The following is a 64,181-nucleotide window of genomic DNA, read 5'->3' as shown; positions in this document are numbered from 1 at the left end:
AAATCGGTCAAATAGCCAATGCAATGCTCAATTGTCAACCTGGCACACTTCCCAATGATACTGAAGTGCCAGGCAGGAAGGAAGCTAAAGAGCAAGTCAAGGCTATTACCTTAAGGTCTGGAAAAGTGGCTAATGCTGAAAAAGCAAAAGAAGGAGAAGCTGAAGCTGGTGATGAAGAAGCTAAGCAAAAGGAAAAAGCGGCGGAACCAAGGAAGACTACTGTTGAACACACTCTGCCTGAGGGTAATACAGGGGAGAAAGCTGGATAAGCAGTTCGGTAAGTTTCTGGAGGTGTTCAAGAAACTTCACATCAATATACCTTTGGCTGAGGCTAGAGCAAATGCCTAGTTATGCGAAATTTATAAAGAGTATTCTTTCAAGGAAGGTGAAACTGGATGACCTTGAGACCGTTGCTCTAACGGAATAATGCAGTGCTGTGCTGCAACAAAAGTTACCTCCAAAGCTTAAAGATCCAGGTAGCTTCACCATTCCTTGTACCATTGGCAAGTTGTCTTTTGAAAAGTGCCTTTGTGATTTGGGAGCAAGCATCAATCTGATGTCGTTGTCGATCTTTAAAAAGTTGAATTTGCCTGATCCAAAGCCCACCTACATGTCTCTACAATTGGTTGATCGTTCTATTACTTAGCCACGAGGCATAGTGGAGGATGTGCTAGTAAAGGTGGATAAGCTCTTCTTTCCTGCATACTTTGTTATTCTGGACTTCGAGGAAGATACGAAGATTCCCATAATCTTGGGAAAACCTTTCTTGGCTACAGGCCGTACCTTGATAGATGTACAGAAAGGTGAACTTACTATGCGGGTGCAGGATCAGGATGTGACATTCAATGTATTCAAAGCAATGAAATTCCCTACAGAAGATGAGGAGTGCTTAAAAGTGGATTTAATTGATTCTGCGATTACGTCAGAACTTGATCATATGCTAATGACGGATGCATTAGAGAAAGCCTTAGTGGGGGATTTTGACAGTGATGATAAGGATGGCAATGAGCAACCATAATATCTAAATGCTTCTCCCTGGAGGCGAAAGCTAAACATGCCATTTGAATCTCTTGATACTTCTGACCTCAAAAATGCTGAAGGAAAGCTCAAACCATCTATTGAGGAAGCGCCTACCTTGGAGCTTAAACCATTGCCTCAACACTTGAGGTATGCTTTTTTAGGTGATGCATTTACTTTACCTGTTATTATTGCATCTGACCTTTCAAGTAGTGAGGAGGACAAGCTCTTAAGGATCTTGAGAGAATTCAAATCGGCTATCGGATGGATTATAGCAGACATCAAAGGGATCAGCCCTTCATACTGCATGCATAAGATTCTGCTAGAAGAGGGTAGTAAGCCGACTATTGAGCAACAGCGCAGACTTAATCCTATCATGAAAGAAGTGGTGAAGAAAGAAATTCTGAAGTGGCTGGATGCAGGAATCATTTATCCTATTTCTGACAGTTCTTGGGTGAGCCTCGTGCAATGTGTACCTAAGAAAGGAGGTATCACTGTGGTAGCAAATGAGAAGAACGAGCTCATCCCCACGAGAACAGTCACAGGATGGAGGGTATGCATGGATTACAGAAAGTTGAACAAGGCCACGAGGAAGGATCACTTCCCTCTTCTATTTATTGATCAGATGCTTGACAGGTTGGCCGGGCATGAGTATTATTGTCTTCTGGATGGCTATTCGGGGTATAATCAGATCTGTATTGCACCAGAGGATCAAGAAAAGACTACCTTCACTTGTCCATTTGGCATATTTGCTTTTCGCAGAGTTTTGTTTGGGTTATGTAGCGCACCGGCCACTTTTCAGAGATGTATGATGGCTATATTCTCTGACATGATTGGAAATAATGTCGAGGTGTTCATGGATGACTTATCCATCTTTGGACATTCGTATGATGAATGTTTAAATAATCTTCGTGCAGTACTCAAAAGGTGTGTGGAAACTAATTTGGTGCTCAATTGGGAAAAATGTCATTTTATGGTGCGTGAAGGCATTATTCTTGGGCATAAGGTCTTTAGCAAGGGTCTTGAGGTGGACAAAGCCAAGGTGGGAGTCATTGAAAATCTTCCACCACCTATTTTTTTGAAAGGAATCCGTAGTTTTCTTGGTCATGCGGGTTTTTATCGGCGTTTCATCAAGGACTTTTCGAAGATATCTAAGTTGTTGTGCAACTTGCTTGAGAAGGATGTGCCTTTTAAATTTGATGATGACTGCTTGACGACATTCGAGACTCTCAAGAAGAGTTTGATAACTGCACCAGTTATTACAGCACCTGATTGGACATAGCCTTTTGAGATGATGTGTGATGCGAGTGATTATGCGGTGAGCGCAGTTCTTGGGCAGCGCAAGAATAATCTCTTTCATGTGGCCTACTATGCTAGCAAGACCTTAAATGGGGCCCAAATGAACTACACCACTACTGAGAAAGAGCTCTTGGCTATAGTCTTTGGTTTCAAAAAATTTCGATCTTATTTGCTTGGGACAAAGGTGACAGTGTTCACTGATCATGCGGCCATTCGCTATTTGGTTTCCAAGAAGGATTCGAAGCCTAGACTCATTCGTTGGGTGCTCTTGCTACAGGAATTTGAGTTAGAGATCAAGGATCGAAAAGGTACTGAGAATCAAGTAGCTGACCATCTCTCTAGATTAGAGAATCCCGAATCTACTTCACATGATAAGACATTGATCAACGAATCTTTTCCGGATGAGCTGTTGTTCGCAGTTCAGGAGGAAGAGCCATGGTTCGCAGATATTGTGAATTATCTTGTCAGCAATATAATGCCTCCTAATTTGACCACAGCTCAAAAGAAGAAGTTTCTACATGAGGTGAAGTGGTATATGTGGGATGAACCGTATTTGTTTAGACAGGGAGCTGACCAGATCATCAGGAGATGTATCCCTGTAACACCCCCAAATCCGGGGTCGGGGATCCGGGCTGTCACGCGTTCCAATTCCCTTAACAACTCTTAATCTTAATAAACAACCAACCACTGCGTACTGTGACCCCACAATATACACACACACATCACAAGTTATAGTCTTAGAGATGAATATCAAAAATAATACAAGTCATTTTATTCCACAATTATAAGTCATTATACCACAAAAGGGTTTCTGAATAAATTTACATTTCCTTGCCATTATTACAATTTATATAGATACATATGTCTGGTGCATCAAAAGTTGAAAGCCTAGCCTATTGGTAATTCCTACCTCAGCTACTGCGGCATCAACGCCTCCAGAAAACTGCGGAACGTTTCCTAACCGCTTGCGAATTGGGAGCTTGGTCGTGTTCATATTTTCTATCAGTTGTTGTGTGATGAAGGAGAAATCAAGGGTGAGCAACAAGCCCACCAAAATAATATGTATAATAATTAACAATATATGAGCATTCTCATAGTACTCATGAAAGTCTTGGTCAAGTAAAAATGAACCAAGTTTGTTATCTTAACGCGACCAAGTCGTAAAATATTCAGTATATATATACATATATATACTTTTCACAATCTTTAAAATCCTCTAACATGTATAATATACACAGAGTTCCAGTTTATAACTGTATAAAAATATCGTTGCAAGGTCTCATATATCTAACCTTGTCTCAACGTTTTTCTGAAAATCTTTGACATGCATAAGATAATCATTTACTAGATATAAGTTTAAAAGATGAAGTTACAAGATACTCCAATATACTTATATCTTTTCCGAATACTACTTGAACTACCACCGTTCAAGTTATAATTAGTTTCAAAAGTTCATCACACTGATGAGACTACAAGATAAGACTTGAATAGATTCAATCTTTGAAATATCATTTGAAAGAAATGAAGTTACGAGATACTTCATTAAGTCCCGATATATATATACACCTATATACATTTCATACAGTCCTTGAAAACCTCTGTTATGAAAATTGTAAACAGAGTTGCAATATCCAATGAATTTGGAAAGGATAAAACCTTGGCATAAACCTGATATCTTGCTGATCAGGCAAATATACCAATAAATAACCTTTTCTACTAGTAGATGGACGAATTCCCCACTGGTCATCACCCCGGCCGCATTAGGACTTATGCTGGACTGCCACTCAGCCACTTACGCATTGATGGACTCCCACTGAGCCACTTACACTTTCATGGATGCCTACTGAGCCCATGTTGCTTATGCCGACTCAAATAGATGGACTTACTTCCCGAACGTTGGGTAAGTAATCAATTCAATTATCAAAACAGCAACCTCGTTGCGAATATAAAATACACCACAGAGCCGGATCCCTTAGATTTTTGAGCGAGTATTCAAGTCCCCTTCAAAAAGGAAGATCTTAAATTTGAAAACGAGTTTTGGGATCCGCTCTAACCTTTAAAAATCATTTTGAAGACTTGAAAACATTTTTAAGAATGTTTGGAGTAATGCTGATTTAATGAAATAAATCAGTCCCGATCTATTAGAAAATATCTGAATATTATTATTTAAATAATATTCCCATAAAGGATAATCTCTATAAAAATAATTGAAGTAGAAGTTTTAAAACTCATACTTGAAATGAATAATAAATAACCAAAGATATACTTATACGAAAGTACGATCTTTATTTGAATAATCGAAAATAAGTTTGATTATCGAAACATTATTCTTTAATAAAATAAAGAATATTATTTAACAAAATAAGCGGAGTCTTAAGTCCTCGAATGAATATTCAAAATAATATTCATTAATTAAAATAAAGTTATCGAATAAACCTTATTCGATTAATAGTTTTGAAAACTATATCTATATATATATATATATATATAATATACTCGGGAACATCGACTCCCGGTTTTAGAAAATGTTCGCCTTTGGGTCCCCTATACTAAAGGTATACGCAATTACTGCTTATCTCTAGCATAGGTATATGCAACTTATAAGCATTTGAATCAACAGTTAGATATCAATATTATGAAACAGGCATGCATATAAACCATATCAACATGTTCCAATATATCGCAAGGTTTGCTAATAACAATCATGCATCTATCACAAGATAATGCATATACATATATATATATATCACCACAACAGTATAACAGGAAGAAAACTTGCCTGAGTGCTCCCGGATAGACTTAAGCTTAGAGTGGGTCCGATAACCTATGAACAACAACATAAGTCGGAATTAAACCCCGGTCGCTTAAGAAACTAGACTTTAACCAATTGAACCCTAACGTTCGCTTTTGCGCTTAACGATTCACTTAAGTCGCTCGAGTACCCTCGGCTCCACCATTTTTAATAAATTAACCATTAAGAATTTAAGGCGATTGTTTCGCGAGTACCCTACCAACTGCCTAATCCACTTTACATAATTGTTTCATACTCCAATTAGTCATTTAAGGGCCTTAACCAAGGTTTCAAATTAAGGCAAGGGGTAATGGTTCGGTCGCGAAACGCCGTTACTTAAAACGGTCGTTTCTCCAAAACCGTATATCGGATTCAAGAGAACCACATATCAAAACGAAGCTTGCAACATGAACTATCTAATCATAGCAATGGTTAAAACCTATAAGTGAGTTCACGGGTCCTGATGGTAAGAACAAAAGCAGTCTAAGGTAAATCGGGCATTACGACGGCTATATTTACGCGATTACCAAATTTATACCACTCCAAATCAATCCACAATCAACCCACAATCATTACTACAACCAAACTCCATCCATAATTTACTACAACAGCCCCAACATCTCAAGATTTCCAATTTATACTACTCTCAATCATGAACTAAAAGCTATACTTAAGTTCATTAACCAATAATCAAGATTTACAACTACAAACCTATTACAAATCCAACCACACTCTAAGTATACAAGAATCATGATTCTAATGAACCATATCAATCACAAAAACTCTAAATATACAAAAGTAGGGCTAGGGTATAAGATTATACCTTCCTTGGTGAGTAAAAGTAACTAAGGAGCTTGCAATCACCCTTGAAAATCCTTACCAAAGCTATATCTAAACAAAAACACAAGATCAAAATTTTTAAGATCTTGAAAACACTATTCACCCTCTTCTTCCATGAATTATTGGAAGAGATTGTGAAGGAAATGGAAGCTTAGATTCATAGGATAGCTATATCTAAGTATAAGGAACCTTGGATAATTATCTCACCAATTATCAAAGCTTGGAACTTGAATTTGGATTTTTTCTTCTTGGAAAAGAGAAAAGGGTCGAGAGCTTCTTGCTTGGAAAATGGAAATTCAACTTGTGTTTTTGTGTTATGAATTGTTTTGGCTTGGTTGCTTTCTTTTGTTGTTAATTACATTTGTTACCATGGTAAAAATTGTGTGGCTTATAATCAACCAACAAATCCTTCCCATTTTGTCATGCTTATGTCATCCACTTATGTCATCTTGTTACACTTGTCTTCCTCTTGTTGGTGTGATGACATCATCACCCACTAACCTCCTTGATTAACTCCTAATTTCTTGGCTAATAACCACTGATCTGTTATACGGTTCGCTTAACTTTCGTTCTCGTTTATCGTTTGAGGGATCATACCCGGGATCTTATTACTTGGGTTCCCTTAACCTTTCTCAATACATTATATTCCTTTTTATGATCCTCTCTTATAATCCTTGAATTTAAATCCTTTTTATCCTGTTACCTTATACTCAATTCTTTCGGTATCTGGTGGATATTCGGGAAAAATCAAAGTGTTCGAATTTAGATTCTGACGATCTTTACATACACTTATATACCATATAGTGTACTAATAAGATCTCATAATAACAATAAAAGAACCTCTACAAAGTGTGGCATGAAAAATTTTCTTATTCAGCATAATCAATATTCATAAGGGTTACAAAAAAGTTCAAAATTTTTGGGATTATTACAGTCTCCCCTCCTTAAAAGGATTCCGTCCCGGAATTAGATGGAAAACAATTGGGGATGTTTTTCTAACATTGTGCCTTCTATCTCTCAAGTCAATTTTCCCACATTGTGGTTCTGCCACAAAATCCTGACTAGCATTTGTTCCTTTATCCTAAGCACTTGTTCCTTTTCGATCTATAACCCTTCCTGGTTGCTCCATATAGGTTACGTTTGGTTGCATGTCTATGCGCTCATACGCCCCTATTTGTCTGGCATCTGAATTACACTTCCTTAGCATTGATACATGGAACATGTTATGAACTTGCTACAGGTTCGGGGGTAGGGCTAGCTCATATGCTAACTTCCCAATACGTCTTAATACCTCAAAGGGTCCAACAATTCGAGGGCTTAGCTTTCCTTTCTTTCTGAACTTCGTCCATCCTTTCCAAGGGGATACCTATAACTGCACTAGGTCCCCTACTTCCTACTCTTTGTCCTTTCGTGTCAAATCAGCATACTTCTTATGTCCATCTTGGGCTACTACCAGCCTTCCTCTGCTTAGATCTATTATATCCCTGGTCCTTGGGACCACTGCTGGTCCGAGCATCTTGCGCTCTGCAACATCATCCTAACATAAGGGAGATCAAAATTGTGTTCCCTCAAGGATCTCATAAGGCGATATCTCGATACTGACATACGATCTATTACCGTAAGAAAACTCAATCCGTGTTAAGTGACCATTCCAAATTCTTTCAAGTCTATTACACAGACTCTCATAATAGCTTCTAGCACTATAGCTTTTGATTCTCAATACTCCTTCTTTTCTTGTTCGTAGTCATTACTATCTTCCGTACATAATACTATACTGGATACACTTTTGCTCGTTAGTATTCTATAACCTTTTACTAACCGCATCAACCTTAGTATCACGAACGCGTTTCGATTTTGGAGACAACACACTTGCAGTACTCATTTTCAAGCTACTTCTATCTTTGGAAGCTTGATCAATCATATAGAAGTAAAGGAATTTATTGAGAGATCACTATGATCATGAACACTTGTTTTATTGCATAGTTAGTACAGAAGGTGGCCAGCCTTTAGTACTTGACAAGCAATTAAACAACATGTGGTATCCTACGAGGCTTATATCACACAGATAGATAGTCATTCGGCAATACCTCCCCTTCTGGAAGGGTTGTTCTTCTCAGCTTACATGAAATTAAAAGGAGAGAAAAGAACGAATTGAAGAGAATCGTATATATATAAAAATACTACCACAAAATATCTAGCTTGGAATCTACCTCTGAACTATAGAGGTTTGTCATAGGAGAACAAAACATATACGTATATATATCAACATCAAGTATTATAGCATCGCATTTCACATGCCTAAATATTTTTTCTATTCCATCCATCATTCTATGGACCCATGCTCTTGCACGAGCTTAGAAACAATCACCTTTGAAACTTCCTCGACATCGAAAATTGAATCTGGGATTTCATTCTAGACATCATCGTTATTAGAATTCTATGCTTGCATCGCAACCTTCCTCGTATAGTAATACGACCCTCTATTGATAAGAAGGAATAAATATTCAATTGGTAGATAATCGACTTAAATAGTCTATCAATAACAACTTATACATCACCACAACCCGATTAGTGGTACTCAATCTCGACATCCATTACAATATAGCTCTCACGGTTGTTATCGGCTCATTATTCAAAGAATCGTTGATGCATTGTTACAGTCCACCACGGACCTACTATAGTCATTCGTTTTCCATGAAATCTTTATATCTAACCATACAAAGTCCATACCTACCTTATCGAATTCTTCTAAGGAATTAACATAATCACCATTCATAATTCATGAAGAACACTCCAGATCCTGCCGTACATTCATGACATGAAGCAGATAAAATTACAGAAGAGTTTCAACCAACGCAACGATAACAGGTTAATACCATTCTTAATCATATGCCTTCAATAGAAGACTTAACTCAAAGGTTCGTTTAGTCCTTCTTGAAACATGGTCCTGGATTATCTCAAGATAGTACCTTCTAAGATAGATAGCCCGCTCATGGCGATTACATGAATTAAACCTTTACCAATACTACTATTATGGTTGGGTACTGCACAGTCACCAGAAGGAATGTCAATCTTCCAAACCATAATACAACCTTCACAACTTTAACCATCATCACTATATTCCTCTGGCATGAGCGTCTATAATTGTCCTCTTACACTTAAAGTGTCGGCCATCTCTTTGGCCTTTCCTGATAGTAAAATTTCCTTACAATCAATGTCATTTTAACCACCTCCAACTAAATTTTCTACCTCATTTCAGTCACTGCTTATGTTAAAATGCTTTTCTTAAGTCCTGGTGAGAAAAAAAATCACCATTTTTCCATAAGTCATTGCCTTAGTCTTTAGATGTGAACATTGTCACGGCTGACTCTCGATCATACTTATGACGTCTCGTATCTTGGTTCCTTCTTGTTTTCACCAATCTCGACCCTTATTGGGTTGATCTATACTTTCTTATGGTTCAACACGTGCCCCACCTTGCATTATTATAATTACGTCATATTTCCTTTATCAAAATTTCTATTCTTGAGAACTTTGAATACTACCTTTCTCCTTGTAAAACCTCTAAGGTTATCCTTAAATCCTTCATCAGGTACACCCTAGGCACAGGGCATATCAAGATACCATTTACTAATACCAGAATCATTGTCTATATACTTCCGAAAAATTTCTCCACCGATCCTTAAAGGTTGTTGTTACCCTAATCCTTTCCAATTCATACTGTCAAAACTCATACTGTCCCTATTAAGGGTGAAATGCCAACCTTCATGCATTCCCCTATGGTTTATCTCAAGTTATCGAGGTTTTATCCTTAATTCCTCCTTTAAAAAGGTACTCGCATCCTGCCATGTGTAAATCAAGTCATATATCCTCGATAAGGGTATCTTATTCAATCATTTCCACCTCGATATTCTATACCAAATTTCATAATAATATCCTTATCCAAAATGAGGTCAATCCATATGGCCTCCAAAAGACAATAACGGTTATCCACTTTTCTTTCCAGATTTGGTAATGATAACAGGGATGTTCTGGAAGATATTGGTCGTGTTCAACGTGAACTTCTTTTTACCAAATCCTCTTTTACTTTTGTTGTTTATCTCAACAGTCATCTCAATGTTGGGATATCTTTTGTACTTGGTGAAAGAGATATGTCCTAAGTCCAATCATGTATGAGGATTTAGGAATAACTTTTATGTAATTTGTTTTGATTTCATTGATATTAATAAAAGACTTGTTTTGTATTTATTGCGGGCTCTATCTATTTAAATGTTTAAATAAGATATACCACAGTTTAGAGTAAAGCTTTTTATGGATTGTGATGAGATCACAATAATGAGACCTAAAAGATGATAACTTTAAACTTAAATAGTTCCTGGTCATAGGATTACTAACTGGTAATTAATAATCCGCAAAGATCGGTACATACTATGCTTGCTTCATTATGAAGGATGTCTGTTCTCATAGACATTTGTGTGGTGACACTATAGCTAGTATGTAGGTGCTTATTATAGAATAAGTTCACTGAACATGACTCACACAGCTGAACAACTGATGGAGTTCACTTACGTGTCAGCAGTTGTTCACATAGTGATAGTTGTACAAGTATCCTTAGACTTGAGGTCATCATAGTCATCTTGTGTACACTGAACTATGTTTTGGTTTAGTTCTTAGTCTCAAGGGACAATTATAAGGGCTCTACTGGGTATAGGAATTTGTACACGAAGATAGTGTATGATCAATAAAGGATCTACCCCTTCCAGTGTAGGAAGAGAATGTTCAATGCTGATCCACTTATGTTAGTTCAGGAATCTCTGGCCAGAGTGAATGAAATTAGAAAGGAGTTTCTAATTTACATTAAATAGAACTAAGCATAGTGAATGGGAAAGCAAGTGATTAAATAAGATAGGCTTGACACAAGTTCTATGCCTTGTATTTAATCGTGACATTACAGGGTGGAAGGAATTAATTGTACGGTAACTACTCACTGAATAGGTTCTTGGTATTTTTAAGCAGTGAATTCGTATTATCCGGATAGTCGCGATATGCTGAGAAGTATCCCTCACGATGTAGAATAAATATGATTAATTAATTAATCATATTTAATGAATTAGAGAATTTATATAAATAATGATAAAATAGTTTTATTATTATTTATTTCTACTATCGGCTTAATATTGAACCTACAGGGTCACACCATAAAAGAGAATGATTTAATGGTGGAGAAATTAATTAATAACGGCTGATAATTATTTATTTATGAAATAAATAATTAATTGGCAAATTTAATAATTGATTAACTGAGATTTAATTGATTATAAATTAATTAAGAAAAAGTTCTTAATATTATTAATTAAGAATTTAATTTTTGGAAATTAAATCAAGTGAGAGAATTATTTCTTAAGTGTTTAGAAAAAGGATTAATAATTAAAAGGTGTTTTAATTATTAGTGAGAATAATAAAGGGTTAATAATAATAATATTTTATGGGAAAATTTTCAGCTGAAAATTTTGCCTATAAATATACTATTATAGACCCTATTTTTACCTCAACCAAAAAGATTTATAAAACCCTAATTCTCTCCATCTCTTCCTCCTTCATTACATCATTTTCTTGGTGGATACCGGTGGAGTGCTTCACACTTGAGGAGCATCTGCTAAGGATCTCCGTTCATCGTTTTTGGATCGCCATTAAAGACCTCCATCTTTCCATTAACGTAAAGCTTCTTAAGGTAAACATACTGAACTATGAATTAAATATTATTTTTTGCATGGATCCTGCGGAGGGTTTCATTTTTTTTTAAGATTTAAATTTATGTTTTTGTTGCGTTTATGTACTAAAAACCCTTCACTTGGTGTCTCCCTTTTGGGTATCAAGTCACAAGTGTTACATACACTTCACCTTTTTGAATGTTACTTCCTTCATCCAATTTCCTAATTTCTTACTTTCTTGTCTCCTCCGTCTATCCACCTCTCATTATTTATCCTTCAAACTATCTCAAGGTTTCCTCGAATCCTCCCAACTTAAAGGGAATAAAATATGTGTATCTCTTATATCTTCAACCATCAATTTTAACTCATGGTGAATCACCCTCATCCTGACGATTACATACTTTTCTATTTCTATTGCTACGAGTCTTTAGGGTTTCCTCATACCCAACTCCCTTATCATTCCTCAAACTGTATTGCCTTTTTATTTCTTTCCACTTCACTCTCCCTTTATTTTGCTTTCTCTTACAATCATTTTATGAACCAACACAACATAAACATTGAATTCAAACATCACGTCGTTCTGGGATTCTTGTCCTCAGAACGAATCTTGATAACTTTTACAACTTAGATTCATAATTCATCATACTCGTCCGCCTTTGTTCTGGATCTAAAGCTTTTACACTATCTCTCTATCTTCCTTAGCCTTCCACCAGCGGGTGGCCTCTCTCTTAGGAAGGTAAGTGGCAAAAATAGTCTTTTGTGCTTCGTCAATCATTTAGAATCTCAAATGATTCCTCTATTTCCTTTAGCCAGGATCTTGCCTCGACTGGGTCAGCTTGTTTCTTGGAACTCTGAGAGCTTAGCGACTTAAAGGTCCTGAAAGAATTTCATACCACATTATTTCCTCAGGGTGGTATTAGGGGATAAAAGTATCAGTTTTGTTTAGGCAGGTCCATGAATTGCCTCATAGGAGTACCGTCTTGGTGCTCCCTTCCTTGCTCGAGTTCTGTTTTCTCAGTCTAAATATTTCTTCCTGCTCCCCATAATCGGGGTCATCTTATATTTTAAAATCCTCATTTTCCACTTTATTATGTTCTGGGTTCCTTATATCTTAATTGCGACCTCCCTGATTATCACATTTAGGGTTTGCCCCAAATCTTATTCTTCGTGGGGGCATAATGCTTGGAAAAATTTTGAGAATCTCTTTATATTTGTCTTACTTACTTTGCTTAATTCTTTCCCTCGTTCAGTCCTTACATGATCGTAAATTATGAATTCTAAAGTTCTATAACTTCATGACACTCTTAAGTGTTAATAGTGCAATTAACAATATGAACTTATTCACCACAAACTGATCTGAACTGAAAGGAACGAATATATACATAACTATTTGTTCGAGGGTACAACAACTAAACACCTGAAAGAGAATTACATCATTTGGCCTGATCGCTTCTATCCCAAAAGTACTACCACAGATAATCATCTAGTCATTAAAAACTAATCATTCATAACTTAGGCTAATCCTCCAAAAGTGGTGCTGCATGTAATCCTTGTCTGATTGCCCAAACCCTGCACACTATTATGGATCAAGAAATGCAGGCACGCATGACATCCCTAACCTGCTCCATTAAGGCGGTGATGAGGTCTAAGATAGTCGCAAGTAGAGCTGGATCGACCTGACCCTCAAGATGGCCTCTAGCTGTAATTCAGGTGGTAGCCTCAATCCTTTCCATGCTATAAGCTAATCCTGCCAGAAGTACCCCGCCCTCAATTCTTGGTGCAGTAAGTCGGTCCAACAGATCACTTCTAACATTACGGGCCTCAGACAGGCCACCAAAAGTCATATGATAATTGGCGATAAGAGAAGCCTGAGTGGTAGCATCTAGCATTCCATGGGTGCAGGTGGTGTAGACCCAGGAGATCTAAATGGATAACCAAGCACGGTATCAGGCGACAATGGTGCAGGAGATAAAGTTGGCATTTCCTTAGTAGGTGATGGGCTATGTACAGGGGAGGGAACAGGAATTGGTGGAATCTCATGAATGTCTACCAGAACCTCTGGGAGAGGGTCTGCTACTGGTATAATTGATGTTGTGGAAGGTCCCACTCCTTCTGCCCTCACTATCCTATGTGCCCTTGGTAACTCTTCATCCTCTAGTGCCACCCTCGCGGCCATCCTAGCTCTGGTAGTCACCCTGACTACGGTCATCAATTCCTCAATGGTCCTCTCCTTATTCTCGTCAGGATCCTCCTCTGCAGCAATCCCTTCTGGGATAACATCCTTAACCGCAACATTCTCAGTATGAATCTCATCCGGTCCCTCATTAGGGTACTCTATCGGATTCATAATCTGATCTCCAACATGTAATAAAACATCCTCATGCTGATGCTCCTGAACCTCAGGGTTAGGTGCCCCGCTGCCCTATACGATAATGAACTATGTTACTATCATGATATTTATAAGGATTCCCATAAGGGTTTTAACTGTCAGTACTACGTTAGGTAGTTCGACTATGAACTTGGCAAGAGTTCTTATTATCTTAGTGAACTTATTATCTTAACGTCACATCATCTCTGAGGTTTATAACGCTTAGCTCTGATACCATTTCTGTAACACCCCCAAATCCGGGGTCGGGGATCCGGGCTGTCACGAGTTCCAATTCCCTTAACAACTCTTAATCTTAATAAACAACCAACCACTACGTATTGTGACCCCACAATATACACACACACACCACAAGTTATAGTCTCAGAGATGAATACCAAAAATAATACAAGTCATTTTATTCCACAATTATAAGTCATTATACCACAAAAGGGTTTCTGAATAAATTTACATTTCCCTGCCATTATTACAATTCATATAGATACATAAGTCTGGTGCATCAAAAGTTGAAAGCCTAGTCTATTGGTAATTCCTACCTCAGCTACTGCGGCATCAACGCCTCCAGAAAACTGCGGAACGTTTCCTAACCGCTTGCGAATTGGGAGCTTAGTCATGTTCATCTTTTCTATATGTTGTTGTGTGATGAAGGAGAAAGCAAGGGTGAGCAACAAGCCCACCGAAATAATATGTATATTAATTAATAATATATGAGCATTCTCATAGTACTCATGAAAGTCTTGGTCAAGTAAAAATGAACCAAGTTTGTTATCTTAACGCGACCAAGTCACAAAATATTCAGTATATATATACATATATATATGCTTCATAATCTTTGAAATCCTCTGACATGTATAATATACACAGAGTTCAAGTTTATAACTGTATAAAAATATCGTTGCAAGGTGATCTCATATATCTAACCTTGTCTCAACGTTTTTCTGAAAATCTTTGACATGCATAAGATAATCATTTACTAGATATAAGTTTAAAAGATGAAGTTACAAGATACTCCAATATACTTATATCTTTTTCGAATACTACTTGAACTACCACCGTTCAAGTTATAATTAGTTTCAAAAGTTCATCACACTGATGAGACTACAAGATAAGACTTGAATAGATTCAATCTTTGAAATATCATTTGAAAGAAATGAAGTTACGAGATACTTCATTAAGTCCTGATATACAAATACACCTATATATATATATATTTCATACACTCCTTGAAAACCTCTGTTATGAAAATTGTAAACAGAGTTGCAATATCCAATGAATTTGGAAAGAAGAAAACCATGGCATAAACCTGATATCTTGCTGATCAGGCAAAGATACCAATAAGTAACCTTTTCTACTAGTAGATGGACGAATTCCCCACTGGTCATCACCCTGGCCGCATTAGGACCTATGCTGGACTACCATTCATCCACTTACGCATTGCTGGACTCCCACTGAGCCACTTACACTTTCATGGACGCCCACTGAGCCCATGTTGCTTATGTTGACTCAAATAGATGGACTTACTTCCCGAATGTTGGGTAAGTAATCAATTCATTTATCAAAACAGCAACCTCGTTGTGAATATAAAATACACCACAGAGCCGGATCCCTTAGATTTTTGAGCGAGTATTCAAGTCCCCTTCAAAAAGGAAGATCTTAAATTTGAAAACGAGTTTTGGGAACCGCTCTAACCTTTAAAAATCATTTTGAAGACTCGAAAACATTTTTAAGAATATTTGGAATAATGCTGATTTAATGAAATAAATCAGTCCCGATCTATTAGAAAATATCTGAATATTATTATTTAAATAATATTCCCATAAAGGATAATCTCTATAAAAATAATTGAAGTAGAAGTTTTAAAACTCATACTTGAAATGAATAATAAATAACCAAAGATATACTTATACGAAAGTACGATCTTTATTTGAATAATCGAAAATAAGTTTGATTATCGAAACATTATTCTTTAATAAAATAAAGAATATTATTTAACAAAATAAGCGGAGTCATAAGTTCTCGAATGAATATTCAAAATAATATAAAGTTATCGAATAAACCTTATTCGATTAATAGTTTTGAAAACTATATCTATATATATATATAATATACTCGGGAACATCGACTCCCGGTTTTAGAAAATGTTCGCCTTTGGGTCCCCTATACTAAGGGTATACGCAATTACTGCTTATCTCTAGCATAGGTATTATGCAACTTATAAGCATTTGAATCAACAGTTAGATATCAATATTATGAAACAGGCATGCATATAAACCATATCAGCATGCTCCAATATATCGCAAGATTTGCTAATAACAATCATGCATCTATCACAAGATAATGCATATACATATATACATCACCACAACAATATAACGGGCAGAAAACTTACCTGAGTGCTCCCGGATAGACTTAAGCTTAGAGTGGGTCTGATAACCTATGAACAACAACATAAGTCGGAATTAAACCCCGGTCGCTTAAGAAACTAGACTTTAACCAATTGAACCCTAATGTTCGCGTTTGCGCTTAACAATTCACTTAAGTCGCTCGAGTACCCTCGGCACCACCATTTTTAATAAATTAACCATTAAGAATTTTAAGGCGATTCTTTCGCGAGTACCCTACCAACTGCCTTATCCACTTTAAATAATTGTTTCATACTCCAATTAGTCATTTAAGGGCCTTAACCAAGGTTTCAAAGTAAGGCGAGGGGTAATGGTTTCAAGAGAACCACATATCAAAACGAAGCTCGAAACATGAACTATCTAATCATGGCAATGGTCAAAACCTATCAGTGAGTTCACGGGTCCTGATGTTAAGAACAAAAGCAGTCTAAGGTAAATCGGGCATTACGACAGCTATGTTTACGCGATTACCAAATTTATACCACTCCAAATCAATCCACAATCAACCCACAATCATTACTACAACCAAAATCCATCCATAATTTACTACAACATCCCCAACATCTCAAGATTTCCAATTTATACTACTCTCAATCATGAACTAAAAGCTACACTTAAGTTCATTAACCAATAATCAAGATTTACAACTATAAACCTATTACAAATCCAACCACACTCTAAGTATACAAGAATCATGATTCTCATGAACCATATCAATCATAAAAACTCTAAATATACAAAAGTAGGGCTAGGGTATAAGATTATACCTTCCTTGGTGAGTAAAAGTAACTAAGGAGCTTGGAATCACCCTTGAAAATCCTTACCAAAGCTATATCTAAACAAAAACAAAAGATTAAAATTTTTAAGATCTTGAAAACACTATTCACCCTCTTCTTCCATGAATTATTGGAAGAGATTGTGAAGGAAATGGAAGCTTAGATTCATAGGATAGCTATATCTAAGTATAAGGAACCTTGGACAATTATCTCACCAATTATCAATGCTTGGAACTTGAATTTGGATTTTTTCTTCTTGGAAAAGAGAAAAGGGCCGAGAGCTTCTTGCTTGGAAAATGGAAAGTCAAGTTGTGTTTTTGTGTTATGAATTGTTTTGGCTTGGTTGCTTTCTTTTGTTGTTAATTACATTTGTTACCATGGTAAATATTGCGTGGCTTATAATCAACCAACAAATCCTTCCTATTTTATCATGCTTATGTCATCCACTTATGTCATCTTGTTACACTTGTCTTCCTCTTGTTGGTGTGATGACATCATCACCCACTAACCTCCTTGATTAACTCCTAATTTCTGGGCTAATGACCGCTGATCTGTTATACGGTTCGCTTAACTTTCGTTCTCGTTTATCGTTGAGGGATAATACCCGGGATCTTATTACTTGGGTTCCCTTAACCTCTCTCAATACATTATATTCCTTTTAATGATCCTCTCTTATAATCCTTGAATTTAAATCATTTTTATCCTGTTACCTTATACTCAATTCTTTCGGTATCTGGTGGATTTCCGGAAAAAATCAAAGTGTTCGAATTTGGATTCTGACGATCTTTACATACACTTATATACCATATAGTGTACTAATAAGATCTCAGAATAACAATAAAAGAACCTCTACAAAGTGTGGCATGAAAAGTTTTCTTATTCAGCATAATCAGCAAAATTACTATTCATAAGGGTTACAAAAAAGTTCAAAATTTTTGGGGTTATTACAGTCCCATTCTGTGAGACGGAAGGGATATTACGAGACTGCCACTCCACAGTTTATGGTGGACATTATGGTGGTGAGAAGACGGCAGCTCGTATTCTGCAAACAGGTTTTTTCTGGCCTACTTTGTTTAAGGATGCTCATCAGTTCGTTCTAAGGTGTGATCGTTGCCAAAGAGTGGGAAATCTTACGAGAAAGGATAAAATTCCGTTAAATGTGATGCTTAAAGTCGGGGTCTTTGATGTTTGGGGAATCGATTTCATGGGGCCTTTTGTCTCGTCCTGCAATAATCAGTACATCTTGCGGGCAGTCGATTATGTCTCCAAATGGGTAGAAGTCAAAGCTCTACCGACGAATGATGCAAAGGCAGTGTTGAATTTTCTTCATAAGCAGATTTTCACAAGGTTTGGAATGCCATGATCTGCAACCGTAAGTTTACTTCTATGATGCAGCGCTACAATGTGAATCATCGTGTTGCTACTGCCTATCATTCGCAAACAAATGGTCAAGCGGAAGTGTCTAACAGAGAGATCAAGCGCATTTTAGAGAAGGTTGTTTGTCCGTCAAGGAAGGATTGGTCGTTAAAGCTCGATGAAGCTGTTTGGGCTTATAGAACAGCATATAAGACTCCACTTGGGATGTCCCCGTTTCAACTTGTGTATGGTAAGGGATGCCATTACCTGCGGAGCTTGAGCATAAGGCCTATTGGGCATTGAAGAAGTTGAACCTGGATCTAGATGCAGCTGGAAAGAAGCGAATGCTTCAGCTTAATGAACTTGATGAATTTCGACTCCAAGCGTACGAGAACAACAAAATGTACAAGGAAAAAATGAAAAGGTGGCACGACAGGAAGCTTCATCCTAATTTATTTGTGCCAGGGCAGGAAGTTCTTTTATTCAACTCTCGTCTCCGACTTTTTCCTGGGAAGTTGAAATCAAGGTGGTCTGGACCTTTTATTGTCAAAACTGTGTTTCCACATGGAGCGGTGGAGATTTTTGAGAATGATCCGGACCAAGAATTCAAGGTTAATGGTAAGCGTTTGAAGCACTAATATGGGGACACGGCAAACCGGGAAGTGGTTAGTGCCGTTTTATTGTCAACTTGAGTAAGGTACGCTACGTCAAGCTAATGACAAAAAGAAGCGCTTCTTGGGAGGCAACCCATGATTTGTTGTTACAGGAACCCTTAGAAGTTAGTAACATATCCAAAACCACAAAAAAATCAGAAAAACAGGGCAAGGAAAAAAAAATTCCAGAAGACCCCTGAGCTCCCGCTCAGCTCTACTGAGCGACCGCTCAGGGGCCGACTGGGAGAAATTTTTTTAAGTCCAATAAAAATCCAAAAAAAATTGAAAAATAAAAAAACAAAATACAACCCATTACCCACGACCTATTTCCCCATTATCCCATGTTTTTAACCCTCAAACCCACTCCTAATCAAATTTTACCCTAATCCCTACCCTATATATACATACACCTATTCCATATACTCCCCATACACTTTCAAACCTTAAACTCTCTCCAAAATCCAAAAATACAAATCTTAAACACTTTTACTCAGTTTCGATGGCACCCAAGAGATTCAGGACTATCGATAGCAGCAACACTATCCCTACTGCTGATTCTTCGAGGGGTACTGCTGCGAGGCCTCGTTTGAATGATAGGGCTGCTGAGGAGGAGTATACTTGGCTTTTGGGTAAGCCGATTTTGAAGGAGAGGGGGTTCTTACCATCGAGTTTTGAAGGAGAGGGGGTTCTTACCATCGAGGAGGGATGGTGAGTTGTTGCCTATGATTGCTGAGAAGGGTTGGATTGCTTTCTGTGAGTCTCCTGAAGCAGTTCCGATGAGCGTGATTCGCGAGTTCTATGCGAACGCGAAGGCTGAGAAGAATGGATATTCTGTGGTTCGGGGGATGACGGTGGATTATCACCCTGCGGCGATTCGCCGTGTAATTGGGCAGCGACAGAGGAAGCCCACGGAGGAGAATTGGAATGAGAAGACTGCTGAGGATTTTGACTTGGACTTGATTTGTGCTACTCTCTGTAGGCCGGGCACAGTTTGGACCTTCAAGACTGGGACTAACGAGTATCGCCATTTTCCGACGATTGCGATGAACAGGTATGCCCATGCATGGAATGCTTTTATTTGTGTTAATATTCTGCCTACTTCACATGCACATGAGGTCACAGTTGAGAGAGCACAGTTGTTATGGGGAATTTTGAATGAGGAGTACTATGTGGACCTTGGTGAGTTCATCTACCAAGGAATTCTGAAGTTTTTGAGGGGAGCTAAGCACATGAACATCCCTTATGCATCCACGGTTACAAAGCTTTGCCGAGCAGTGGGAGTTCAGTGGCCGTCTCATGAGCAGTTGCAGTTGTCGGCCGCTCCTATTGACACCGGGACTCTGCATGCGATGCAGGAGTGGACCGGTGGTGACCCCGAGGAGCATGTGCTGGGTTATCATCTTCCAGGAGGGCGTCCAGCACGAGGTGCTACCATGGCGAGGCCAAGGCGAGATGAGGCTGGTTCTTCTAGAGCTCAGGAGGGTGCTGGGATGGCAGATGCCCAGTATAGGAGCCTGTCGAGGAGGATGGATGCTATGTACGAGACACAGAGCAGGTTTGCTAAGGAGCTCACCCTTGCACTTGGGACTGCTTTTCGAGGCCGTGGAGCTGACATCCAGTGGCCAGTTTTTGGTGAGGACTCTACATATTCGCCTCCTGATACATCACCCTCTGAGGGTGATGATGATGATGATTTCTCCGAGTAGGTATACCCTGTGTTCCTTTCAACTACCTTCACTAGGGACAGTGAAGATTTTAAGTTTGGGGGTGGTAGTTAAGGAATATTTTGTGTGTGTCATATAGTTGCATATTCATGATAGTTTAGTTCATATAGTTCATATAGTTGCATATTTTTTGTCATATAGTTTTTTTTTATTTATAGCTTTATTTATCATGTCATTTAGCTCATGCATATACCATGATCTCTTTTGCGCTGATTTACCAATTAATTTGTGATGTTGATGCGAGTGTAGTGATAGCGATGAAGTGATGTTGAGTCGTGTAAGTTGATATGCATGCTAGAAATACTTGTAATTTCACTAAGTCTTAGAGAATGCTTAAGGACTAGATTGTTGTTATGGTTTGATGGTTTTCGAGGTTAATCTATTGATTATGCTTAGAATATTATAATAGGTTCTTAGTGATAAAAGGCATGAAAAGAAAAAAATGGAGTGAAAAATGGAATTCATTGCTAATTGTGGCTAGGCATCAAATGGCTAGTAGCCGGCTTGTATTTTTATGCGAGTAGTCTAGGGTTGAGCAAGATGGAGCGAAACACACTTGCTCAGAAAGTTTGAAAAAAAAGAGAAAAAAAAATAGAAAAGAAGAAAAGAAAAGAAAAAAAAATAAAGAGTTAATGCATAATTGATCACAAGTGGGCTCTTTGGTATTCGAGTTATTAAGTTCTTAGGGGACTTTGTGCCTAGTGACCTAAGGCTTTTATAGTCTGGGATACGCTAACCTAACGCTCGCTACATGGATGCCATTGCATAAGTCTTTTATGGACCTCACTCATTGCACGGTCAAAAAAGCATTTGTTATTATAAATAAAAAGCATGATTCCGTAATAAGCTCCAGAATCTTGAAGTGTTATAAGTCACTTTGTGCCTAGAATTTTTATTCTTCGTATAATCATGCGATTGCCTTGAGGATAGTTGAGTAATGATAATTGATCTAGTTTCAAAGCATATCTGTTAAGCATCTGCACACACCACGTTTCTGGCTGTATGTTAGTTTGCATGATTTGATTGATCTTTATTCGCCTAATTGCATTTGTTGAGATGTCGTAAGTTGGTTGGTTTGGTCGTAGTAAGGGGGATCGCTGCATTGCATATAGATTGCATTCAAGCATGTTTTCATTTTATTTTTGAGTCTGTGATGCTTGAGGACAAGCATCGATTTAAGTTTGGGGGTGTGATAAGTGGCATTTTATACCACTTAGAACGTCTTATAATAGCTTGAATTGATGTCTTGAAATCAAGTATTTTGTGTATTTGATGTGTTTTTCTAGTGTTTGTGCATTTCAGGGTATTAATTACATTTCGGAAGAGATTTCATCAATAATAAGCCTTGGCATGTGTTTAGCATTGCAAGTGGGAAGATAGGAGCAGATTGCAGCGAATAAACGGGAGAAAAACAGATTAGTTTCCAGTAGGGGGCTGAGCGTCCGCTCAGCTCTGCTGAGCAACCGCTCAGGAAGCTGAGCGCCCACTCAGGAATGCTGAGCGGCCGCGCAGGGTCGGATTTTCAGAATTAATATTTTAGACTCCTATTGTTGTTTGACTTCCAACTTCTGAGTTAGCTGGGCTTTATGGGACTCCTGTATAAGTAGATTTCAGAGACGTTTCACAAAGGTTGGATCGTAGTATTAATCGAAGAGCTAGGAGATAAGGAAGAAGACCGTTTTAGCACACCGCAATGAAGAGGAAGCATATTTTCTTGTGATTCTTTATTTCGGGATGCTAGTTTTCTTTACTTTGAACCTATTTACTCTTGTGATGTACTCTGGTTTAATATAAGTAGTTTTAGTTATTATTCTCGTGTGTTATTATCATGTTTTCATATGAACCCATGATGACGATGAGTGCTATCATGGGCTAATCGTGATCATGGGGTCGTAACGGAATTACTATGGAATTCTTTAGTTAGTTGTTTAATACCTTAGTGTATGATGATTGTATGATATCTAGTATTGGTTGTGCGTATTCGTCTTATGTGCATCGCGAACATATAAGATAGGGTGTTAATCTCTTGTGAATCGACGGTGGATCTTGAGATTTAGAACTTGCCATGCTAACATAGGTTCATGTAAGAGTATGCATGATTAGTGGGTAACTCTAACCGTTTTATTCGCCCTGTATAATCAAAAAGAATAACTTGTGCTTAAATCGTTATGTTGTCAATTTCTGTAGACATATAGGGACTCAACATAATTGATGCCTATTCAACTTCTATCTTAATTGTGGATGCTTGGTAGAATGGTATTAGTACAATGAAAGTTGGCTTTTATCAGTTTCGTGTTATTCGATTAATATCATCACTGTTGCATGCTAAGGGTAATAACAATAGCTATTGAAGGAAGTAGTAATGAAGTTGTGATCTCATGAGTATTTTAATATTATTAATTCAGGTGTTAATTAAGTGTTTAATTCTCGTAGTTAATTGTAGTTAATAATTAGTTAATTAAATCTAAGTTTATTGTCTTAACATTGAGAAGTAATCATACACTAGTGAGTGAGTTTAATTGAACATAATTAGTCTGAGTCTCTGTGGGAACGAACTAGAAAGTATTCTATATTACTTTCGAACGCGTATACTTGCGTGTGTTATTAGCGCGTGTTTTCGCCCTAACACAAGCCTGACGTAGTTCTTGGAAAAAAAGAAACCTAATGGGCTTAGACTTCTTATTTCTAGGTCCGATACAAGTCCTTTCAGAATCCATCTTCCGTTAGCGTTAGCAATGTCCAACTATGAGGCCCAACTGCGAAGGCCCAAGGCTCGTTTGTAATCGTAGTACTTCATGGATAGTGCATCTGCCTGCGAAGGATAACAGTCAGCTACAGCTATCTCCCTTAATTTATGAACGGAGGTATAACCACGATTCACCCTAAATTTCGGACACATCCCGGTCCCCCGAATGAGGATAAGCCACCAGATAGCAGGACAGGTGATCCCAAGCTCTTGGGTGCAAAGTGCAGGATGAATCCAAAGTTCTCCAACGAGGACACCCGTTGAATTTAAGAACAGAGCTCCCAAAGCACACACCAATATTTACCCCGCATCCCCATCCAGGACACCCGTTGAATATAGGAGAAGGCCTTCAATCATCAGGCATACTCCTGGAGACCTTCAAGATTTTCACGGATATCCCCCTCCTTGACCAACTCAAGGAGATAATTCTTCAAAGAGTACCTACAATAAATATATTAGTGACAATAATCTCCATTTCTCTCTCCATATTTGACTTGTCCTGAGGTTGTTCTTGTTTGCCTTGTCCTAGGTGAGGACAAGACAGTTGCCTTGTCCTGAGCAAGGAAAAGCCCATTTCTTTATCTTGAGCGAGGACAAGCTCGTTGCTTCATCTTGAGCAAGGACAAACTTGTTGCGTCGTCCTAAGTGAGGACAAGCCCTTTTTCTTTTTCATGAGCGAGGACAAGCACGTTGCATCATCCTGAGCGAGGACAAGCCATTTGCCTTGTCCTCAGCGAGAACAAGCCCGAAGCGAAGACAAGCCCTTTGTTTTTTCTTGGGTTTGGTTGTAGGTTACTAGTTTTTTATTTTTAATTGGTTTCTATTTGAGTAGCCCATAATTATATATATATATATGGTCAAATAGAAACCAACCTTATTCTAAAAACTAGAAACCAATGACAACCACTAATTTTATAGCTTGAATTGAATCTCCACCACACAAATTTTATCCAACCCCTCCTCTTTCCTCCCTTCAATTCCAACTGTCACCCCTCTCGTACATATAAATGTAAATAATTTTCTATCTGTTTTTAATTTATGTTTTTCATTAATCGATAAACTTTTTTTAAAATCCGTCTTCACTATATTTTTTTCCATCTCCCAACAATCAGTTTGCATACCATATTTACTATATTACGATGATAAATCACTATTTATACTTAAAAGAATCACTAAACCGGAATTACTATAATTTCATAACTTTCTTCGTTTTAGTGATTCTCGTAAGCCTAATTAGTGATTTATCGCATTTCTCATGTACCACACCTTTCTCCTGGTGTCCCATCTCTCTTCCCATCATACACCATTAATCTTCTACTATACGTTTTTACCTTTCACACACAAACTACGAGTTTAGTGAATAACATGTGTAATATAGTAATTTTTTATCTTTTTCGTTGTCCTCTTCTTCCACTTATTCATTTTTGGTTTCTTGTTTAGTTCATACTCTTGAAATTGATCTTGACTTTCTTGTATTTCAATTTCTTCAAATTCCATTTTCTTTTCAATATTCTTTTGAATATTTTGTTTTGTCTGTTTACAAAATTTAATAATTCAAGATCTAGAAATTACTATCTAAAATTTAAATTGGAACTTAATTTAATAATTTTTAATTTTTGTAAGGTTCACCAATTCCTTAAATAGGTTTTAAAAATATTTAGCTCTTTCTAATAATAAGAAATTAGTTGATAAACATTCTATCTATTTAGGGTTTAGGTTGCAGGGCTTAGGGCCTTTAAGCCCTAAACCTAAGAGCCTTTAGGCCCTTTAGGCTTGTCCATCTATTAGGTTTGGTGATTACTATGTATAGTGATTGCCCTAGACTAAGTTCCAATTTTAATTTGCAAATTAAAATTTTAATTTGCAAAAATACGATTTTACATTTTTTTTGTAAAAATATGATTTTGAGACTATAATCTCAAATGCAACCTGATGCAATCTCAATTGCAACATAAAAAATCAGTACTTTTTCATTTAGGTTGCATATTTGGTTGCTTTTGGTTGTAAACCGTATTTTAACAATTTTTTAAAAAAGATCATAAAATTACAAAAAAACATAGAAAAAATAATATTTTAATAATTTCTCAAAAAAAATCTCAAAATGTGTATAACAAATTATGAAAAAAGACGTCCGCAAGGGTTGGCTCAGTTGGTTAAAGAGGGGATCTCTTGGTCACGGGTTCGAATCTCATGGGAGAAGAATTTATGATTATGGCTCACGTGCTTTGCAGGCTATTGCGTGAGTCTCGTAGATATGTCTCTTGAGCCAGAGCTTGACAGATACAAGTTAACCATATAAATGGACGCGATTTTACAAATGATAAATCATTATTAATATTTATTATAGAATACAAAATCCTAGCAAGTTTAATATTTCATTAATATATATTTTTTCCCTTCTTTTTTATTTATCACATTTACAAAAAAGTACATATATTAAGAAACATTTAATTCTATATTTAACTTTTATATTTTTGCCTAATTATTATACTTAAGGGTAAGTTATGTGTATTACATTAAATATAAAGTGAATCATTAAAAGTAGATATATAAGGGTATAGATAAAAAAACTTTAAAAATATATTGAAATGAAAAATGTAACAGTTATTTAGGCACTATTTTTTGTGTAAATGTGACAATTATTTATGATGGAAGGAGTATAATGTCATGTTAAATTAGTTCTTTTATAAAATTCTTTACTTAAATTATGAAAATATCTAATATTATTTTACTACTAATTAGACCAATTACGACAATACAAGTAAAAATTCCATGAGTTTTGCATTTAACTTAACACAAATTGACCGACACATGCCAACACAGACTTGGGGAGAAAATTTTTGTGTTGTTTACCGTGAACGGGTCCAATGACTGTGCAACTCATTGGTACAAGTCCAAAATCCAAATGGTTTGGTAAAAGTCTAAAAGAGAGCTTTCCGAAAGGGCATGTACAGTTATAATATATACTAATGAATATATATATATATGCACATGGGATAAAACCTTATTATTTTAATTTTTTTTGTAATCCCCATAGCTCGCGAAAGTTGAAAAAGAATTCCAGATATATATTATTTAATTATCAAACGTGGGATCTAAATAAACAAGTGTGCACAGCTCACTTGAGAGTCTGAGACTGAGAGTGATAAGTATTCGGCTTGTCACATGCTGCTTTTATCGGCACTATAAATAAACATCAAATACAGAGTGCAGTTAATAAAGTGTTAGTCACACTAATCCTAAAATGTACTCCCCATCTATATCACATTCAGATTATGAGGTTCTTGAATCAATTCGACAACATCTTCTTGATGATACAAATGATTTTGATGAGTCTTTTGTTGATTCAAGTTCATGCAATGTTCCGATTTACGGGTGGGATGATGTTTGCTTTGATGATCTCTTTCTTGATGAGTATAGTATCCTTAATGATGTGCCGTCTTGCAATGTTGATGAAATCTTCGATTTGGTGGAATGTCCTCAGGGTGAGGAGGTTAGAATTGCAGTGATGCCTGAAGGTCGGTCTACACAAGACTGGAAGAGGTATACAGGTGTGAGGCGTCGGCCTTGGGGGAAGTTTGCGGCAGAAATAAGAAATCCAGCTAAGAAAGGCTCGAGAATATGGTTGGGAACTTACGACACGCCTGAGGATGCTGCATTGGCTTATGACAAGGCTGCTTTTAGTTTACGCGGCTCTCGTGCTAAGGTTAATTTTCCAAACATGATTGGATCCTATGTACTAGAGCCAACTCGTAATGATGCTAAGCGACATTCACCAGAATCTTCAACCTCATCATCCTCCTCATCATCAACATTATCGGAACATTATGAACCCTCTAAGAGAAGGAAAAAGGGTGTAGACGAATAATCATCTCTGGCCTAGATGTTAATTTTAGTTAGAGTTTAGATTATTGTAGTATCAAGCTAACTTGGTGTTTCAATAAAAGCCTACTTGCTTATGTTTGGCATATCATGAAAATGAGTTGCACATTTAAGCAGAAGATGATCAATGTCTTCTTCCCACACAATACAGAAGAAATAGTATACTTTGGTTTCGATATTTTGTAATAATTTATATGCAGTGAGTGAACAATAACGTCGCGAGTTGTATTGAAAATAATTTTATCATATTCAAGCAAATAGATCATATAAACTTCTTGGTCAAAAAACATGAAAGATTATATTTCACCACGGGCAGTACATTCCTTTACTTGATCACGAGTTACATTTATAACATTCTACAACAACTATCGGTTTTGAAATTTCAGCACTCTAATGGAGAAGGCGAAAACAAAGGCAAACAGCAGTACAAAACCAAGAACAGCAGCCGCACAAAATCCAACATAGTCATGACGAAATCCAAAGTACGTCTGCAAGAATTCCTGGACGCTAACATGTTCATCTTTCATAACATCCTTCAAGTCTCCGAACTGAGAAGCCGTGAGTCCATACAATGTCCATGAAACAGGGGAAACATAGTAATACCATCTCCACCATACTGGCATTCTCTTTTTTACCAAACAAAAGAAATTTACATGACAATTTCAGTAGTGCTATAATTGTGAGCTGCAAATGTGTAATTCATTTTCTTATGAACTAGAGAAAGATGAGAATTAGAGAGCTTACAGGTTTAGGGACGATAAATCCTGAAAACAAATTCCATATTCCGTAAAATGAACTAGCTATAATGGAAGCGACGCTTGGGTTGGGAGTCACACCCACAGTCATCATGCCATAGAAGGTGTAGTACAACAATGTGGTAAACATAAAGTACAAGTACCAGAAGAATTTTTCCGCGTTCCATTCAAATCCAATCATCGAGTACACTATAGCACCATACACCACACTTTGGAAGAAAATATATGGTATTTCTACAAGCACCTAAACATTGTAGAATGAAACCAGAAAATTCAAATTAGTTTTATATGCTTCATTAATTAATAATTCATATAATTCGAAAAACTACTCTTTCTTCAAAATGAAATTATGTGTGGAACAATCCAATATTGTTTACCTGAGCTAATGCATATGACCAGCTCGAGTACATTCCAGCAGCTCTTTCTCTGTAAAACACTGTTCTTTCGACGGTCACTACCGGCTGCACAGATGAGGCATTTTGGGCCCCAATAAAGAGAACTGAACTATACATGGATCCAATTGAATTAAAAAGATCCTGTTGACTTCCCCTGCATAATATGATATTGTAAGTAAATAGACCAGGAGATTCAACATTTTTGGACATTGAAATATGTTACCTCTTACTGCCAAGATCCCAGAAGATACTCCCATACAACAAAGCGATAAAAGTTGTAAAGAAAAACCGGGCTGCAGTGTAGGGAGGATCTCGCCAGTATGATGCTCTCTGTTTCCATAGACATGTCATAAATTGGCTGAGGAATGATTGAGCGTACTGAGTACGGAAGGATAGATCTCTTGAGCCCGGACGAGGGGTACTCAATTCTCTTATAAGAGCTTTGTTTCTTCTGCATAATTTTGTTAATTATAATTTAAACTTATCTGTAAGACTATAAGATATAGAAACTGTCACATGGACAAAAATTAGTAAAACTAGACATTGTAACAAAATTAAAATAGTTCACATAGATTCAACTAACCTGTATAAATCTGAATTCTTATAGACTTCAGTAAAATCGATGCCAAGAATCATTTCTTGCTTAGAACTTGTTACTTCCAATGCCCAAGTGGCTGGATTGCATCCCTCGGTGATTTTACGTATCCCTTCTATTTTCTTTTTTGTGAAGAACAACGATGTTCAGAAATTACTTAAATCTTTAAGACATATAATTACAAAGCTTTAGTTAATGCTTACCTCAAAGTATTTTATTAGCTCGCAGGAATACCGACCCACCGGTCCAACATACAGCTCCAACCCTCCTTGTTTCATCAGTAATAACTAAAGAAACCAAATTTCGATATTTAATATTTATATAATTGAGTAAACAAGAATGAATATTTAGTATCCGCAATTCTGACCTCATCAAACGCTTCAAAAATGTCTATGCTTGGTTGATGGATGGTGCAAACAACTGTTCTTCCCGTGTCTACTGTATTTCTCACTGTTCTCATTACAATAGCGGCGGCTCTTGCATCCAGTCCTGAAGTTGGCTCATCCATGAATATTATAGATGGGTTCGCCACCAGCTCGACTGCAATAGTTAGTCTCTTCCTCTGCTCGGTTGAGAGACCACTTACTCCCGGCAAACCAACAAGTGCATCCCTTAATGATTTTAGTTCGACCAGCTCCATGACCTCGTCAACAAACATCTGCAAATTTTCTACAGAGTTAGATTTTATTTGAGCTGGTTAATTTATTCTGTAAACTCTAAGAAATGTGCCTAAAAATTAATAAAGCCTAACATCCAACCTTTTTACTCCCAGAATCGATATCTGAAGGCAGTCGCAGCCATGCTGAGTAGAGCAATGACTCGTAGACAGTAACATGAGGTGAATGAATGTCATTCTGTTCACAATATCCAGATATCCGAGCAAAAGTTTCTTGGTTTTTTGGATACCCGGAGATTGTAATATGGCCGTCAATATATCCACCAGTTTTTCTACCCGCCAATACATCCATCAAAGTTGTTTTTCCAGCACCACTGACCCCCATTAAAGCAGTGAGCACACCTGGCCTGAAAGCCCCACTCACACCTTTCAGAAGCATCAACTTTTCCTCAGTTATACCTTGTTCTTTCAATTGCTGCATATTGTAATGGAGGGAAATTAAAGATCATATATTTGTGCAAAAACAATATAACACTATATGTTTAATCTACCTGAGGCATGTCAACAGAGTACTTAATTTCATCAAATGTTATTGAGTGTGGTTCAAAAGGTAAAACCATTCCTTTTCTTCTGTTATGATTGGCCTCCCCACAAGAAGGTAAGTTTCTTCTGATATGATCACCTCTATCTGCAGGGCGACAACGTTTATTAGGATATAAAGAACGCTTTAGATGGGAAATTAGAATAAAAAAGAAACATAGAGTGATGATTTAACCTTTGGAAAATCTATTATTGCTTTCTTCTGGCATAACAGCCTGTGGCTTCCCAATAGCTGCAACAATTTAAGAATATTATTACCCGACCTCTCCAAGGAACAGGATATTGATTTTAAGAAGTATATAGTACTCACGGTTAAGAAATGTGACAGCCAATGTGAAGCAGAGATTGAAAAGTAATACAAATCCAAGCAATGCCCCAACTCCTATCCAATACCAAGATGCATCCGGGAAGAACCCTCGTGATTTCAAAATTATGACTCCTAGTGGCTCTGTTGTGTTAGGAAGAACCTGTTACAAAAATATTCTATTCATAAGTTTCTAGCTTAATTGATCAATATGCGAACTGGAGCACAAGCGTTTATAAACTTAGAACTGACATGACTCCACTGGTGCCCGAGGAATTCATTCACTGCAATCGCATTCATCCCATACATCATCGGTGAAATCCAGTAACCCCATATCCACCAAACCTTCACATTAACTATTACACACAAGCCCCGTCCCCCAGAAGAAGGGAGTTCAGGTTAGTAAAACTGTCTACCATAAAGTCACAGAGCTTTAAAATGTTCGAGTTGCAGTCTTTACCTCGTGATAAGACAAAGCCCCCAAGCGCGAAAAGAATAAGTAGTGAAAAGGAACCAAACTTGCCTGCAACAACCAAATTCCTACTTAATGCTGCAATGCACCGAAACAATGCAGAACCCATCTGGTTGATCAGTACTAGAAGCAGGTACTGTTTAAAGAACCTGTAATAGAACAATTTATCACTAAAGAGCCTAGAAACATAAGTATGATGCATACACACGAAGAATGAAAATTGACAAAATTTATAAACTTTTACCTTCCAACATTTGGATCTAACCCAATAACGTAATATGTCAAAACTACCCACACAAATGCTTCAATTAGTGAAATAGGGATCTTGATGACCCATGTAGGTAGCGCATATGACCATGGAGGATGAAATTTAAGGTCCCTTTGTTTGTAAAAGACAGGAAGCCTTGCAATTGTCATAGGCATCTCAGCTATTCCGTTTAACATAATCGACATAACTCCATAAAACAAAGCACCCATGTACATGCTTCCATCAGTTACTGATTCTCTGTGCATAATTGGCCTCGGGAAGAGTGATAACGTAATCAACGCCATTATGACAAACTAGCCAGTAAGAAAAAACAGTTGTTATTTTCGAGTAAAAAAAACTGTTGTGAATATCCGGCACATGATATAATACTACATACTTGGGTCGATTTGAAGACGTAGACAAATGCATTTCGTTTCATAAGCAAGATTTCTCTAGAGGTGCATGCCCTTAAGAGTTCCATCTTTTTAACACCAAACTTATTAGTTGTCAAAGCAGCTGGGTGGCTTTTGCTCTTGTCAAATGGAGTTCTAAGATCATGTCTCATTCTTCGGCCCACATGGAATGTTTGGTAAGCTCTGGAAAATTTTTCGGCTGTAATAAATCTGTAAGGCTCATCTCTGCGTAGCCAATATTGTTCCTGATCTTGTTTTGATGTTACCTACAATGCCATAAGAAATTGTGTTGTATAAGTCTCATATATACATGTCTTCAAACCAATCGATAATGTCAAGTAGTTGAATGATACTGTATTAAGTTGAACTTACTTCTTGCAAGAAATCTGCAACTCCTTTCCTGTCTGGACATTTAAAACCCATCGATTCAAAAAATTGAAGCACATGTTCACGAGGACCTTGGTAAACTACATAGCCGTCAGATAGGAGGATAATATCATCAAACAGATCATAAGTTTCAGGGGCTGGCTGCAAAAGTGAGATGAGAGCAGTTCCTTGAAGAATGTGGACAGTGTGACGCAGTGAATTTACAATCTGAAAAGTTGTCGAACTATCCAAACCAGTCGATATCTCATCCATAAAAAGCGCGTTTGATGGTCCAACCAACATCTCACCTGTAATTATTCTCTCATAAGTTATAACCAATGAGTTATAAACAATGTAATAAAATCACCTGTAACTACAAAGTTGAGGTTTTCCTGAATAATTTCTAGTACCTGTAGTAACACGCTTCTTTTGCCCTCCGGAAACACCTCTCATCATATCATTTCCAACCACAGTATCTGCACATATTTCTAGTCCCAAAAGCTACGAAAGAAAAGGAAGAAGACACATAGTGTAAACTATAAATTATGTAGATCCAAATTAAAATTCCCTATAAAAGATAGAGATATCCTCATCAATATATACCTTTAGAACATAATCTGCGACCACACTGGCCTCTTGTCCTTCAATTGCAGCAGCCTGAATCAAGCGGAGACACCAGAGGATTTTTGTTAAAAAAATTAAAATGTATAAACAATTACATCAATAATGACAATGGCAGACCCTGATTTGATCATAGCATTGAAGTGGAGGAGGATCATGTGATATATACGTAATATGTTAAAGATTCAACGAGAAAGCACTGATCTGGTAAAATAGAACTCTTTTGTATAGAATCCTTAAAATTTTTGGAAAGAGGATGAAAAAATGAAAATGTTCCTTCAGAATGATCTTTTAAATTTACAAGCTCAGAAGTCACTTTAGAGTGCACATTGGTTTAAAGACAAATGTTACCTTCATAAAGAGATCAAGGTCAGGATCTGGCTTAATATTTGCCTCTTTCTCCCTTCTTGACAGTTCAGACAACATCTCTACATATGTAAGAGAAAATTTATGCCATGTTCACTGAATACAGTGACAGGTGAATAATCAAAAAATGTACTTCAAAAAAAACAAATCAAATTTCTCACCATAGCGAAATCCGATTCCCTGGCACCTAGCAGAGAAAGCCAAGGTTTCTTTCACAGTCATTTCTCCAAGATGGCAATCATTTTGACTGATATATGCAGCAGTTCTGTGGGGTACAAATTCGTTCATTCCGTGACCATTGTAAGTAACAGTCCCGGAAACCTGGCATTGCAGAATTACAAACATTAAATTCTCATCAAAAGAAGCTAGAAACTAGAGATAATCACAAAAAAGATGAACTCCTTATCCAAAGAAGCTGCAGTTTCCATACTTTCAGATCAGGATCAAGCTTTCCAGCCAAAGCCAACAGCAATGTTGTCTTGCCAGAACTTGGCGGGCCCAATAGCAATGCCATTCTGCAAACAATAAATTCAAAAGTTCAAAACATACAACTAGAAATTACATACTAAACAATCAATTCAAATAAGATAAAGAACAGATAAGTAATATAAGATATGAAATCAAAATAAACTTTTGCAACATGTCCACTTACCTGCCAGGCTTTATTATTCCACTAACATCTCTAAGTATAGACAAATTCTTCTTTCTATCTGGTAGTATGTGAAGGCAATTCAGGAAGCCCTTTTCATTACGAAGGATGGTTGGAATCAAAATCAACATATAAACCACAAAATGGTAATAAAAAAACATGAAACTGTATGCAGTTACAGTTGCATCCTTACCTCCAAAGTATTCCATACAGAGTTCAAAAAAGTAGGCAAAGCCCTGCTCCCTACATAAACTTTTGCATCAACCTTCAAATGCTCAAATCTGACTTCAATTTTGGGTAAATCAATCCCAACTCTGCAAAATTGTAACAATGTAATGCACCAAAAACCTAAAAATCTTTACAATATATATCAGCATATAATTGAAATAAAAGAGCAACGCAAAACAAAATTAGCATTGTGAATGAAAACCTATCGAGTCTTTTTCTGAGTTTGAGCAAGAACTTCTCATTCCCTCCTTCAGAATCTCTCATTAGTCTTTCTAATAACTCCTTTTTTTCTTGAACACCAAGATTCTGTATATCAACTTCGTCAATACCATTTACACCAGCACTATCTGACTTAACTAGAAGGCCTTTCTTTAAACGATTATAAGTAGCAAGTTTTTGAAGAGCGGCCCACTTGAGAGCTTCTTCATCATCATAATCATCTCTTGTTGATGATCGTGAGAAAATATCTGCACCATTATTTCTCCAGATTGAAGAACTATTTGCCCTTAAACTGTTTCTTGCTATGTATATATCAACTTCATCCATTGTTTATTGGAACCTAACCTCTATTACACTCTTGTAACAAGAAACTGGATGGAGGACCAAGAGCCCAGGACGGACTATTTATATACAAGTCATGAGATACATTGAATTTAAAATGATATCCCGTAATACTTTAAGAAATCGAAACAGTCAATGTTCATAATCTCTCAAGGGATAGATTGCAACATTTTAAACATATTTCGGATGTTATGAAACTCCAACGGAAGAAATAATGCAGCCTTTTGCGCCAGAAAATCTTTGACTGATATCTGGCTTGCCTAGATGCTGAAGCACAACAGTTTGCAGTCAAAGATGAAGGAACTAGTATGAAAAAACATCCGAGAAAATATTCTTTAAAATTGAAAGGAAACTCTTTTTGTAGTCAAAAATGATCTCAATCTGTTCATCTATATTTTCCTTATTTTAATTTTCATGGAACATCTATATATTACCCAAGCTCTTCTTCTTAGTTGATTTGATTCCATTCAGAATCAAATTTGTTGATTATATTTGTTCCTATAACAGTTTTTGGTTTCATAACATCCTCAAATTTCCATAAAGCTAAGCGTTGGACTGATTTATCATTCCTCAGTATCTAATAATTTGGTATCTAAATAATGTATAAACAAAAATTAGATAATATCTTAAAAGCAGTTTAATATTATAATTTGCTAAAATGATAACGAAGACCTGATGGTCGGTCCTCAGCCTGCTAAAAGCTCCTTACTTGAAGAGTATGGAAAATCTCAAGCCTACATAACGGACAAATATGAAACCCGAACGAATATTAAGTCCCGGTGGGACTGCCAAATCTATATAACCAAGAGCTCAACAAAGCCATATAACCAGCCCGGCCGTGAGTTATGCATGTGGTTGATTATGCATCCCCGACTCCTAACAACTTTAGCCATTGCTGGACAATTATCACTAGACTTCACAACTTTGTTGGGCAAATTTTTCAAAATTACAATGTTAATCCAATTTAAGCTCCAAAACAAAAAGCTAACCCAAATAAGGGCCCGTTTGACCACTATTCAAATAACTATAACTAAAACCAAAATTCATAAACTATTTATCACTTATTAAGTCCGTTGTAGTGTTTGGATAATAAGTTAATTTTTTTTAATTAAATAAATCTCAATAAATATGACAGGGCATATTTTTCATATACAGGTGTATATATATGTATACTAAAGAATGTTTAGTTAAAAATTATAATTTTTTTAATGTTCAAAATTTGTAAATAAAAAATTATTGAAAAATATTATATATTTAAATAATTTTAAATTATTGTCTTGAATAAGTCACATTAATTCTCAAAATACTAATATAAAAATAACTTAAATACAAAAATTGCCTTGTAAATCACCTTCAAAACTCTCTGACGAGACTACTAGTTTTAATGAAAATTTTATAGTTAACTAATATAATTATATACACTTATTTTTTATTGGTGACAATATATACATTATTATGTCATTCAAATAATGATTCAAATTTCAGGTATATTATTCATCTTAAATATATCTATTTTTAATGTATATATTATATAAAATAATTTAATTTAATATAAAATAAATTAAATAATGGGTTGAATATATCTAAATTACAAGTTTATGTATAAATAAGTTTTTATTTGACTATTTTTTTGTTTATCAAAATTATATCTTACTTTTTTATAAAATAATATATCATAAATCACATTTATAACTTATATCTTTAAGATAAATATTTAATTTCTAAAATATAGCATAACATATTAAAATTTATATGTATAACTTTTTTTTAGTTAATTTTGATTATGTCATAAAATTACATTTTGTACTTTAATTATTATATTTTATTTTGAAATTTTAGTTTTTTTATTATTTCATGTAAATGTTTGTTTAAAAAAATTTAATAGGGTACTTTTTTAGATTTTGAACAAGGCACTAAAATCTCAAACACGGTTCTGCTTAGGGTTGCACATGGGTTGGTTTGGGTCGGTTTCGACAATTTACTGACCCAAACCATTTAGTTCGGATTTGAAAATTTTCAACCCATTAATATCAAAAGAAAAATTATAACCAAACTCAATTACATGAGTGATGGGTTGGGTTGGGTAGGATTGGGTTGAATGGTTGAATAAGAATAATAGTAAATAATAATAAAAATGCTTCATATGAGAAATAAATGATCGTTCAAATTATTATAGATATATTAAAACAAGTATAAATAGGGGAGGAACTGGGGGGACCGAAGGGAGCCCCGGTCCCCGCCAACTGCGGAATAACCCCAAAATTTTAATATAAAATTTTAAAATTTACTATCAAAATTTTTTTTGGTCCCCCTAAATTTAAAAAAAAATTGAAATTGAGAATTGATAACAGGAGCTAGTAACCGCATTCATATTTGAAATCTTTACAGCTGCCATAGATTAGCAATTATAAGAGCTAAACAATAGATTCAGTGAACAAATGACGGAGTTTCTCATTTTAAGTGCATCACTAAATCCTAGGGATGGTTACAAGTCTTTCAACATAGAGAACATTTGCAAGTTAGCTGAAAAGTTTTATCCAGAAGATTTTTTGGGAGATGAAAAAATCCATCTACAGTGTGAACTACAACATTATGGGTTAAATGTTCCGGTTCATCCAGATTTGAAGAATCTGTCTACTCTTGGTGATTTATGTCATGGATTGGTAACCACAGGGAAAGCTGACATGTATTCATTAGTTGATAGACTATTAAGGTTTGTCTTGACTCTTCCAGCATCTACTGCAACATTTGAACGAGCTTTTTCTGCTATGAAAATTGTGAAAACAAGTCTTCGCAATCGAATGGAAGATGAATTTCTTAGGGATTATTTGATAGTGTATATTGAAAAGGAGATTGCGGAGACCATTTCTGCAGAGGAGATCATTGATTCTTTTTATTTGATCAAAGAAAGGCGTGCACATCTCAAATAAATCAGTATGTTTTCTACTTTTATTTATTTTGGTCCCCCCATGTTAGATTCCTGGTTCCGCCCCTAAGTATATAGATATTTTATACCGCAAATGTAAAGTTAAAGACAAACACAACTCTCGGAAAAATAAGTGAAAAATTAAAAATACAATCTTGATTCAAGAAATATAAATTCTTAATTTCACAATCTATCAAAATTTACTTTTACTCTGCATATATATATATATATATATATATATATATATGATAAGTATAAATACTATAACCAATCAAATTGGTTTAACATAATAGTGTGTGAAAGTACCTTAATATAGTGCAGCTCATTGTCCGCTTCATATTATCCGAGGTCAATTCAATTTAAAAAATTTAGTTCAAAATTACGATCAAATTCAAAATATATTATTGTTATTACTTCATTTATCTACTGCCTAGTATATATTGCATAGTTAGTTACAGACAAACACAAATGTATGTACGAAATCAAAATGGGTTAGGAGTCAGTAATATAATAGAAATGAGTTGGGACTTAACAATTAGAACGGGTTGGGTTGGGTTAGAGTTTTAAAAAGTTAAAATTCGAACCAACCTAATATAATCATTTCATCGAAAATTTAACCCAACTAACACATGAGTTTGGATGGTTCGATTTAATCGGCCAGGTCCATAATAAATTAAATAATTTGCCCAGAACAAGCCTTTCATATATTCCAAAAAATTCACTAGAAATTGCACTTCGTTTACTTAATAATAGTTGTAGTTGGGCTTATATTCTGAACAGATATTTAACCCTGCAACGTTATTAGGAATCTATTTTGCAACCTATTAAAAGTTGTATATTTTTCTTTTATAATAACTAACCCAGCACCAACACTTAGTTGGCATATATATTTTTCTCTTTGACCAATAAAATGTAATTATAAAATTCTTATTGTTTAGCTTAAATTCTTTTACTTCCGTCAAAAATATTATATTATTGTGCCGGCCTATAATAAAATAAAATTTTAAAAGTAAATTCGTGAGGTCGATATAATGTCATCAAACTAAAATAAAATAAGACATATTATCCATTCGATCTAAAATAAAATAATAATCACTTAGGCTAAAATAAAATTAAACAAAATAGTAAGTATAATTAATTGGATTTGGTTGATATAACGGGATTAAATTGACATAAAAAATTTCCCATTAAGAAATAAAATTTTATCATTAATTCGGGTTTAAACATATTATACTAACATAAATTTGAATATATTTAGTTGGATTTGGTCACTAATGACAATTCGTATATTATTGATATCAACTAAAATTTACCTTTTAATTAAATATGATAATCTTTCGTAAAAAACCTATAAATATTAATAAAAATATAAATTTTTATCATTAAATTATTTTTTAAAACTGTAGGATCACTAACTTATACATCACCTATGTGTATATTAATAATTGTTATTGAATCATATTATTAAAATTTCAAATAAATAAGTTTTGTAACTTATAATTTATAAAAATATGATTACACCATACTAGTCAAAAGTATGAATATTTCAAAAATTAACTGTTATTCATTTGGAAAAAACTATATCTTTAAGTAATATTATCTCACAAATAGAAGTAAATAATTAAGTAATGTTAGATGACTAATGGGTGTTTTTGAAGTTTTGAACCACTGAGATTCTACAACAATATAATATGAGGCTGCGATTTTGTTTAGCAAGGCTAAGCTTAGGATAGCAGGTGACTCTAATGTTTAAAATTTTAAACACTACACTGATTACCCGGGTTTTAACCCACCCCAGTTCCGCCCCTGAATTTGAAGGATAATGATGGGCCTTACGGTCTGTAGCACAACCATACCAAAACAATAAATGACTGAAAAGCTAACATTGGCCGCTCAGTGAAAGGTTTGTGGCAGCAACCATTTCCCTCTAAATGGTGTTTAAAGCCCTTTTCCATTTTCATTACTATTTTTCAAATGCCAATACACGTTACTTAATTACATAAAAAAATAATCCACTACATATTTATTTTTATTTAATTACTCCCTTTACGTAGTATACATTGTGAACAAGACTCCACATATATTTTAACGCTCTTTTAAAATCTAGTTTCTTATATTTTTAATTTTTTTTTCTTTCAAATAAAAATTTGGTGTTTAAATTTTAATAAAAAAAGAAGAATCTAAAAAAAATTATGAAAATATATTTTATATTCACCTTAAAACGTGTCAAACATTAAAAAATATTGTATACAATTGAATATGACAGAAGTTATATATTTTTTAATTTTATCCTACTATATGAGTGGACTAATATTATTATGTTTTATTTTTTTAAGCTATAAATACTTTTTTTATTCAAAATAATAAGTGTGGCCCAAAATAACCTATCGATATTTTAACTAGCTCAAAATATCCGGTGAACACTATATATGAGAGGAATCAAACAATTTAGTAAAATCACCTACAACTATAGGGTACACTTGTCACATAGATATTACATTAAATGATTTTATCTCACCAACATTTTCAGACATTAAAAGTCAAAGTAAATTAAAATTAAAATTTTGTATTAAATTATTTTTTGTAAATTATAAATTATTATATAATATCACCTTAAAAAATTAAAAAAATAATAATTTAAAATACATGATTAAATGATTTTAAAATATGTAAACAAAAATACATGATAAAGATTGTTGCTCATATTGAATGTTATATTTTTTCTTTTCAAATTTTCAATTCTTTTATTCAATTATTATATTAAATTTTTAAAAATAACTGCAACTTATAACTAATAAGCTATGATTTACCAAATACTTAAAAAGACTTTTAACTAATAAAATTACCCAAACACCTAAATAATTTAAAAATTACAATATTTATCTATACTATACTATTATAAGCAAAATATAGGATAATTTGGTTGGTTGTTTAACACCTGCCTAAAAAAATTATTGGGACTTTCCAAAAATTACAAATTAAAATTTTTAATAATTCGATTTTAACATTATTTTTTGACAAACAAGAAAAGTTTATATTACGATAAATCAGACACCAAGACATTCATTAAATCGATAGGAACATTCCTCCTATCGATTTCTCGCTGATAACTTAGAAATTAAGAATACAATGTCGATCTCTACTATTAAACAAGTCTCTCACAATTTTCTCATCCCAACTTCGTTCGTCAATACAGAGAAGAGAAGCTACCGAATTACCCTCCAAAGACGGGGATGTAGTCATAATATAGGGATTAATTTCATCTTGCAACCATGGTTGATTCATAATACTAATATTCTGCCCTGTACCAATTGTCCATCTTTCCCCAGCTTTTACCAGAAAATTAGTTTTTCATATGCTTCTCCATACATAACCCGGGTTATTACCCACCTCCACCTCCAAAAAACTGCATCTTGGAAAATATTTTGCCTTAAACAACTTACTACTCATGCTGTCCCGGTTTGTTAAGAACCGCCAACCTTACTTTCCCAGCATTGCGAAATTGAAATCACGAAGATTCCGAAAGCCCATGCCTCCTACAGTTTTGTGCATGTTAAGATTTGACCAATTTTGCCAATGAATTCCAGTACCCTGATTGAACTTGGATCCCCACCAGTATTTGCTCAGAGTTCTTTCAATTTCTTTCGTAACCTCTAGTGGTATAAGAAAAACACTCATAGTATAACTTGGGAGTGTTTGTGCCCCTGATTTGATCAAGACTTCTTTACCAGACTTAGCAATATATCGACCATCCCAGCTCCTTATTCGGTTCTGCACTCTAGGCTTAAGTTAACCAAAGACGACTGATTTATTTCGTCCTAACATGTTTGGCAGGCTAAGGTACTTGGTTCTATTATACGCTTCTTTCATCTGAATAATTCTCCCAATCTCCTATTTATTATAACTGATAATATTTGAACTGAAAAAAGCGGATGACTTCATTAAATTCACTTTTTGACCTGGTGCTTTCTCAAAAATATGCAGCAGCCTCATCATATTTGATGCTTCAGTTACATTTGCTCTACAGTATAAATATGAGTCGTCTGCGAAAAGCATGTGAGTTACCACTGGAGCTCTTCTTCAAATTTTTACTCCATGGATCAGACCTTCCTGCTCATATCTTCTAATCAACACAGATAAAGCGCATAAGATAAATAGGTAGGGCGACAATGGGTCTCCCTGCCTAATCCCTCTCGTCGGAGTTATCAGACCCGTTTCATTAGACCCATGCACCACTGTGTAGTTAACTGAATATACACATTTCATAACCAGATGTATTCATCATTCATGGAAACCCAATTTATGTAGCATATCTCTCAGATAGTCCCATTCAATGCGATCGTATGCTTTTGTCATGTCCAATTTCAACGCCATAAACCCCTCTTTTCCTCTTTTCTTTCTTTTGAGATAATGCATCACTTCATAGCTTATAAGAATATTATCAGAGATAAGTCTACTTGGGACGAAAGCACTTTGGTTTTCTGAGATAATATCTTTAAGCAGCTCCTTCATTCGATTGGCCATCACTTTAGTAATTATTCTCATTAAGACATTGCACAACGAGATGGGTCTCATATCACTTATTTCAGTAGGACTTTTTTTCTTCGGTCTGAGCATCACATTTGTTTCATTCAACTCGCTCGGTAAGACACCCTCTCTGAAAATTTTTCTCACCAAAGCAATCACATCTCGTCCCACTATCGACCAATGCTTTTGAAAAAAAGCTAGCGTCAACCCATCGGGGCTTGGCGCTTTATCGGGGTTCATTTGAAAGAGTGCAGACTTAACTTCTTCATCAGAAACAACTTTCAGGAGCTCCGAGTTTGATTCATGATTACGTGATGTTGTAACACTCTCCACCACAGTCGTCCATTCAACCCGGGCAGCCTTGTATAACTCCGCATAATAATCAATAACAATTTCTTGTAATCCTTCGTTCCACTCCTTCCATTTCCCAGCAGCATTTTTTAATTTAACTATTTTGTTTGTTCTTTTTCTCGTGCTAGCTGCAGCATGAAAAAATTTACTATTTTTATCTCCTGATTTCAATCACAGCTGCTTCGAACGTTGACGCCAAAAAATCTCTCTTTGATCAAACAGTAAATGCAAATGTTTTTTGACATTTTCATATTCGATTATCGCCCATTCATTTCTTCTATTTCTCAGCCGTTTTAACTCATCTTTACATGCCTTAATATTTCCTCCAAAATTTCCCGTTATCTCCTTCCCCCAAATTCCCAACTTCTCACTACATAATTTTAACTTTGTTTGAATATCGTTCTGCTCATACTCCTTCTAACTATCTTCAATAATAAACTGACACATAGGCTCTAATAACCATGCATTTTCAAACTGGAACTTCCTTTTACCTTTTCCACCTCCACCTTTCTTGGGGGCCAACATTATCGGACTATGATCTGAGTTTGAACCCTCCATGTTGTATAACTTTGCACCTGGAAACATATAAAGCCACTCCTAATTAGTTAAAATTCTGTCAAGTCGCACCTCTATCCATTCTGCTTTTCCCCTTCCTCGTTCCCAGGTAAATTGATGTCCGATTAAGTCCATATCCACTAATTGCAGTTTTGTTACCACCTCATTAAAACCCTCGATCAGCCATTCCGGATACTGTTCTCCCCCCTTCTTGTCTCGCTGTGACATTACATTGTTCATATCACTAATCAAACTCTATGGTAAATTTGCATCTCTCGATCAATTTCGTAACAGATCCCAAGTGATTCTTCTTTTACTTCTATCAGGCTCGCCATATAAACCCGTTAAACGCTAGCATCCATAACCTTCCACCGTAGCTTCAATATCAATATGATACTTCAACATACTTAACAACTGAACTTGGTCTTTTTCTTTCCAGAGAAGGGCTATTCCACCACTCCTGCCTTGGTGATCAATACTAACCATGCCTTCATAATCCATCTTACTCCTTATCCGCTCCATCTTGTCTTTTTTACATATGGTTTCACAAAGAAAAATCAACGCAGGCTTTTCTTGGCTTACCAAGTCTGATAGGAACCGAACCTTCCAAGGGAGCCCTAACCCCTTGTTAGATATATTTGATAATGTCATGGCTAATATGATTTATGTTTAGATTTCAGATCTTACTTAACAGGACAAATCAGTACTTAACCATCAATCAGTACTTATACTGAAAGTCAGGACTTAAGGATATCAGTACTTATATTATCAGGAGATAATCATCAGAAGTTAGATATCAGAACTTAAGTGCTGAAGGATGTTCAGATAAGGACAGTAGCTGATTAAAGGAAAGAAGATCGAGATAAACATAAGAAGAGATATGCATGAAGAAGGAGTTCCGTAAAGAATGTAATACTTGGAAGAAAAGATATCTGATTGATATATTTTAGGAAGCACAATTATATTCCATATCAATTAGCAATTATCTTGTAACTGTGTAGTATATAAACACAGACATAGGGTTTACACTATAAGTGTTATTATATTCAAGAAGATTATTCATTGTAACCCTAGCAGCTCTCGTGATATTTGTTCATCACTGAGAGGTAACAGTTCCATACTGTAACAGAGTTTATTGTTTCAATAAAGTTTGTTTTCTGTTACTTAAGATATTAAAGTTCGATTTGATTGTATTATACACTGTATTCACCCCCTCTACAGTGTGTGTGACCTAACAAGTGGTATCCGAGCTTATCTATTAACACACATACAGTTAAAGATCCAAAACCAATCATGTCTGACACAGAAACTCCAACTAAGCCTATAAAAACTGAAGAACCTCCAAAGACACAAATCCAAAGTCGGTATGAGACTATCAGAGTTCCCATACTGAGACCATCTGAATATCCCACATGGAAGGTAAGGATGACCATGTTCCTGGAAGCAACAGATCCAGAATACCTTGATAGAGTCAAGGAAGGCCCTCACAAACCAACCAAGCTCGCTGTTGCAGTTGCAGGTGAAGCAGCAAAGACCGTACCAAAGGAGAAGAGTGATTATACTGCTGAAGATATAGCATCAATTGCTAAGGATGCTAAGGTACGACACTTACTGCATAGTGCCATTGATAATGTAATGTCAACAGGGTAATCAACTGCAAGACTGCTAAGGAGATATGGGATGCTCTGGAAACAAGGTGTCAGGGAACTGACACAATTAAGAAGAACAGGAAGACAATACTCACTCAAGAGTATGAACATTTTGACTCAAAGACTAATGAGTCATTGAATGATTTATATGATAGATTTGTCAAACTTTTGAATGATTTGTCATTGGTTGATAAAGAGTATGATCTTGAAGATTCAAACCTTAAATTCCTATTAGCTCTTCCTGAATGCTGGGATTTGAAGGCAACGACAATAAGAGACAACTACAATCTTGATGAAACAACTCTTGATGAAATCTATGGAATGCTCAAGACTCATGAACTTGAGATGGAACAAAGAAGCAAGAGGAAAGGAGGAAAGTCAAGGACAGTTGCTCTTAAGGCTGAAGAAGAATCCCCCAAAGCAGCTTCCTCAAGGAAAGACAAGAGTAAAGCTCTTTTCATAAAGTCTGATACTGAGTCATCAAGTTCTGAAAGTGATGATGACTCAGATTCTGAAAGCGTGCCTGAGACTGATGCTGATGAGGAGATGATGAAGCTGTGTGCTCTTATGGTGAAATGAATCACAAAGATTGCATACAGGAAGTTCAGGAAGGGAAAGAAGTTTTCCAGGAAAGGCATAAGTTCTGATAAGAAGAATTTCAGAAGATCTGAAGGCAGAGGAGGAAAGTCTGACAGAGGAGATTATACAAATATTAAATGCTATAACTGTGGTGAGAAAGACCACATATCTCCTGATTGCAAGAAGGCAAAGGGTGACAAAGGCAAGGCTCTTGTCACAAAGCAGAAAAGCTGGACAGACACCTTAGACTCTGAAAGTGAGGAGAACTATGCATTGATGGCAAATGCTGATAAAGAAAGTGCTGAGAGCAGTTCTGAAGCTGCTGAAACAAAGGTACTTCAGACTACTTATGCTTTTCATACTGATGATATTAATGAGTTGAGAAGATATCTTAAAACCATGTTTGTTAGTTATAGAGATCAAACTTTAACATGTGAAAGATTAAATTCTGAAAATCTTGCTTTTAAGAAAAGAAATGATTTCTTAGAAAAAGAGTTAGTCATGTTCCATCAAACTCAGAAGGATAGAGATGATGCTTTTTATGTTAGGGATGAAGTGCTAAAAATGAATGAATCTCTAAAAACTGAGTTAGAAAAGGAAAGAGAGATTATCAGGACTTGGACTAACTCTGGCAAAACAACTCAAAACTTGCTAAGTAGTGGAAACTGGAAAGAGGGCTTAGGTTATGGAGAAGATAAGAATGATAAAGGAACTGAAGAAATTAAGTCTGTTGTTAAGCAAAAGCCAAAGTTAAAACCTGTTAAGTTTGTAACTGTAAAGTCTGAAAATGAGAAATCAGAAGTTAAAAAGGAATTAACTTCTGACAAACTAAAACAGGAAAAGACAGCTGAAGTAAACATAGACTTAATGACAAAGAAGCAGCTTAAGCATAAGCTGAAAGATGTTAAGAATGCAAACAGGGTAAAATCACCTAGGAAAAATAGGAATGGAAAGGAAGGTGTAAATAAAATCAATGATTATAAACCTGTTCCTGATGCTCCTAGGAAAACATGTCATAACTGTGGAAGTTCTAACCATCTGGCTTCTTTTTGCAGGAAGAATAAGAATATTAACTCCTTACCTTCAAAATCAGGAGTTAAGAGTCAGTCTGTTAGATACAAACCACAAAATCCTTGTTTTCATTGTGGTAGTTTATGGCATTCCATTTATACTTGTAAGGAATATCATAGTTTATACTATGATTATTATCAAATAAAACCTTCTTTGAAGAAAGTTTCCATTGTTCCTTCTAGTGTAAATTCTGATTCGAAGTCTGATAGTGTAAGTTCTGATAAGAAAAATGTTAACATAAACTCTGATGCTAAATCCGCTGTAAATGTTAACAAACTTAATAAGACCAAAGGATCCAAGCAAGTCTGGGTCCTTAAAACTAATAATTAGTGGTCTTTGTGATTGCAGGGCAACAGGAAAAACATTCTAGTTCTGGACAGTGGATGTTCAGGACATATGACTGGAAATAAGGCCCTGCTATCAGACTTTGTGGAGAAGGCTGACCCAAGTGTTTCTTATGGAGATGGCAACATTGGAAAAACATTGGGATATGGCAATATCAATCTTGAGAATGTCATAATTAAAGAAGTAGCTCTGGTCTCAGGACTTAAACACAATCTGCTGAGTATAAGTCAAATCTGTGACAGAGGTTATCATGTTGATTTCTTTGAAGAACACTGTGAAATTGTGAGTAAATCTAAAGGCAAAGTTGTTCTGAAAGGATACATGCGTGGTAACATTTATGAAGCTAAGCTTTCAACAAGTACTGTTGGTTCTGCAATCTGTCTGATGAGTAGAGCATAAATTAAAGAAAGCTGGAATTGGCACAAGAAACTCTCTCATTTAAATTTCAACAATATAAATGAACTGGTCAAGAAATATCTTGTGAGAGGACTGCCAAAGTCAGTATTTGCTCCTGATGGCCTTTGTGATTCCTGTCAGAAAGCCAAACAAAGAAAATCTTCATTTAAGAGCAAGACTGAATCATCAATTCTTGAGCCTTATCATCTACTACATGTTGATCTATTTGGTCCAGTGAATGTCATGTCTATTGCCAAGAAGAAATATGCGTTGGTCATAGTGGATGAGTTCACTAGATACACATGGGTGTATTTCTTGCACACAAAAAGTGAAACTACATCTATCTTGATTGATCATGTCAAACATCTGGATAAATTGGTCAAAGATTCTTTGAAAATCTTAAGGAGTGATAATGGCACTGAGTTCAAGAATTTGATAATGGAAGAGTTCTGCAAAAACTATGGAATAAAGCAGGAATTTTCTGCTCCTGGAACTCCACAGCAAAATGGAGTTGTTGAAAGGAAGAATAGAACTCTCATTGAAGCTGCACGTACAATGCTTGAAGAAGCAAAGCTTCCAACCTATTTCTGGGCTGAAGCTGTGCAGACTGCTTGTTTTACTCAAAATGCAACACTCATTAACAAGCATGGAAAAACACCATATGAGATGGTGAAGAAAAAGAAGCCAAATCTGAAATACTTTCATATATTTGGATGCAAGTGTTTTGTTCTCAAGACTCATCCTGAACAGCTATCCAAGTTTGATCTAAAAGCTGATGAAGGAATCTTTGTTGGATATCCACTTTCCACAAAAGCCTTCAGAGTCTATAATTTGAGAACAAAAGTGGTCATAAAATCTATCAATGTCTCTTTTGATGACAAGAAGATTACTGGTCTTGAAGATTTTATTGACCATGATCAGCTGAGATTTGAAAATGAAGACTCAAATTCTGATACTGAAAATCCTGACAGTCTAAGTCCTGATACTGTAAACTCTGATGGATTAAACTCTGATGTTATTGAAACTGTGGTGACTACGTCAAAGGAAGATGCACCTATGCAGGGGGAGCATACTCAAGATCTTACCACATCTCAAGAAACATCAGAACATACATCTGGCTCTTCAAGTTCTGATTCGTCAAGTTCTGATAAGCCAAGTTATGCTAGTGCTGAAAATCTAAATTCTGAAGAATCCAACTCAGAGAGCATAGTTTCAGGGGGAGCATCAGAAAATGAAAATGAAGACAGCATGGATCATGGGGGAGCATCCAGTTCTAGAGAAAACCTTCCATCTGCAAGGAAGTGGACAAAATCACATACACCTGATTTGATAATTGGAAATCTTGATGCAGGTGTCAGAACTAGAACAGGTACTTCAAATGAATGTCTTTACAATTCTTTTCTCTCTCAGACTGAGCCAAAGAAAGTGGAAGAAGCTCTTCAAGATGCTGATTGGGTGCAAGCAATGCAGGAAGAGTTGAATGAATTTGAAAGAAACAAAGTCTGGACCCTAGTGCCAAGACCAAAGAATAGATCTGTTGTTGGTACAAAGTGGGTATTCAGAAACAAAACTGATAGTGATGGCATAATTACAAGGAATAAGGCAAGGCTGGTTGCAAAAGGATATTCTCAACAAGAGGGAATTGATTATGATGAAACATTTGCACCAGTTTCTAGGTTAGAAGCCATAAAGATATTTTTGGCTTATGCTGCTCACAAAAAGTTTACTGTCTTTCAAATGGATGTGAAAAGTGCTTTTCTCAATGGAGAATTGGAGGAGGAAGTATATGTTGAACAACCTCCAGGCTTTGTAGCTTCCAAACATCCAGATTATGTCTATAAGCTTCATAAAGCACTTTATGGACTTAAGCAAGCTCCTAGAGCATGGTATGAGACTTTAGCTCAGTTTCTTCTGGAAAGTGGATTCAACAGAGGAACAATAGAGAAAACACTGTTCTACCTCAACCATGGAAATGACTTACTTCTGGTCCAGATTTATGTTGATGATATCATTTTTGGGTCTACAAATGACAGACTTTGCAAGAAGTTTGCCAAACTGATGAAGTCAAAATATCAGATGAGTATGATGGGGGAACTTAGCTATTTTCTGGGCCTTCAAGTCAAGCAGAATGAAGAAGGCACTTTTATTTGTCAAACTAAGTACACCAGAAACTTGCTGAAGAAATTTGGAATGCAAGATTGTTCAAGTGCATCCACTCCCATGGCCACTGCAACAAAACTAGATAAGGATACTGGTAAATCAGTAGATATTACTGATTACAGAGGTATGATTGGCTCTCTACTCTATCTAACTGCTAATAGACCTGATATCATGTATGCTACCTGTCTTTGTGCAAGATTTCAAGCAGATCCAAGAGAACCTCACTTAACAGCTGTGAAAAGAATTTTTAAGTATCTTAAAGGAACAGCTGATCTGGGATTGTGGTATCCTAGAGAATCAGATTTTAAACTAATAGGTTACTCAGATGCAGATTTTGCAGGTTGCAAAATTAACAGGAAAAGCACAAGTGGAAGCTGCCAATTCCTTGGAGGCAGATTGGTTTCTTGGTTCAACAAGAAACAAAAGTCAATTTCCACATCAACTGCAGAAGCAGAGTATATTGCTGCAGGAAGCTGTTGTGCACAGATTCTTTGGATGAAGAATCAGTTACTGGATTATGGGTTAACATATTTCAAAATCCCTATTTACTGTGATAATCAAAGTGCTATTGCTATGACAGGTAATCCAGTTCAACACTCTATGACAAAGCACATCAGCATCAGGTACCACTTCATAAGGGAACATGTGGATGAAGGTACAGTGGAATTGCACTTTGTTCCAACAGATCAACAACTAGCAGATATCTTCACAAAACCACTGTGTGAAGCCACTTTTACAAGATTGGTAAATGAACTTAGAATGATTTCAGGTTCTTTTTCTAAATCTGCTTAGTCTTGTTCCGTGTTATCAGACTTTATGATCAGTATTTACAGAATTTAATCTCTTTGTGTATTCTGTGATTAATTGATAAATGTGTTTAAGTACTGATTGTTGTCTGATATATGTTTCTAAACTCTGATAAGTGATATGTCTGTCTAAGTAACCATTCAATCCTATGAGGATAATTGTGTTAGATACTGACCTAGTAGTCTTCAATAAACAAATAATCCCATGTAAGAAGTAATTATTTCTGTGGAAATCTTATGACACAAGCAAATTCTGATAATTGAGCTTAGTTGAGTTTACTCTGTGTATCTTATTACTAAGTCACAAATTAGAATAATGCTACTCATCTGTTAAGTTCTGATACTAGTAAAACTGCTGAATGTACTAAGTGCTGATAAACCTCACTTATCAAAAGAAAAAAAAACAAAAGGATTAAAGAATAAAATCAGGTACTCCTTTGAGATCTAGAGTAAAAATGTGGAAGGGACGACCCAAGTGCATTGCTGGTATTAAGTAAATATGCATTAGAAAAGCAAAATATTTTCTTGGTGACTTTTCACACTCTATGATTACTGGAGAAATACTCTGATAAGAGCATAAATTCTGATAAGCAGTCGTGACTCACTTACACTGAGGAGCCATTGTAAAATAGAATTTAAAAAGATGCATAAAATTAGCACAAATCAGTTGAGGTGGACTCAAGCATGAACTCATTCATCAGTAGGTTTCAGGATAATGACAGCTCTTTAGCAAAATTTTAGTTATGCCTTATTTCTAAGATGTACTGAAGTGAATCAGACTTTACTCTTTGTCTGATATTTAGCTTGATGCACACACTAATCACTCCATCTGAATGATGAAAATTACTGTGGTGGTCTATGTTGTTTTAGATAAACAGTCATTGTGTCACCTTGCACTAATTCTGAGGACAAGTTCTGGTTGCATATTCTGAAGATTAAGTTCTGAAGAGTATAACTCAGAACTTTTATGAGGATTTACTCAGATAAGCATTCCTTTTTCGAGTTAAGAAATTATGTTCTGATGACTGTTAAGTTCTGATATAAGTCTAAGTTCTGATATTACAGTCTAAATTCTTTACTTGACTTATCTGTGGATAAAATTTGATAACAGTCTCGGTTCAAACTAGAATATGTTGAAGTGGAAGATTAATAGTCACTATGGTTAGGGTTAATGGTATTCGTACTTGAACAGTTTACTTTTACTTGTTTCTTGTGCGCATTAAATCATGTTTTCTCTTTCCAATGAATGTTATTCTTTTTCCAAGTCTAGGGAGACGAAGTAGAATTAATTCTACCTGTCAGCATTAAATTCCTTTGCGTCTTCTGGCATTCACTTGCCTATATAAGCAACCACTTTACATCAGCTTTCCCATCAAATTCTTTCTCACAAACTTACCTTCATACTTTTTCTTTCAAACACACAATGGTCAGATACAACATGTTTTTGAATTACCAAACATTTAATATGGAGCTAAGCTGTGCTGATTGGCAGCAGGAATGGCACGTCACGGCCATTCCTGAGGAGATATGGGACTCTGTCCCACAGGAGGTACTGACCCACCTCCTGTTCTTCTATATGGATTACCATCGCCATCTGGAGCGATTGAAGGAGGAAAGGCTGGAAGCTCTCCGCCAGCAAGAGCGAATCATCCGACTCGCCATTCTGTTTGTCGAGAGTAGGAAGAAGAAATGATTTATTTTCTTCTTCTTGTTTTTCTTCATCATCAGCCTTGCCCTGCTTCTTGAGCTAGGACTAAGGCTGTTGATGTTAGGTTTAGTAGCTTAGGGAAATCTTGTATAAGTACTGATGTAATTTCAATTTCATGAATGTATTCTCTTGATATATTAATGAAATTTGTTTTTGTTTCAAGATTTTGTCTCTAAGTTATTTTGTAATACATTGATAAATCCTGATAATTATTCATATTCTGATGACCATATAAATTCTATTTTAATTTAAGTTCTGATTTTTCTTTATCAGCACTTACTCATCTGATTTATCTTGGTCATTTTCACTTGATTTATTTTCAGAATATTAATGATGCTTTTAAAAATAATTAAATAAGTGGGAATGGTTTCAATTTTGAATTAAAACTGTTTCACCTTGATTAATGGAATATCTGGGTAAGTGGAACGGTTTTTCCTTGAAAACAGGCAAGTGGGCAAGTAATGATTATTGTTTTCTCGCGTCCAGTAACTATCCGTTATTACTGCATGTTTGACAGGTGTCCAACGGTAACATTTTTTTTCCAGAGTATAAGTATGACAGAGAGAGGATTTCTTTAATCTTTTATTTCCTTTATACTTTTTCTCTCTACTTGCTTTTACTCTCACTTTCTCTCTTCTTCTCACGTTGGTTTTTCATACAGACATTTTATCAAACACCTAACATGCACTTTTAAATCTCAATTTTTCACATGGCACCTAAGGATTTAATCATTGATGGAGCTAAGTTTGTTCCAAACAACTTTGCTGCAATTCTTGTTCATGCTGAAGCTCCATCTGAATTGCATTTTGTGCAAGATCTTCTTGCACACAGTGAGATTGAGTATGCATTAACCCAGCCTTCAGTCTTTTCGAGTCAACAAGTTCTGACGTTTTTGTGGACTGGGCACTTTGATGATGGTGGTAGACATGGCACTCCTAGTATTGTTTTCGAAGTAGGTGATTCTTCTTATGCAGTCACTCCTGGTACAATACGCAAGGCTCTACATCTCCCAGAAGGTTGTACCTTTTCAATTCCAGAAGAATCAGCTCTTCAGGAGTTAATGGCAAATTTGGGGTATGAAAAGAGTTTGGCAAAACTTGGGCAGTTGAAACGGGCTCATATCAGAAGAGAATGGAGCTTCTTCTTCGACTGCATCACTAAAGCTTTTGGGAACAAATGTTCAAATTTTGATGCTATCCCAATTCTGAGTCAGCACATCGGGTATGCTATTATAAATTAAACTCATTTTGATTTTGCAACTGGTATAATTGGTTTTATTGGGGATAGGATGACAGAGGATAGGAATGTTGTCTATTTTGCTAGATTCTGTCAACTTATTTATACTTTTTGTACTGATGAACCTCAATTAGTCAGTTCCTCAACCCCACCTTTTAAAGTTGCAAAACGCTACTTTAATGACCTGGTAAATGCTGACACTAAGAAATCAGTGGTTAGACCATTACAGATTCCTCAGTCTGTAAAACAGATCCTAGTAAATGCTGATCCTGATACTTATAGATCTGTTTACTCTGATGTCCAACCAACAACAAATACTCAAAAACCATCATCCTCAGCACCTACCATTCATTCTACTCAACCTACCCTCAGGAAATATCTCAAATCCTATCTCTCCACTTCACAGACTGTTCAACCCTCATCCTCAGCACCTACTGTGAAGCCTTCATCCTCCAAGCCAAAGAGGACAAAGACTGTTCCTCAAACACCTCAAAAGAGAAGGAGGATTGCTTTGAGAGATGAATCTGATACTGAGGACCAGGTTCCTTCTTCAGAACCTGTTATAGGTGAAGCTGAGAAAAAGACTTCTCAGAAGGATTCTGGAATTGGGGGATCTAGGCTTCTCAAAAGGCTTAGAAGAATGACAGTTCCTGAAACTCCCAAGGAATCCAAATCAACAACGAGATACAAGAAACAGAGGGCAAAAAGGCCAGTTTCAGATGATGAAGAGGAAGCAGCTAAGGAAGGGGATCAGGAATCTCTGATCTCACAAGAAAAGGAATTTGCTACAGTCATTTCTTCTCCATCAAATCCATCTAAGGAAGCTGTTTCTGAAAAGGCTAACACACCATCTGTGTCTCCTGTTGATCCAGGCACACGTGCTGATATTGATGTTCAAACCTTGGTTGTGCCTGAAGTAATTCTCTTAGAAGCTCCAACAGCAACTAATCCTTCTACAACACCCGTTACTGATGTTGTTCAAACTCCAGAGTTATCTACAACACCTTCTCTGCATCAAGATGTTGATGATCAGACTTTAGGTGAGCATCAGGATATGGCTGTTGATCAGAACTTAGAACCAGATCAGCAACTAGAGGATGTTGAAGCCTCCATTGCTACTCACACTGATGTTTTATCAGAAGATACTGATTCTGTAAGTTCTGATGCTGCAAATGCTGGAGATACTGGTGATGCTGCTCCAACTGCAGATGCTGACGCAGCAGGTCCTTCAGGACATGCTCCTCAACAAACTATTCTTAAGTCTGAACTTATTAAAAAGTTTGTTACCCGAGAAGCACCAGTGCCTTGTTAGGGCGAAATCACGCACTAATATTCACGCAAGTATACGCGTTCGCAAATAATATATAATACTTTCTAGTTCGTTCCCTCAGAGACTCAGACTAAGTTTTTTGTCTAATTAAACTCACTCACCAATGTATGACTACTTCTCAATGTTAAGATAATAACACTTAAAATTGTTGATTAAATATTAACTATAATTAACTACTTAATTAACCACTTAACTAACACTTCAATTTATCAATAATAAAACACTCATGAGATCACAACTTCATTATTACTTCCTTCTATAGCCATTGTTATTACCTTTAGCATGTGACAGTGATGACATTAATCGAATAACACGAAACTGATAAAAGCCAACTTTCATTGTACTAATACCATTCTACCAAGCATCCACAATTAAGATAGAAGTTGAATAGTCATCAATTATGTTGAGTTCCTATATGTCTACAGAAATTGACAACACAACGATTTAAGCACAAGTTATTCCTTTTGATTACATAGGGCAAATAAAACTGTTAGAGTTACCCACTAATCATGCACAACGTACATGAACCTATGCTAGCATGGCAAGTTCTAAATCTCAAGATCCACCGTCGCTTCACAAGAGATTAACACCCTATCTTATATGTTCGCGACGCACATAAGACGAATACGCACAACCAATACTAGATATCATGCAATCATCACACACTAAAGTATTAAACAATTAACTAAAGAATTTCATAATAAATCCGTTGCAACCCCATGATCACGATTAGCCCATAATAGAACTTATCGCCATCATGGGTTCATATGAAATCATGATAATCAACACAAGAAAATAATAACTAAACTAATTATATTAAAACAGAGTACGTCACAAGAGTAAATAAGTCAAAGCAAGAAAACTAGCATCCAACGTTACAACGAAACAAGAATCACAAGAATATATGCTTCCTCTTCGCTGCAGTGTGCTAAATCGGTCTTCTTCCTTATCTCGTTCGCTTCTTGCGCCAAACACAATCTAAAACATAATCTCCTTCTTATTCTCTATGAAAACGTCTCAAATCTACTTATATAATAGTCCCATAAAACTCAGATTACATAGAAGTTGGAAGCCAAACAGAAGTAGAAGTCTAAAATAATTCAGCTTTTTCCCCGACCCCGCGCGGCCGCTCAGCATTTCTGCGCGGGCGCGCAAGGCTGCTGCGCGTCCGCTCAGCATTGCTGCGCGGGCGCGCAGGACCCTACTGGAAAAATTCCAGGTTTGCTCCGTTTCTTCGCCGTAATCTGCCCGTTCTCTTCCTCTCGCAATGGTGAACACATGCCAAGGCTTATTCTTGATGATTTCTCCTCCGAAATGCAACTAATACCTTGAAATGCATAAACACTGGAAAAACGCATCAAATACACAAAATACTTGATTTCAAGACACCAATTTAAGCCATTTTAAGACGTTCTAAGTGGTATAAAATGCCACTTATCACACCCCCAAACTTAAATCGATGCTTGTCCTCAAGCGTCACAGACTCAAAACAAATAAAAATATGCATGAATGCAATCAATATGAAAATGCAACGATCCCCCTTACTACAATTAACCAACCAAATTGTCACGTCTCAACGAATGCAGTCAGACACTAAAGATCAATAAACTCATGCAAACGGACATACAGCGAGAAACGTGGTGCGTGCAAATGCTTAACAGATATGCTTCGGAACTAGACCAATTACTATGACTAGACTATCCTCAAGGCAATCCTACGATTATACAAAGAAAAAAAATTCTAGGCACAAAGTGATATACAACACTACAAGAACTCTGGAGCTTACTACGGAATCGTGCTTTTTATTTACAACTCAAATGCTTATTTGACCGTGCAATGAGTGAGGTTCACAAAAGACTTATACAATGGTATCCATGTAACGAGCGTTAGGTTAGCGGATCCCAGACTCTAAAAGCCTTAGGTCACTAGGCACAAAGTCCCCTAAGAACTTAATAACTCGAATACCAAAGAGCCCACTCTTGATCAATTATGCAAAATTTTTTTTTTTTCTTTTCTGAGCAAATGCGTTTCGCTCCATCTTGCTCAACCCTAGACTACTCGCATAACATGCGAGCCGGCTACTAGCCATTTGACGCCTAGCCACAACTAGTAACAAATTCCATTTTTACTCCTTTTTTTTCTTTTTCATGCCTTTACCACTAAGAACCTATTATCAAATTCTAAGCATAATAAATAGATTATCCTCGAAAATAATCAGATCATAATAACAATCTAGCCCTTAAGCATTCTCTAAGACTTAGTGAAAATACAAGTGCTTCTAGCATGCATATCAACCTACACAACTTAATATCACTTTAATGCTATCACTACACTCGCATCAATATCACAATTCAGTCGATAAATCATTGCAAAAGGGATCATGGTATATGCATGAGCTATATGATATGACAAACAAATAAAGCTATATAAAAAAAACTTATATGGCAAAAATTATGCAACTATATGAACTAACTATCATGAATATGCAGCTATATGACACACACAAAATATTCCTTAACTACCACCCCCAAACTTAAAATCTTCACTGTCCCCAGTGAAGGTAGTAGAAAGGAACACATGGTATACCTACTCGGAGTCATCATCATCATCACCCTCAGTGGGTGGAGTATCAGGCGGCGGGTATGCAGAGTCCTCACCAAAAACTGGCCACTGGATATCAGCTCCAAGGCCTCGAAAAGCAGTCCCTAACGCAAGGGTGAGCTCCTGAGCAAACCTGCTCTGCGTCTCATACATGGCATCCATCCGCCGTGAAAGCCTCCTATACTGGGCATCACCCATCCCAGCACCCTCCTGAGCTCTCGAAGAACCAGCCTTACCACGCCCTGGCCTAGCCATAGTAGCACCTCGTGCTGGACGCCCTCCTGGAAGACGATAACCCAGCCCATGCTCCTCAGGCTCACCACCGGTCCACTTCTGCATCCCATTCAGAGTGCCAGAATCTATCGGAGCTGCTGGCAACTGCAACTGCTCATGAGCCGGCCAGTTCACTCCTACTGCTCGGCATAGCTTCGTAACCGTGGATGCATAAGGGATGTTCATATGCTTTGCTCCCCTCAAAAACTTCAGAATTCCTTGGTAGATAAACTCACCAAGGTCCACATAGTATTCCTCATTCAGAATTCCCACAACAACTGTGCTCTCTCAACTGTGACCTCGTGTGCATGTGAAGAAGGCAAAATATTAGCACATATAAATGCATTCCATGCACGGGCATACCTGTTCATGGCGATCGCCGGAAAGTGACGATACTCATTATTGGCTGGACTGCGGTTCCAAACTGTGCCCGGTCGACAGAGAGTCGCACAAATCAAATCCAAGTCAAAATCCTCAGCAGTCTTTTCATTCCAGTTCTCCTCCTCGGGCTTCCTCTCTCGCTGTCCAATCACACGGCGAATCGCCGCAGGATGATAATCAACCGTCAGCCCACGAACTACAGAAAACCCATTCTTTTCAGCCTTCGCGTTCGCGTAGAACTCGCGAACAACACTCATCGGTACTGCTTCGGGTGACTCACAAAAAGCTATCCACCCCTTCTCTGCAATCATGGGCAACAACTCACCATCCCTCCCTGATATTAAAAACCCCCTCTCCTTCAGAATCGGCTTCCCCAACAGCCTAGTGTACTCCTCCTCCGCAGCTCTGTCAGTTAACCGAGGCCTTGCAGCAGTACCCCTTGATGAATCAGCAGTAGGAACTGTGCTGCTGCTGTCAATAGTGCGTGCTCTCTTGGGTGCCATTGATTTGTGAATAAAAGTGTGTAAGAACTGATTTTTGATGTTTATGAGAGGGTTTAAGTGTAGGAAGTTTGTGGGAGATATGTGGGATATGTGTATGTATATATAGGGTGTGGAGTAGGTTAAATTAGATTAGGAGTGGGGTTGAGGGATAAAATCATGGGGTAATGGGAAAAGAATTCGTGGGTTTATGGGCTGTGATGGGTTTTTGTGTTTTGTGTTTTTTTTTTTTTTTCTGAACTGTAAAAAATTTTCTGGAACTCGACCCCTGCGCGGCCGCTTAGCATTTCTGCGCGGGCGCGCAGCAAGCTGCGCGGCCGCTCAGCATAGCTGCGCGGGCGCACAGAGGGTCTCTGGAAAAATTTTTTTCAGCCCCTTTTTTCTGATTTTTTTGTGTTTTTGGATAGGTTATTAACTTCTAAGGGTTCCTGTAACAACAATTCATGGGTTGCCTCCCACGCAGCGCTTCTTTTTCGTCATTAGCTTGACGTTCCGTACCTTTCTCAAGTAGTCAACAAAATGGCACTAACCACCTCTCGGTTTGCCATGTCCCCATAGTAGTGCTTCAACCGCTGACCGTTAACCTTGAATGCTTGGTCCGAATCATTCTCAAAAATTTCCACCGCTCCATGTGGAAACACAGTTTTGACAATAAAAGGTCCAGACCACCTTGATTTCAACTTCCCAGGAAAAAGTCGGAGCCGAGAGTTGAATAACAGAACTTGTTGCCCTGGCACAAATAACTTAGGATGTAGCTTCCTATCGTGCCACCTCTTCACCTTTTCCTTATACATTTTGTTATTCTCGTACGCTTGCAGTCAAAATTCATCAAGTTCATTAAGCTGAAGCATTCTTTTCTTACCAGCTGCATCTAAATCCAGGTTCAATTTCTTCAATGCACAGTAGGCCTTATGCTCAAGCTCCGCCGGTAGATGACATCCCTTACCGTACACCAACTGAAACGGTGACATCCCAAATGGAGTTTTGTATGCTGTTCTGTAAGCCCAAACAGCTTCATCGAGCTTTAAAGACCAATCCTTCCTTGACGGACAAACAACCTTCTCTAGAATGCGCTTTATCTCTCTGTTAGACACTTCCGCTTGACCATTTGTTTGCGGATGATAGGCAGTAGCTACTCGATGATTCATATTATAACGCTGCATCATAGAAGTGAACTTACGGTTGCAAAAATGCGATCCTTCATCACTTATGATTACCCGAGGCGTTCCAAACCTTGTGAAAATTTGCTTATGAAGAAAATTTAGCACTGCCTTTGCATCATTTGTCGGTAAAGCTTTAACTTCGACCCATTTTGAGACATAATCGACTGCCAGCAAGATGTACTGATTATTGCAAGACGGGATAAAAGGCCCCATGAAATCGATTCCCCATACATCAAAGACCTCGACTTCAAGCATCACATTTAATGGCATCTCATCCTTCCTTGACAAATTTCCCACTTTTTGGCAACGATCACACCTTAAAACAAACTGATGAGCATCCTTGAATAAAGTAGGCCAGAAAAAACCTGCTTGCAGAATACGAGCTGCCGTCTTCTCACCTCCATAGTGTCCACCATAAACCGTGGAATGGCAGTCTTGTAATATCCCCTCCGTCTCACAGAACGGGATACATCTCCTGATGATCTGATCAGCTCCCTGTCTAAACAAATATGGTTCATCCCACATATACCACTTCACCTCATGCAGAAACTTCTTCTTCTGAGCGGATGTCAAATTAAGCGGCATTATATTGCTGACAAGATAGTTTACAATATCTGCAAACCATGGTTTTTCCTCCTGAATTGCAAACAACTGTTCATCCGGAAAAGATTCATTGATTAACGTCCTATCTTGTGAAGTAGAATCGGGATTCTCCAACCTAGAGAGATGGTCAGCTACTTGATTCTCAGTACCTTTTCTATGTTTGATCTCTAACTCAAATTCCTGAAGTAAAAGCACCCAACGAATAAGTCTCGGCTTCGAATCCTTCTTAGAAACCAGATAGCGAATAGCTGCATGATCAGTGAATACTGTTACTTTCGTACCAAGCAGATAAGATCGAAATTTCTCAAAGCCAAAGACTATAGCCAAAAGCTCCTTCTCAGTAGTGGTGTAGTTCAATTGGGCCCCATTTAAAGTCTTACTCGCATAGTAGACCACATGGAAGAGATTTTTCTTGCGCTGTCCCAGAACTGCACCTACCGCATAGTCACTCGCATCACACATCATCTCAAACGGTTCTGTCCAATCTGGTGCTGTAATAACTGGTGCCGTGATCAAACTCCCCTTGAGAGTCTCGAATGCTGCCAAACATTCATCATCAAATTTGAAAGGCACATCTTTCTCAAGTAAATTGCACAACGGCTTAGATATCTTTAAAAAGTCCTTGATGAATCGCCGATAAAAACCCGCATGACCGAGAAAACTACGGATTCCTTTCACCGAATTAGGTGGGGGAAGATTTTCAATGACTCCCACCTTGGCCTTGTCCACCTCCAGACCTTTGCTAGAGACCTTATGCCCAAGGATAATGCCTTCACGCACCATAAAATGACATTTCTCCCAATTAAGCACCAAATTAGTTTCCACGCATCTTTTGAGTACGGCGCGCAGATTATTCAAACATTCATCATATGAGTGTCCAAAGACGGAGAAGTCATCCATGAACACTTCGACGTTATTTCCAATCATGTCAGAGAATATAGCCATCATACATCTCTGAAAGGTGGCCGGGGCGCCACATAACCCAAACGAAACTCTACGAAAAGCAAATGTGCCAAATGGACAAGTGAAGGTAGTCTTTTCCTGATCCTCTGGTGCAATACAAATCTGATTATACCCGGAATAACCATCCAGAAGACAAAAATACTCATGTCCCGCCAATCTGTAAAGCATTTGATCAATGAATGGGAGAGGGAAGTGATCCTTCCTTGTGGCTTTGTTCAATTTTCTATAATCCATGCATACTCTCCATCCTGTAACTGTTCGAGTAGGGATGAGCTCATTCTTTTCATTTGCGACCACAGTGATACCTCCTTTCTTAGGTACACATTGCACGGGGCTCACCCACGAGCTGTCAGAAATAGGATAAATGATGCCTGCATCTAGCCATTTCAGAATTTCTTTCTTCACCACCTCCTTCATGATCGGGTTCAGTCTTCGCTGCTGTTCCACAGTTGGCTTACTACCTTCCTCTAACAGAATTTTATGCATATAATATGAAGGACTTATCCCCTTGATGTCTGCTATGGTCCATCCTATAGCCGATTTGAATTCTCTCAAAATCCTTAAGAGCTTGTCTTCCTCACTACCTGAAAGGTCAGCTGAAATAATAGCAGGTAACGTAGATGAATCACCTAAAAAAGCATACCTCAAGTGTTCAGGTAATGGTTTTAGCTCCAAGGTAGGTGCTTCCTCTATTGATGGTTTGAGCTTCCCTTCAGCATTCTTAAGGTCAGAAGTACCAAGAGATTCAAATGGTATGTCGAGCTTTCGCTTCCATGGAGAAGCGTTCAGATATTGTAATTGCTCGTTGCTATCTTCATCATCGCTGTCAAAATCCCCCACTAAGGCCTTTTCCAATGCATCAGACATTAGCATGTGATCGAGTTCCGAAGTAACCGCAGAATCAATCACATCCACTTTTAAGCACTCCTCATCTTCTGTAGGGAATTTCATTGCCTTGAATACGTTGAAGGTCACATCCTGATCTTGGACCCGCATAGTAAGTTCCCCTTTTTGCACATCTATCAAAGTACGGCCAGTAGCCAAGAAAGGCCTCCCCAAGATTATGGGAATCTTCTTATCTTCCTCAAAATACAGAATAACAAAATCTGTAGGAAAGAAGAGCTTATCCACCTTGACGAGCATATCCTCAACTATGCCTCTTGGGTAAGTAATGGAACGGTCCACCAATTGTAGCGACATGTATGTGGGTTTTGGATCAGGCAGATCCAGCTTTTTGAAGATCGACAACGGCATCAGATTAATGCTTTCTCCCAAATCACAAAGGCACTTGTCAAAAGTTAGATTGCCAATGGTGCAAGGAATGGTGAAGCTTCCTGGATCTTTCAGTTTTGGTGGTAACTTTTGCTGCAGAACAGCGCTACATTCTTCCGTGAGAGCAACGGTTTCAAGGTCATCCAGTTTCACCTTCCTTGAAAGAATAGTCTTCATAAACTTCGCATAACTAGGCATTTGTTCCAGCGCCTCAGCGAAAGGTATATTGATGTGAAGTTTCTTGAACACCTCCAGAAACTTCCCGAACTGTATATCCAGCTTTTGTTGCTGCAATCTCTTAGGAAAAGGTGGTGGAGGATAGAGCTGTTTCTCCCCTGTATTAGCCTCAGGCAGAGTGTGTTCAACAGTAGTCTTCCTTGGTTCCGCCACTTTCTCCTTTTGCTTAGATTCTTCATCTCTAACTTCAGCTTCGACTTCTTTTGCCTTTTCAGCATCAGCTACTTTTCTAGACCTTAAGGTAATAGCCTTGACTTGCTCTTTAGCTTCCTTTCTGCCTGGTACTTCCGTGTTACTGAGAAGAGTGCCAGGTTGACGATTGAGCACTGCATTGGCTAATTGACCGATTTGATTTCCAAGGTCTTGATAGAAACCGCCTGACTCTTGCACAACAGCTTAAGTTCCTCAAAATCAGCACTAGTAGGTGCAGCTGCACTTCCCTGTTGAGGATATGATTGCCTTGTAGCATACTGTTATGGTTGCTGGAATCCAGGTGGGTTAAACTGTTTACTTACTCCTTGCTGATATGTTGGCTGAATAGCATTCTGATTATTCCCCCAGCTGAAATTTGGATGATTTCTGTTGTTAGGATGATAGGTCGCTGGCACAGGCTGCGGTTGTCGCTGATAATTATTCACATACTGAACAGATTCGTTGACAAGAGAACACTGATCCGTAGCATGAGAACCTGCACAAAGCTCACAAATCATAGCTATTTGATTAACTCCATACGTAGCCAAAGAATCAACCTTCATTGATAACGCTTGGAGCTGGGCTGCAATAGCGGTGGCTGCATCAACTTCCAGAATACCTGCGACCTTGCCTGAAGTCATCCTCTGAGTTGGGTTTTGATGCTCATTTGCAGCCATTGTCTCTATAAGATTATACGCCTCAGTATAACTTTTAGCCCATAAGGCTCCTCCAGCTGCTGCATCGAGCATGGGCCGAGATTGGGCCCCCAAACCATTATAAAAACCAGTGATTACCATCCAATCCGGCATTCCATGATGTGGACATTTTCTCAACATTTCCTTGTAGCGTTCCCAAGCCTCGCACATAGATTCTGTAGGTTGCTGCGCAAACTGAGTAAGAGCACTCCTCATAGCAGCAGTCTTTGCCATTGGATAAAACTTCACCAGAAACTTTTGCGCAAGATCTTGCCACGTAGTGATGGACCCAGCTGGTTCAGAATGTAACCAGTCTTTAGCCTTATCCCTCAGTGAGAATGGGAAAAGCCTCAACTTGATAGCCTCATCAGTCACACCATTATAGTTAAAAGTGCTGCAGATCTCGACAAAATTCCTTATGTGCAGTTGGGGTCTTCAGTTGCCGCTCCTCCAAAAGAAACAGAATTCTGCACCATCTGAATAGTGCCCGGCTTGATTTCAAAGGTGTTAGCTTGAATAGCGGATGAAGGATGCTTGACTGAATGTCATCAATTTAGGCCGAGAAAAAATCCATAAGAGCTGGATCAGCTTGAACAATACGATCTCCCATGTTTACTGGTTCTTTCTGCTCAGTTCCTGAATCCGAATCCTCCAAACTCTAACTTCTCCGGAGTATCAAGAACTTCGTCTTTCTCCTCAGCTGTATCTAAGGGTCCTCTTGCGAGCACCGGAGAACGAGTTTGCATAAACGCTGCTAAAGTACCTGAAACACAACCGGAAAAGAGTAATTACACTATACGTCCTAATCACTGAGTCCTAATGACCAATGATGGTAAGTACATAAACTAAACAAATACGCCGAGTCCCCGGCAGCGGCGCCAAAAACTTGTT

The 64,181-nt window shown here is 36.9% G+C and overlaps 3 protein-coding genes and 1 non-coding gene across 4 annotated transcripts; 3 read left to right on the top strand and 1 right to left on the bottom strand.

Annotated features, from left to right (window-relative positions):
- The first annotated feature begins 26,860 nt into the window (after window positions 1-26,860).
- On the top strand, window positions 26,861-27,779 carry LOC141693187 (ethylene-responsive transcription factor 2-like). The gene has a single exon (XM_074498205.1). The coding sequence runs from the start codon at window positions 26,946-26,948 to the stop codon at window positions 27,567-27,569; it is 624 nt and encodes a 207-aa protein (XP_074354306.1). The 5' UTR covers window positions 26,861-26,945; the 3' UTR covers window positions 27,570-27,779.
- Window positions 27,780-27,862: 83 nt separating this feature from the next.
- Window positions 27,863-34,854, bottom strand: LOC141693510 (pleiotropic drug resistance protein 1-like). Its single transcript, XM_074498640.1, has 24 exons — window positions 34,413-34,854; window positions 34,176-34,296; window positions 33,986-34,074; window positions 33,764-33,848; window positions 33,495-33,654; window positions 33,319-33,395; window positions 32,950-33,003; window positions 32,757-32,847; window positions 32,353-32,654; window positions 31,965-32,246; window positions 31,565-31,881; window positions 31,309-31,469; window positions 31,101-31,204; window positions 30,855-31,011; window positions 30,720-30,776; window positions 30,496-30,632; window positions 30,087-30,419; window positions 29,696-29,986; window positions 29,532-29,615; window positions 29,317-29,450; window positions 28,957-29,184; window positions 28,716-28,887; window positions 28,328-28,582; window positions 27,863-28,209 (listed from the first exon to the last, which is right to left on the bottom strand). Exons 1-24 carry the CDS (start codon window positions 34,754-34,756, stop codon window positions 27,949-27,951), a joined length of 4,296 nt encoding a protein of 1,431 aa, XP_074354741.1. The 5' UTR covers window positions 34,757-34,854; the 3' UTR covers window positions 27,863-27,948.
- A 2,355-nt stretch (window positions 34,855-37,209) lies between these two features.
- Window positions 37,210-37,701, top strand: LOC141690701 (uncharacterized). Its single transcript, XM_074495477.1, has one exon. The coding sequence runs from the start codon at window positions 37,210-37,212 to the stop codon at window positions 37,699-37,701; it is 492 nt and encodes a 163-aa protein (XP_074351578.1).
- A 25,701-nt stretch (window positions 37,702-63,402) lies between these two features.
- LOC141694137 (small nucleolar RNA R71) lies at window positions 63,403-63,509 on the top strand. Its single transcript, XR_012563465.1, has one exon. It is a non-coding gene; the product is annotated as a small nucleolar RNA R71 (small nucleolar RNA).
- The last annotated feature ends 672 nt before the right edge of the window (window positions 63,510-64,181 follow it).

This window comes from Apium graveolens, chromosome 10 (genome assembly GCF_009905375.1).
Source record: "Apium graveolens cultivar Ventura chromosome 10, ASM990537v1, whole genome shotgun sequence".
NCBI lineage: Eukaryota > Viridiplantae > Streptophyta > Magnoliopsida > Apiales > Apiaceae > Apium > Apium graveolens.
Note: the sequence above shows the minus strand (reverse complement) of the source record. Positions and strands in the feature narration are given on the sequence as shown.

What these genes read in the sequence shown, in the direction of transcription:
- LOC141693187 (XM_074498205.1), top strand. Translation starts at nt 26,946, where the DNA reads ATGTACTCCCCATCTATATCACATTCAGATTATGAGGTTCTTGAATCA.
- LOC141693510 (XM_074498640.1), bottom strand. Translation starts at nt 34,756, where the DNA reads ATGGATGAAGTTGATATATACATAGCAAGAAACAGTTTAAGGGCAAAT. An exon ending in ACTCTGTTGACATGCCTCAG is followed by an intron (nt 30,420 to 30,495) that starts GTAGATTAAACA and finishes TACAATATGCAG; the next exon opens with CAATTGAAAGAACAAGGTAT. An exon ending in AGCTAATAAAATACTTTGAG is followed by an intron (nt 29,451 to 29,531) that starts GTAAGCATTAAC and finishes TTCACAAAAAAG; the next exon opens with AAAATAGAAGGGATACGTAA.
- LOC141690701 (XM_074495477.1), top strand. Translation starts at nt 37,210, where the DNA reads ATGACGGAGTTTCTCATTTTAAGTGCATCACTAAATCCTAGGGATGGT.